The 72,089-nt window shown below is 38.6% G+C and overlaps 4 protein-coding genes across 7 annotated transcripts in view; all 4 read left to right on the top strand.

The window, feature by feature from the left end:
* Positions 1 to 9,591, top strand: part of tbc1d17 (TBC1 domain family, member 17) — a 23,411-nt gene extending 13,820 nt beyond the window's left edge. The window contains exons 11-17 of the mRNA XM_062050254.1: positions 924 to 1,040; positions 1,109 to 1,209; positions 1,287 to 1,386; positions 1,472 to 1,569; positions 5,030 to 5,146; positions 5,215 to 5,301; positions 8,862 to 9,591. Of these exons, the coding sequence (XP_061906238.1) occupies positions 924 to 1,040; positions 1,109 to 1,209; positions 1,287 to 1,386; positions 1,472 to 1,569; positions 5,030 to 5,146; positions 5,215 to 5,301; positions 8,862 to 9,032 (791 nt within the window). The 3' untranslated portion in view covers positions 9,033 to 9,591. The remainder of the gene's footprint in view (positions 1 to 923; positions 1,041 to 1,108; positions 1,210 to 1,286; positions 1,387 to 1,471; positions 1,570 to 5,029; positions 5,147 to 5,214; positions 5,302 to 8,861) is intronic.
* Positions 9,592 to 30,038: 20,447 nt separating this feature from the next.
* ccndx (cyclin Dx) lies at positions 30,039 to 38,512 on the top strand. 2 transcript variants are annotated; one of them, XM_062049437.1, is made up of 5 exons: positions 30,039 to 30,204; positions 30,314 to 30,803; positions 34,273 to 34,488; positions 37,632 to 37,949; positions 38,033 to 38,512. In XM_062049437.1, the coding sequence occupies exons 2-5, from the start codon at positions 30,546 to 30,548 to the stop codon at positions 38,180 to 38,182; spliced, it is 942 nt and encodes a 313-aa protein (XP_061905421.1). In that variant the 5' UTR covers positions 30,039 to 30,204; positions 30,314 to 30,545; the 3' UTR covers positions 38,183 to 38,512. The 2 variants fall into 2 exon arrangements, with proteins under 2 accessions (XP_061905421.1, XP_061905420.1); XM_062049436.1 differs by having other exon boundaries at positions 30,039 to 30,803.
* A 541-nt stretch (positions 38,513 to 39,053) lies between these two features.
* On the top strand, positions 39,054 to 55,640 carry nucb1 (nucleobindin 1). Its single transcript, XM_062050256.1, is given in 15 exon segments — positions 39,054 to 39,189; positions 48,198 to 48,303; positions 48,378 to 48,485; positions 48,549 to 48,681; positions 48,741 to 48,844; positions 48,906 to 49,091; positions 49,170 to 49,260; positions 49,328 to 49,386; positions 52,925 to 52,996; positions 52,998 to 53,017; positions 53,088 to 53,131; positions 53,134 to 53,177; positions 54,933 to 55,103; positions 55,164 to 55,275; positions 55,354 to 55,640. Coding segments are annotated over 15 exon segments (1,410 nt in total). The 5' UTR covers positions 39,054 to 39,109; the 3' UTR covers positions 55,434 to 55,640.
* Positions 55,641 to 62,026: 6,386 nt separating this feature from the next.
* ppfia3 (PTPRF interacting protein alpha 3) overlaps positions 62,027 to 72,089 on the top strand; it is a 57,744-nt gene continuing 47,681 nt past the window's right edge. For all 3 annotated transcript variants that reach the window (XM_062050257.1, XM_062050258.1, XM_062050259.1), the window contains exons 1-2: positions 62,027 to 62,200; positions 62,719 to 63,220. In XM_062050257.1, the coding sequence (XP_061906241.1) occupies positions 62,897 to 63,220 (324 nt within the window). In that variant the 5' untranslated portion in view covers positions 62,027 to 62,200; positions 62,719 to 62,896. The remainder of the gene's footprint in view (positions 62,201 to 62,718; positions 63,221 to 72,089) is intronic.

Here is a 72,089-nt window from a genome sequence, read left to right on the forward strand (position 1 = left end):
ACCAAAAGTTGCGACCTTTATCGTCGTTGTTCTCTACTAAATCCTTTAAGCAAAAATATGGCAATATCGCGAAATGATCAAGTATGACACATAGAATGGATCTGCTATCCCCGTTTAAAGAAAAAAAATTCATTTCAGTAGGCCTTTAATGGGGACATCGCTCTGTTTACACAGTCACCTTTAGGGAACCTCTGACGGTATGGGGACAAAAAAACAGGTCCCCTAAAGGGAAACCTTTTTAAATAGATAGATAAATAGATATTACTTTATTGATTCCTTCAGGAGAGTTCCCTCAGGAAAATTATAGTCAGATCCATTCTGAAGATGCCTAAGTAATTTTTTTTTTTTTTTTTTTTTCCTTAGGATGACATTTTCATACAGCATGATTCTAAAACATTATTACCTTAAAGTATGATTCACATTCAGAATTGTCCATCCTTCTATATATGGTAGTTGGAGTTGCAGACAACTTCATTACTGCTAAATGGCAGTTTTCAGTAATGTCACAGAAGATGCAGGATTTGCTTTAACATTTAAGTGGTGAAACTTCCTATAAGAGGACAGCTGTAGTGCTGTATTCTGAGGATCATGTCATATTTAATTTGAACTTTTTTTTTTTTTAAATGGTCCTCTGTAGTCACGTACAAATTTGTGTGAATTATGCAAAATTATTTAAATTTGGTCCCCATGAACCATATTAACTCTTTTTCCCCAGGGTCCCCAGTAAGAATGATCAGCACATTACTTCATCAATCCAGAGATTTAAAGACGTGTATGAGCTAACTGGGCAGTGGCCATTTTACCTCATTTTTTTTATGCCTCCACAACCTGTAGAAAGGGTGGTCCCCACAAGTGATGATCAAAAACTTGGTCCCCATTCCAAATGATAACCAGTGTGTGTGTGTGTGTGTGTTGCGTCATAGAGCGAGACGTCAACAGGACAGACCGACACAACACCTTCTTCTCCGGGAACGACAACCCAGGCCTGGCTCTCCTCCACGACGTGCTGATGACCTACTGCATGTACAACTTTGATCTGGGTGCGTGGTGGGAAGCGTCCGTGCAGACGTGCGGCGAGACCCCATTTGACCTTTGACCCCGTCCACAGGGTACGTGCAGGGTATGAGCGACCTCCTCGCTCCTCTCCTGTTTGTCACCCAGAACGAGGTGGAGTCCTTCTGGTGTCTGACGGGCTTCATGGAGCTGGTGGTGAGCGCTCAAAAACCGGACATGTTGAATAATCACTTCCTCGTGAGTAAACGTAAAATGTCCGCTCCGCTCCGCAGCACCACAACTTTGAAGAGTCCCAGGAGGCCATGAAGCAGCAGCTCCTTCAGCTCAGCATCCTGTTGAAGGCTCTCGACCCGGAACTGTGCGACTTCCTGGGTGAGTGTGCTCATCTTCTCACAGTCCAAACTAAAACTGTCAAATTAGATGTGAAAATATTCATGTATGATTTGTATTTATTTAGATTCTCAGGACAGTGGCTCTCTTTGCTTCTGTTTCCGCTGGCTGCTCATCTGGTTTAAGAGAGAATTCTCCTTTGAGGACATCCTCCTGCTGTGGGAGGTGAGCTCGCTGTAATGTGTACAGTCACAAAATTAGGTACACCTGGGATCCGGTCCGTTAGCTTTACCCAACATTCATTTTGTATTTGGAGTGTCCAGATTCTACAGCAATGTCCGATATAAAAAAGTACAGGCATCAGATTCTGTGACAGGGGTGTCCAAAGTGTGGCCCGTGGGCCATTTAGCATTCCAATATTAGCATGCTAGCTTTTTTGCTAGAAACACAAGTCATGTGCTGAAAGATATAATCATCCCATCAGTCTGCATCCCAGTGAGAGCAGACATTGTACAGTCGGTGATTGTTTTATTATGTTGGTAGTTTGTATTTCTCATTTAGCACTTAGCAATACTGCTACTTGCTGCTTATTACTCAGCTTCTAAAACTTTTTGCTTATCCTCTGTAGATTCAGGCTCAAAAATATAAGGTTCTGATAATTTGTCCCAAAGTAGTCTTTGTTTTTTCTCATTAAGTCTGCCATATTTTACAGTTGTCGAAGGGAAAAGAAAATGTTGCAACATGAAGAAAAAATGATGATGCTTAAAATGACCAAAATAAGTAAATATTACATGTTATTATGAATTTGCCTATTAATATGTTACATATACAGTATACTTACAGTGTTTATATAAAACATTGTTGGATCTAATCCACATTACCTGCATTGTTAGCCGCTTCTTGTTAGCGTTGCCTTGTCTTACATGATTGAATAATAGGCAAAATTCCCCCCAAAAAGTGCAGTTCCCCTTTAGGACATTCACACCATGGACAAGTTACTCTCTCCAGCAGTGGACCATAACCATAAATTAATAAAAGTTAATTTTATTTTTAACTATATAAAAGTATTCATCATATTCTCTTCTTGTCATATTAAGCTCCAGTGTTTCCTGTTTTTATGTTAGAACTTTTATCCAATCGGAATTGAGCTAGCTTGTTGCCAGTCGTGTATGAATTCTGCCGGAGGCCTTCTGAATCAACATTAGCGACGGCTATGCAGTGTAAAGGAACAGAGGACATACAGTTGATAGACAGTGACAGATAGAAAATTTTAATTTCAAACATTTGTATGCATGTACAACACTTAAGACCTTCAGTATATCAGTATGTGGAATTAAATTATGGAATGGATTAAGCAAAGAAATCAAACAACGTACTAATATGATCCAATTCAAGAAACTCTTCAAACTTAAAGTGTTTACAAAGTACAAAGAAGAGGAACCATAATAAACATTGTGAATTTATTTCATCCATCAATTAATTTTCTAGATAATCTTATTTATCTCACCATATAAAATATAACTTACTTCACTAATCATTATTTATTTATGTTTATTCTTATGGAGTATATTGTGAATAAATTGAGAACAGGAAGTGAACAAAAGTGTTAGCAGCTGCAATTTAAAGGAAAAAGGGTAGGATTAAATAAGCTCTGCTTCTTCCTAGTCCTTTTCGAACATGTTGAATAGAGAAACTGGAAATTGTGACATATCATGTTGTATGTATGCATGTTCGAAATAAACTCAAACAGTTGCGATAGCCAATCAGATCTCGAGTTGTTGACCGTAGCCCATCTAGGTAGCCTTACGTTAAACATGACTCTCATTGGATACTCACTTGTCACTCCCAAGTGAGTATCCAATCACAAGATGTGATTTAGGAAAGCACGAAGTGGCACTACAGCCATACCCGGCCAGCGGAGAAATCAGTGGTGCTCACTTATAAATAAACCCACAAAGAAGGAGAGCAAAACGTTGAGTAGGTGGCAGATATATATTTGCAGTGCCATTTTCAAGAAGGATATTTAAAGAGAAACCAGATCTTGTGAGACAAGGTCGGCCCATCCTGGGCGGTAAAATGGTTTCACTCGAATCGACCAACTACGAGCGGTACCACTGGCATATACGGCATCGGATGGGTGTTACAAATTTTGAGTTCAAATATTTTATATCTTAATTTTTTCACGTTTAATATGTTTTTTACAATTATTATTATTTCGACACTACCACATAGGATATGTTTTAATTTGTTGATTCATTTTTAAATGTGCTGAAAAATAGCCCGTTTTTGTACACTGTTGAGGTGTTTCAATGCTCAATAGTGCGCTTGTGTATTTTGGTGTAGTATTTCTCCAGCCATGGTCATGTGGTGACATGAATTATGGTATTTATTGAAGTGGGGCATCACTGAAGGCCTAGGTGGGAAACGCACGGCCCGCCACTAATCTCCAGTGTTGTCCCGATACCATTATTTTGGTACCGGTACCAAAATGTATTTCGGTACTTTTCGATACTTTTCTAAATAAAAGGGACCACAAAAAATGGCATTATTGCCTTTAGTTTAACAAAAAATCTTACAGTACATTAAACATATGTTTCTTATTGCAAGTTTGTCCTTAAATAAAATAGTGAACATACAAGACAACTTGTCTTTTAGTAGTAAGTAAGCAAACAAAGGCTCCTAATTTAGTCTGCTGACATATGCAGTAACATATTGTCATTTTCCATTCTATTATTTTGTCAAAATTATTAAGGACAAGTGGTAGAAAATGAATTATTAATCTACTTGTTCATTTACTGTTAATATCTGCTTACTTTATCTTTTAACATGTTCTATCTACACTTCTGTTAAAATGTAATAAGCACTTATTCTTCTGTTGTTTGATACTTTACATTAGTTTTGGGTGATACCACAAATTTAGGTATCAATCCGATACCAAGTAGTTACAGGATCATACATTGGTCATATTCAAAGTCCTCATGTGTCCAGGGACATATTTCCTGAGTTTTTAAACATAATATACATTTTTTTTAAATTAAAAAAGATTTTGTGATGTTAAACAATATCGATGTAATCATAGTAGTATCGACTAGATACGCTCCTGTACTTGGTTTCATTACAGTAGATGTCAGGTGTGGATCAACCCATGGCATTTGTTTACACTGTGACACAAGTGAGCTATCGTACCCATGGCATTTGTTTACACTTGTCACCATGGAGACAAGGATTAGTGATTTAGAAGTAGCTCAAACACTGCCGACTGCGGCGTGACTTTAGCCGCTAGCTAGCTAGCCATGTATTAAAGCATCTCTTCCTGAGGGCGTTTCAGTGTTATAACTTCACCTTTATCTTTAGTTTTTAAGCCAAAATGCGTCCGTTCTCCCTTTTCTGTCTACACACTGTGTCTGCTTGTAAGTACTCCGTGATTGTGCACTGCCGAACATGCTCTTCTAATCGTAAACCAGCAATGACACGACGTGACGAGGGGGCGGGGGAAGGAGAAATACCGGTACTTTTTAGAGGCGGTATAGTACCGAATATGATTCATTAGTATCGCGGTACTATACTAATACCGGTATACCGTACAACCCTAGAATCTAACATGCATATTTTGGTACAGGGGGAGAAAGCTGAAGTACCCGGAGATATTAATATTAAACAATAATGATAATATTTGCTTCCTCAGGTGATGTGGACTCGCCTGCCCTGCGACAACTTCCACCTGCTGATCGCCTGCGCCATCCTGCAGTCGCAGAGAGGAGAGCTGATTGGCTCCGACCACGACTTCAACACTATCCTAAAGGTGCGTCTGCGCGCCCGAGACACCCCGGCGTCGCCCTCCTCTTCATCCTCTTCCTCTTTCCTGTGCAGCACATTAACGAGCTGACCATGAAGTTGGACCTGCAGAGCATGCTGCGTGGAGCTGAGGCCATCTACCTGCAGCTGCTGCAGTGCAAGGTGAACACGAGGGAGGGGCGATATGGCCTCAAATCGGTATCACAGCCCTATAGATGCAGGCTGTTGAATTTTAAGAAGCACTTATTCTTCTGTTGTTTGGGTGATACTACAAATGTGGGTATCGATCTGATACCAAGTATACAGGGTCAGTATTGGTTATACCAATCATTCAATTTTCATCCCAATCAGACAAAAACACAGGATGACAGGGTAATAATATCAATTCAATCTTTAAGTTATTTCCTTATTCTCTTTTATTACAGACAATATTTGGAGCCAAGTCAATAGTAAACAAAAATTACAATTGGCTCTGATTTCAATCCTTTGGATTTTGCCCTTAAAGTCTTTCCTTGTCGAGGAACTTATTTCCAAATTTGTAAACAATAACAAAAGCAGCAAAAACCATTGTTGTGATCATACAAAAAAAATTGCTGGAACCACTCTGGTATCGACCTGATACTGATACCATACCATACCATACCAACTTTATTTATAAAGCCCTTTAAAAACAACCACAGTTGAAAGACAAAGGGCTGTACACCACAAAGAAATAAAGGCAAAGGACAGACTAAAAAATAAAATTTAAAACAGAAGTAAAATACACATTAAAAAGCAAATACAAAATTACCCTAAGAACAATTTTGTTAGATAAAAAGCAGTTAAAAAAGTTAAAAGTTAAAAACAGTTTAAAGTCTCATGCTGGGTTAAAAGCCAGTGAATAAAAATGGGTTTTAAGAAGGGTCTTAAAAATAGCCAAAGAAGGGGCCTGTCTCACATGAAGTGGAAGATCATTCCAGAGTTTGGGGCCCGCAACAGAGAAGGCTCTGTCCCCCCTGAGCTTACGCTTGGATTTGGGTACCTCCAGGATCAGCTGATCAGCTGACCTGAGGGACCGGGTGGGGGCATAGAGGTGGAGCAGCTCAGAGAGGTAAGGTGGGGCAAGACCATGTAAGGATTTAAAAACAAGTAAGATAATTTTAAAATGGACTCTAAAAGACACAGGCAGCCAGTGGAGGGAGGCTAAAACAGGAGTAATGTGCTCTCTTTTTCTTGTGTTTGTTAAAAGTCGATACTTGGTATCGTTATTTGTCGATTTTCCTGGCTCTGTTTACATTCAGGATCTATAGCTTAGCGGTTAGCATGGCATACAGTATCCTCCTGTGGTTTGTGTTTTAGCATTTTTAGCTATACCTCATCCTTGTAGGAAACATACTTTATTACATTTTTGATCACAATTGTAATCAGACAAAAACACAGGACGGCATTTTGATAATATCAATTACATTTTTTAATTATTTCTTTTTTCTTTTTTATCACATACAATATTTGGAGCAAAATAAAGTCAATGATAAACAAAAACTACAATTGGCTCGGATTAAAGTGTGTCCAGGAACGTATTTCCTGGATTTGTAAACAATAACAAAAGTAACAAAAAAATATTTTGTGATAATAAAAAGTATTGTTTTTACCACTGTAGTATCGACCTGATACTGGTACTATTCTCTTGGTATCGTTACTGTCAATATTTGTGTTGACCCGCTGTCCGCCTCTGTTTACATTCACTAGGGTTATCTTACTGTATTCTCCTATTATAGCATCTTTAGTTATACCTCGTACTGCGGTGATAATAATACTTGTAAAAAAACATACTTTATTTGCTACCATATAGTGAGGATTAGTGACTTAGAAGTGGTTTCTTACTGTGGAGGGACGTTAGCCGCTAGCTCGGTAGCAGTTCGTTTGTCGCTGTCAAAAGATTGTGTCATCAAAATGAAAAAATCTCTATTGTCGGCCAAATGTAAATCTTTTATATCAGGGGTGTTCAAACTTTTTCCACTGAGGATCGCACACTGAAAAATTAAACCATGCAGGGTTCATTTTGATATTTTCTATTTCAAAACCAATTCAATATATATATTTTTTTTTAACCTTTAGGGCTCCCCTCAAGTTTGGTCCCGGAGACCCTTGAAAGGGTCTCAGTCATAAAAATTTTCAATATAAGTCATACTCTATATTAATATTGTTTTATTTATTATTCAACACTTTTGTTATGTTTTATGCCTTTTTTGTCAAAGAAAACCCTGTTTTTTATGGAAAAAACACCAAATATGCAATATTTTCCCCAAAAAAATGTCAAAGTGGAATATTTGATGTGACATATGTGAAGCCTAAATAGGTCAATAAATGATAACAGCATTGATTTAATTAATTATTATTTTTTGGTAATGAGTGTTTTTTTAAACCCCACTAAAATTCCTTGCGATCCAAAAGGACTCTTTTCTTTTCTTTTTTTACTTTAAACACCTAACACATTATTATGTTAAAATGTTTTTGTTTTTTTAATCTCAGTAAAATTATTGGGAATCCAAAAGGGCCCCCTCTTATAAAAGTAAAAAATAAATCATATATTTTTTTATTTTTTTTTTTACTTTCAACACTGAAGTCTAAAATGTATTTTAGGTGATAAGGTGACTAAGCTTATTGTTTGGACAATATCATTAGAAAAGCGCTATATCAATCTAATCTATAATTATTATTAAGATCGACCACACCCAATGTCTTAGTGACTGCAGGAGGAATTTCACTTGACAAGTAAAAACCTCTACTGGAAAAGACAAGAAGGAAAAAGGAATCAATAGCCTGGATTTATTTGTTTTTGTTTTTTTAATCTCAGTAAAATTATTGGGAATCCAAAAGGGCCCCCTCTTATAAAAGTAAAAAATAAATCATATATTTTTTCTTTTTCTTTTTTTTTTTTTACTTTCAACACTTAAGTCTGTAGATCAACTTAGATCTATCTGTCAATTATCCGTTTTGTTTGTTTGTTTGTTTTATACCCTTTTTGTCACAGAAAACAAAGTTTTGTTATGGCAAACACACACAATATGCAATATTTACCCCCAAAATTATTTCAAAGTGGAATATTTGATATGAAGTAATACATCAATAATTCATAACATTGATTTTGATTCATTATTATTTTTTGAGCAATGACGGTTTTAAAGAAAAAAACAGCCCGCATGACAGCTTTGTGTTATTAAAGTACACATTGCAACTTTTTATCGTTACATTTCACCTGTTTGCTCTTTTATTCCACTTTTTTCAGTTTTTTTATCAGATTTTTTTTTAATGTTATTTTTAAAATGTGAGGCCCCTGAGCTGCACTTTGGACACCCCTGCTACATCGTCTACATCGCGCAACGCTAGTGAGAAGCCACACAAACACCAGCTAGCACTAAACCGTCGTTGCCACCGACAGACATGTTAAGAAGTGAGCTAAAATGAGCAAACAATAGCTAGTTTTGCTACAATAATTTAGCACTTATGGCTGAAGAATACGGCATTCATTGTGGGGACCCTCAGACCAACAAAAAACATGTGGGCGTGTGCAGGTGTGCTGGCATAGGTCGACGTGTGTGGGTGAGAAAATTCCCACACACCACACACACACACCTGTGCTTCAGGTGTAGGCTTGACGAGTAAGCCTCGCCCCCTGGCAGCCCGCTGAACGGCCGTAACCTAAACGCCATCCTTCCCCGCGTCTCCCCTCTTCTCTCCAGGAGCTCCCCCTCAAGGTGCAGGAGGTCCTGGGCCTCTACGTGCCGTCCAGCTCCGAAGACGAGAGCTCCGACTCCCAGGCCAGCGAGACGCAGCGTCCCCTCGGCCAATCGTGTGACGCCGCATGCGCTCCTCCCTCTCCCCCTCCTTCCCCTTCTCCCCCCCGCTCGTAAACCAGTCACCAAGAAGTGTGTGTATCACCAAAAACATTAACTACAAAGGCCTCTGAGGAGACTTTTTTTTTGTTTGTTTGTTTGTTTGGTTTTTTAATATGGCGGACGCAGAGCAACGCCCAAACACAGAAATGATCCAAAACCAAAACCAGCATAAAAAAAAAACATCACAGGGAAAATATGCTTGTTTTTTAATTTTGCATCATTTTTCTTTTTTTATTCTTGCTGTGTTTATTTTTATGCTCTTTTTTTTGGATAATTTCTGTGTTTTGAGTGTAGTTACTGCTGTGCGTCAGCAGCAGGGGGCGATGTGGAGTCACGCCCACGAATGTCACTGCTCTCTCTCTCTCTCTCCTCATCCTCTCTTTTCCATTGATGCTGCTGTTATACGTGGTCTTGTGTGTCTCTTACAAAGGGAAGAAGACGTTAATGAAGGACTTTTTGCGTACTGTACGATGGAGCCTATGCAAAGTATGATGTGCATGCCTTTATAGAGTTCACATTATTTTAACCTTCTTTGCCGTCTGCTCGTTACTACCGAATAAAAAAGGTTGATGAAGCAGCGGCGTCTTATTTTGAAAGATGAGGTCGAGGTCTACTTCCTGGAATGACCCTCGAACACCACAACAAAGTAGGCGTGACCATACAGGGAAAAATGCAGATTTACATCTTTATGCGGTATTACAAACCTCGTTTCCATATGAGTTGGGAAATTGTGTTAGATGTAAATATAAACAGAATACAACGATTTGCAAATCATTTTCAACCCATATTCAGTTGAATATGCTACAAAGACAACATATTTGATGTTCAAACTGATAAAAAAAAAATTTTGTGCAAATAATCATTAACTTTAGAATTTCATGCCAGCAACACGTGACAAAGAAGTTGGGAAAGGTGGCAATAAATACTGATAAAGTTGAGGAATGCTCATCAAACACTTATTTGGAACATCCCACAGGTGAACAGGCAAATTGGGAACAGGTGGGTGCCATGATTGGGTATAAAAGTAGATTCCATGAAATGCTCAGTCATTCACAAACAAGGATGGGGCGAGGGTCACCACTTTGTCAACAAATGCGTGAGCAAATTGTTGAACAGTTTAAGAAAAACCTTTCTCAACCAGCTATTGAAAGGAATTCAGGGATTTCACCATCTACGGTCCATAATATCATCAAAGGGTTCAAAGAATCTGGAGAAATCACTGCACGTAAGCAGCTAAGCCCGTGACCTTCGATCCCTCAGGCTGTACTGCATCAACAAGCGACATCAGTGTGTAAAGGATATCACCACATGGGCTCAGGAACACTTCAGAAACCCACTGTCAGTAACTACAGTTGGTCGCTACATCTGTAAGTGCAAGTTAAAACTCTCCTATGCAAGGCGAAAATCGTTTATCAACAACACCCAGAAACGCCGTCGGCTTTGCTGGGCCTGAGCTCATCTAAGATGGACTGATACAAAGTGGAAAAGTGTTCTGTGGTCTGACGAGTCCACATTTCAAATTGTTTTTGGAAACTGGATGTCGTGTCCTCCGGACCAAAGAGGAAAAGAACCATCCGGATTGTTATAGGCGCAAAGTTGAAAAGCCAGCATGTGTGATGGTATGGGGGTGTATTAGTGCCCAAGACATGGGTAACTTACACATCTGTGAAGGCGCCATTAATGCTGAAAGGTACAAACAGGTTTTGGAGCAACGTATGTTGCCATCCAAGCAACGTTACCATGGACGCCCCTGCTTATTTCAGCAAGACAATGCCAAGCCACTTGTTACATCAACGTGGCTTCATAGTAAAAGAGTGCGGGTACTAGACTGGCCTGCCTGTAGTCCAGACCTGTCTCCCATTGAAAACGTGTAGCACATTATGAAGCCTAAAATACCACAACGGAGACCCCCAGACTGTTGAAAAACTTAAACTGTACATCAAGCAAGAATGGGAAAGAATTCCACCTGAGAAGTTTATGAGTTTGAACATCATATATCTTGTCTTTGTAGTGCATTCAATTGAATATGGGTTGAAAAGGATTTGCAAATCAGTCTTAGGTTCAATCCCGGGCTCGGTATCTTTCGGTGTGGAGTTTGCATGTCCTCCCCGTGACTGCGTGGGTTCCCTCCGGGTACTCCGGCTTCCTCCCACTTCCAAAGACATGCACCTGGGGATAAGTTGATTGGCAACACTAAATTGGCCCTAGTGTGTGGATGTGAGTGTGAATGTTGTCTGTCTATCTGTGTTGGCCCTGCGATGAGGTGGCGACTTGTCCAGGGTGTACCCCGCCTTCCGCCCGATTGTAGTTGAGATAGGCTCCAACGCCCCCCGCGACCCCAAAAGGGAATAAGCGGTAGAAAATGGATGGATGGATGGATTTGCAAATCATTGTATTCCGTTTATATTTACATCCAACACAATTTCCCAACTCATATGGAAACGGGGTTTGTAGATTAAAATAAATTGATTACAGATCATCACTGGGATTCGGTACCGTTTTCACGAGCAGGTTTTTTACGCTGCCCTTCCGGTACCGTCACAGTAAAAGTCACACCAGAGCCAGTATTTATTTGTAAGACGTCAGAACAAGAGTGTCCAAACTTTTTCCACTGAGGGCCGCACAATAAAAAATAAAGCATTCAGGGGCCATTTTGATATTTTCGTTTCCAAAACCAATATGTATATATTTTTTTTACTTTGAAGGCTCTCCCCAAATTTGGTCCCAGGTTCCCTGATTCATAAAAATTTTGAAAATAAGTCATATTACTATTTTTTTATATTTATTATTCAAGACTTTAATCTAGATCAACTTCAAGTCTATATGTCAATATAAAGTAAAAAAAAAAAAAAGTGGGATGTTTTACCCTCTTTTTGTCCAAAAAAGGACAAGCAGTAGAAAATGGATGGATGGATGGGGTGTCCAAACTTTTTCCACTAAGAGCCGCACACTGAAAAGTCAAAGTACCGTATTTTTCGGACTATAAGTCGCAGTTTTTTTCATAGTTTGGCCGGGGGTGGGACTTATACTCAGGAGCGACTTATGTGTGAAATTATTAACACATTAGCGTAAAATATCAAATAATATTATTTAGCTCATTCACGTAAGAGAATAGGCGTATAAGATTTCATGGGATTTAGCGATTAGGAGTGACAGATTGTTTGGTAAACGTTTAGCATGTTCTATATGTTATAGTTATTTGAATGACTCTTACCATAATATGTTACGTTAACATACCAGGCACGTTCTCAGTTGGTTATTTATGCGTCATATAACGTACACTTATTCAGCCTGTTGTTCACTATTTTTTATTTATTTTAAATTGCCTTTCAAATGTCTATTCTTGGTGTTGGGTTTTATCAAATAAATTTCCCCCCAAAATGCGACTTATACTCCAGTGCGACTTATATGGTTTTTTCCTTCTTTATTATGCATTTTCGGCCGGTGCGACCTATACTCCGAAAAATACGGTATACAGGGGCCACATTTATATATTTTTTTTTACAAAAAAGTGACAAAAACAGATATTGTGTCAGTTTTGTATTTTAGGTGATAAGGTGACTAAGCTTATTGTTTGGACAATATCATTAGAAAAGCGCTATATCAATCTAATCTATTATTATTATTAAGATCGACCACACCCAATGTCTTAGTCCTCTGCGCCCCTCTCCCTTGGGGAGGGGGAGTTGCACAGGTCCGGTGGCCATGGATGAAGTGCTGGCTGTCCAGAGTTGGGACTTGGGGTGGACCGCTAGCCTGTGCATCGGTTGGGGACATCTCTGCGCTGCTGACCCGTCTCCGCTCGGGATGGTTTCCTGCTGGCCCCACTATGGACTGGACTCTCGCTGATGTGTTGGATCCACTGTGGACTGGACTTTCACAATATTATGTCAGACCCACTCGACATCCATTGCTTTCGGTCTCCCCTAGAGGGGGGGGGGGGGGGTTCCCCACATATGCGGTCCTCTCCAAGGTTTCTCATAGTCAGTCACATCGACGTCCCACTGGGGTGAGTTTTTCCTTGCCCGTATGTGGGCTCTGTACCGAGGATGTCGTCGTGGCTTGTGCAGCCCTTCGAGACACTTGTGATTTAGGGCTATATAAATAAACATTGATTGATTAGTGACTGCAGGAGGAATTTCCCTTGACAAGTAAAAACCTCTACTGGAAAAGACAAGAAGGAAAAAGGAATCAATAGCCTGGATTTATTGAGGAAAGGACACGAGTAAACATTTGGTGGACGTTAAGGACACCTTTTTGGGCAACTCCTGTGAAATGTTGGCATGCTACACCTGCAGCTGATTACCTGCATGACGGAGCTGCATGTCCACAATCAATCAATCAATGTTTATTTATATAGCCCGAAATCACAAGTGTCTCAAAGGGCTGCACAAGTCACAACGACATCCTCGGTTCAACTCCCACATCAGGGCAAGGAAAAACTCAACCCAGTGGGATGACAATGAGAAACCTTGGAGAGGACCAAAGATGTGGGTGACCCAGAGTAATTTTTTTGGTGATTTAACCCCCAATTCCAACCCTTGATGCTGAGTGCCAAGCAGGGAAGGAATGGGTCCCATTTTTATAGTCTTTGGTATGACTCGGCCGGGGTTTGAACTCACAACCTACCGATCTCAGGGCGGACACTCTAACCACTAAGCCACTGAGCTTGCTGCACACATTAAAAGACCTAAGCTCAGGAAAAAGAGTCTGCTCATGCCCTTCTTGTAAACAGCTTTGCTGTTGTCCTTCCAGTCCAGTCTACGGTTCAAGTGGACTCCCAGGTACTTGTACTGCCCCACTACTGCCACCTCCCGGCCCTGGGTCTTGATGGGCTCCACAGGGGTCATTCTCTCCTTGAAGTCGATGACCAGCTCCTTGGTCTTGTCCACCATAAGGAGCAGATGGTTCGCCTGAGACCACTCCACAAAGTCAGCGATCAGTGTCCTGTACTCCAATTCCTGTCCCTCTCTGATACACCCGACCACAGCAGAGTCGTCAAGAGTATTTCTGCAGGTGGCAGGACCTGGAACTATACTGGAAGTCTGAGGTGTACAGGGTGAACAGGAAAGGAGACAGGACGGTCACCACTGACCACAGTATCCGACAGGGAGCTCCCCAGTCGCACAAACTGGGGCCTGACGGACACGTTTTAATTTTCCTGAGGGAACTGAAGGAATCAATAAAGTACTATCTATCCATCTAATCTGTGATCCAGGAGACAATGGATGAACTGACACCCATCCTGAGCAACTTGTCACTCATCAGAATTGGCTGAATGGGGTTATAGGCACTGGAGAAATCAAAGAACATGATCCTCACAGTGTCCCTCCCACCATCCAGGTGACAGTAAATTAAGTAAATAAATCTTTAAATAATTACTTAAATGTGTCATTAATTTATCTAATGTTGAATGTACCGTTCATCAAATCTGTGAAATAATTACATTAATTTAATTTAAATATTTAACTATTTATTAATCATTAAATCATTTCATTGATTATTTCACAATTTAACTATTTCACAGTTTTATTATGTTATGATTTATTTTTTTACGATTGACTCAATCCATGATGTAATGATTTATTAAATTATTATTATTATAATTATAATTATAATTAATATTATAGTATTTATTAGAGATGTCCGATAATGGCTTTTTTGCCGATATTGTCCAACTCTTAATTACCGATTCCGATATCAACCGATACCGATATATACAGTCGTGGAATTAACACATTATTATGCCTAATTTTGTTGTGATGCCCCGCTGGATGCATTAAACAATGTAACTTTACCATGAATTGATTAACGTGGACCCCGACTTAGACAAGTTGAAAAACATATTCGGGTGTTACCATTTAGTGATCAATTGTATGGAATATGTACTGTACTGTGCAATCTACTAATAAAAGTTTCAATCAATCAAAAACAAGGTTTTCCAAAATAAGAGAACAACTTCAACTCCAGTTAAAAAAGTGTCAACATGGCACTGCCATATTTATTATTGAAGTCACAAAGTGCTTTTTTTTTTTTTTAAATGCCTCAAAACAGCAGCTTGGAATTTGGGACACGCTCTCCCTGGGATAATCCTAATACCCACTACAACTATGGTAAATACTATACTTTGACTTTCACAAAGTGCATAATTCTTTATTTTTTTTAAACATGCCTCAAAACAACAGCTACAAAAACAATGAAGGCACACAGCTTCAGTCCAGAGTATACTAGACGTCCGTGTTTTACCGGATATGTAGCGCTCCGTACAGCAGCGTTTTAAAAAGTCGTTAATTTTAGTTTTTGAAACCGATACCGATAATTTCTGATATTACATTTTAAAGCATTTATCGGCCGATATTATCGGAAATCTCTAATTTTTATTATTATTATTATTATTATTAAAATATTTTATTAAAATGTGCATCAGCATTGCATGCATTAATTATATCTGTCACACTCGGACGTCAAAGTCAGAGGGCGGATTTTAACACCTGATTGGTTACCGGCCACTTCCACTTGGACCAGAGAAGCTACGATTGGACTAGATTTGTGTTAGCCCCGCCCACTGTCGTCGACGGCTTACTTTGACAGATAAATTAGCAGTATTTCGAGACAGCTTCATACAAGGCTACTTTGAATTATGGTACCATTTAAAAGTCATGCCCAGATGTAGAGGAGTACAAAGATAGCCGCCACCAACCCATAATGCATTGCTGCGGGAAAAAAAAGAAGAAAAAGTTATATCCTTAACATGCACAGTTTTAGGTTGATTGGCAACACTAAATTGTCCCTAGTGTGTGAATATGAGTGTGAATGTTGTCTGTCTATTTGTGTTGGCCCTGTGATGAGGTGGCGACTTGTCCAGGGTGTACCCTGCCTTCCGCCCGAATGCAGCTGAGATAGGCTCCAGCAACCTCCGCGACCCCGAACGGGACAAGCGGTAGAAAAAGGATGGATGGACATGCACAGTGTCAAATGGATAGGAATATGATTGTTTACATGGAGGTTAAAGTTACCTTGTAGTGACTCACCTGTAACACTGGCGCTGGAGCATTTTTTTAAAAAGGATAGAAAATGGAAAAAGATGGTGGAAAAAATAATTTTTTTGTTTTAGTATGTTTTTTGTTTGAGGTCAATCATGACAAAATCATTCCCAATTGTTAGAAACTCCACTGTTTAATATGATTGTGTGTATGCTTCACTGATGAGAGTATTTGGTGAACATCGTTTTGTCCTACTAATTTCGGCGGTTCTTGAACTCACCATAGTGTGGACTGTGACGCAACAGTTTGTTTACATGTAAAATCTTCCACTCCTTCTTTGTCCCATTTTGTCCACCAAAAGTTTTATGCTGTGCGCTTTGTTAATGTTATTGACTTGTTAGAGTGCTAATCAGGCATATTTGGTCAGTCCATGACTGCAACCTAATCGATGCTAACATGCTATTTAGGCTAGCTGTATGTACATATTGCATCATTATGCCTAATTTGTAGGTACATTTGAGCTCATTTAATATCCTTTACTTGTATCCTCTTTGTATATAATTTAGTTTTGCATGTCTCATGACACATTTCAGATAGTTGTTTGTGTGCCATGTTGTTCCAGACCACAGCAAATATTACCTAGCTTGCCAAAGATGGTAATAAATATATTAGAAGAAGACAGCCTGCAGTTTCCTTTAACTTGGACACACACATCTATACCTTTGGCCATTAATAGCTAGTAATTTCCAGGAATTATCTCACCTTCTGAGTAGCCTCTGATTTACTAATGGTTTCTAATGTTGTAAAAATGTGTAGAATATTACATTTCAACCTTTCTGTCACTGAAGATTTGCGTCAGCCTGTGACACATAGTCATTTTGATAGTAGGCTATTATAGCTAATATAGACACTTACATCATGTGTTGCCTTCATTATAACACTTATAGACAGCTTTTCATTTTTTGCGGCTCCAGACAGATTTTTTTTTTTGTATTTTTGGTCCAATATGGCTCTTTCAACGTTTTGCGTTGCCGACCCCTGCACTAGGGGGGGAATCCCGAGTACCTGCTACATATGGGTTGCTGAAAGTTAGCATACGGGCTAACCCTTTCTGGTTTGCTGTATAATGTCAAACTTTTTCTCTGGACCCTTCCTGCTCGCTCACTGATAAATACTGGGATCCAATCTCGTCTGGATGATACATCAAATGTGTTATTTTGCACAAAACAACCTCCTTTCCATATTGTTTCAGTACAAAACATGCCCATCCATCCATCCGTTTTCTACCGCTTGTCCCTTACAGGGCATCAAATTAAATTCAAGTTTGATTTGAAAAAGTATTCAAATTGTTTCAAATGAATTGAAACGTGTGAAAGATGTGTGTAGAGGCATCAAACTAATTGACAAAAACAAAAACATATGTGTCCCTAATGAAGTGTCCGGTGGCGATGACGTCGCTCGTCGTCTTCACTTGTGAACTGCTTCAACTTTGACCCCCAACACGCACGCCAGCAGGTGTCTGTGTGCCCCTTGAATGGCAGCGTGCAAAATAGGACCTCTGTTCTCGAGTGTCCCGGGAAATGAACTGGAAAATGAGGGGCGGGGCTCCACGCCTCCTTCTCAGGACCCACCGCCCCCTCCCTCGCTTTGGGCTGCGCCGCCGCTGTTTTCTCGTCCCACTTTAGAATACAGCTGCGACGTATGAATTTAGCAGGCCGCTTAAACAGGCGGGCGATCTGTCACTGGGTGACGCCCCCCCTAAGACACCCCCCCCCGCCATCCACCCCAACCTGACCCCACTTGACTGGGAGGCCATGACTTACCCGCTCATTCAAACTCAATCTGCTTTCTCTTGAATGGCGGCCGTCTTGTCAACAGCTTTAAGCCTCGTTTTCCCCCGATGATCATCTCAGGATTATCCTCGCTTTAGTCGCGTGCAGGATTGACTTCTTTCTCGGATATCGTCTGCTTGATGGTGGAATGTGCACACACTTCTGCAGTAAATATGAAAATAACACTCCAAAATCACTCTACGCCAAAACGAGGTGTCATTAGAGCATTTTCTTCCCCCAGGCCATCATGTGATCGACGCTAAATTAGACGCAGAATGTGGAACTCATGTTCACGTCATCGTCCCTTTTCACCGCTCCACCGTTATCTTATTAACCTTGCACATATTGTTTGTATTTTTAATTCATCCTTAATATTTATTGTTTACATTGAACAAAGAGAGCACAGTCTACAACAGGGGTGTCCAAAGCGCGGCCGAGGGGGCTATTTGTGACCCACAGCACATTTCTAAAATATTATTTAACAAACAAACAAAAAACATAACAAAATGGAAATAAAGAGTAAACAGGCAAAATGTAATGAACCTTTTAAAAAAATACAAAAAAAAAGAAAATGAAAAAAATACCATTAAAAAAAAGTGGAATAAAACACAAAACAAGTTAAACTTTTTTTTTAAAACATAAAAAAGAGGAGTAAAAGAGTAAACAAGCAAAATGTAATGACAATTTAAAAAAATACTATTAAAAAAAATGAAAAAAATACAATAAAAAAAGTGGAAAAAACACAAAACAAGTGAAACTTTTTTTTAAACATAAAAAAGAGGAGTGGAAGAGTAGACAGGCAAAATGTAATGAACATTTTAAGAAATACTATTAAAAAAAATGAAAAAAATACCATAAAAAAGTGGAATAAAACAGAAAACAAGTGAAACTTTTTTTTAAAACATAAAAAAGAGGAGTAAAAGAGTAAAGTGGGCTCTGTACCGAGGATGTCGCTGTGGCTTGTGCAGCCCTTTGAGACACTTGTGATTTAGGGCTATATAAATAAACATTGATTGATTGATTGATTGATAAACAAGCAAAATGTAATGACAATTTTAAAACATACTATTAAAACAATGAAAAATAAATAAAAAGGTGGAATAAAAGAGTAAACAGGCAAATGTAATGACAATTTTAAAAAATACTATTAAAAAAATGAAAAATAAATAAAAAGGTGGAATAAAAGCGTAAACAGGCAAATGTAATGACAACTTTAAAAAATACTAAAAAATATATATATACATATGTAAAAATGTGGAATAAAGGAGCAAACAAGTGAAATGTAACCAAACATTCTAAAATATTATTTAACAAACAAACAAACAAACAAAAATTGAATAAAAGAGTAAACAGGCAAAATATAATGAACATTTTAAAAAATACTATTAAAAAAATTGAAAAAAACTAATAAAAAAGTGGAGTAAAAGAGTAAACAAGTGAAATGTAATGAAACATTCTAAGATACTTTAAAAAAAAAACATTAAAATGTGGAATAAAACGGCAAACAGGTGAAATGTAACGAACATTTTAAAATACTTTTGAAAAATAATATAAAAAAGTGAAGTAAAACAGTAAACAGGCAAAATGTAATAAAAAAGTTACAAAATTATATTTAAAAAGATTAAAAAACATAAAAAAGTGGAATGAAACAGCAAACAGGTAAAATGTAATGAAACATTTTTCAATACTTTAAAAAAACATAAAAAAGTGGAATAAAACAGCAAACAGGTAAAATGTAATGAAACATTTTTAAATACTTTAAAAAAACATAAAAAAGTGGAATAAAACAGCAAACAGGTGAAATGTAACGGAACATTCTAAAATAGTTTTTTTTTTAAACATTAAAAAGTGGAGTAAAAGAGTAGACAGGCAAAATGTAATGAAAAATGTAAAAAATACTATTAGAAAAATTACAAATACAAATAAAAAAGTGGAATAAAAGACTAAAAAGGCAAAATGTAATGACAATTTAAAAAAATACTGTTATTAAAAGTAAAAAAAAACATTTAAAAAAGTGGAATAAAACAGCAAACAAGTGAAATGTTACGAAACATTCTTAAATACTTTAAAACAAACGTAAAAAAAAGTGGAATAAAACAGCAAACGGGTGAAATGTAACAGAACATTCTAAAATACAATTAAAAAAAACAAAAATAATAATTTAAAAAGTGGAATAAAAGAACAAACAGGTGGAATGTAACAAGAAAAAGTTGCAATGTTAACTCTAATAACACAAAGTTGCTATGCAGGCAGTTTTTCTTTTCTTTAAAACTGTCATTGCCTAAATAATAAAGAATCAAAATCAATGTTGTAATGAATTATTGACCTAATCAAGGCTCCAATTACTTCACATCAAATATCCACTTTGAAATATTTTTTGGGTAAAATATTGGATATGTCTTGTTTTTGTCTTATGAACAACAAAGTTTTCTTTGACAAAAAGGGCAATAAACAAACAAAAATAATAATAAAAGCTTATAATCGATGGATGGATCTGAAGTTGAGCTAGAAAGATTCAAGTGTTGGAAGTAAAAAAAATAAAAATGTATGACTTATTTTTAACACTTTCATGATCCTTTGGAGCGCCCAAATTTGTTGTGGGATTTTTTTTAAGCTGTCATTTTTGGTAAAATAATAATAATAATGAATTGGAATGAATTGTGTTATGAATTATAGACCTTATGAAGGCTCAAATAATACACACCAAATTTTCCACTTAGAATTTTTTTGGGGCGGAAATATTGCATATTTTTTGGTTTTGGTATAAACAAACCTAAGTTTTCTTTGACAAAAAGGGCATAAAACAGACATAATAATAATAATAATAATAATAATAATAATAATAATAATAATAATAATTATAATAATAATAATAATAATAAAATCTTATAATCAATGGATAAATCTGAAGTTGATCTAGAGATTTAAGTGTTGACAGTAAAAAAAATATGTATGAATCATTTTTAACACTTTCATGAGTGGGGCCCTTTTGAATCTCACAAATTTTTTGTGGGATTTTTTTCTTTTTCTTTTTTAAACTAAGTTTTCTTTGACAAAAAGGGCATAAAACAAACATAATAATAATAAAAAAATAATTAATAATAAAAGTAATACAATCTTATAATCAATGGATGATTTGAATACCCTCAAAACATTTAGTGGGATTTTTTTTATTTATTATTTGTCTTTTTTTTTTATAATAATGAATTAAAATAAATTGTGTTATGAATTACAGATCTATTTAGAGCTCGAATCGATTCACATCAAATATGTGTTGGCTCTGCGATGAGGTGGCGACTTGTCCAGGGTGTACCCTGCCTTCTGCCCGAATGCAGCTGAGATAGGCTCCAGCACCCCCGCGACCCCGAATGGGACAAGCGGTAGAAAAATGGATGGATGGATGATCAAGACATCCTTTATGAGTATGAATGCTGGATGGATATTCCACTTAGATTTTTTTTTTTGTGGAGGGGAATATTGCACATTTTGCGGTTTTGCCATAAAAAACTAATTTTTTTTTTTTTTAAAAAGGGCATAATCATGTTTTGGACCTGGACCAAACTTGAGGGGCCCCTAAAGGTTCAAACAAATATATACATTTTATTGGTTTTGAAAAAGAAAAATATCAGAATGGGCCCTTTATGCTTGAATTTTTCATAAATGACCTCACGCACGTTACATGATGTTGTTATTTTGTTGCTATGATATGTTGTGATGTCATATGCCAACGTGTTGTGTCGTGTGTCGTTTTGGGTGTGATCGGTGTCAAAGCGCTGGCCGGTGAATAATTGATGCGTCGCCGCAATCAAGTGCATGTAGATCACAGCACGCTGACGTCCATTTGAAAGGCGACCCGGCGCTGAAAGCCACCTGTAAACCAGTGTGTCACATCCAATCTGTAATCCTCCACTGGGGACGGACCCCTCCCCCCCCCCACCCCCCATTGTGAGCGCGCTCTGCCGCTCTCTGGGGAGTGTGTGTGACGAGTGTGTCTGCGTTAGGAGTGTGTGTGAGGCAGCAGGCAGAAGGCCTGTTGTCTGACACTGATTTGTAAAGGGAGACAATACGCCTCATTGACCCGGCCTGTTGGAGCGAGCTGCACTGTCTGCTGCACATACCTCCATCACGGCTCTTTAAACTGCGGCAGATTGCCACCAGGTCCCTGACGGGGGGGCAGAGGGGGGGGGGGGCAAGATGAGTTGCTTTGACAATGAAATGCTCCTTGCAAGCAAACTTTTACATCTCTAACAACTAACTAACGTCTCCTATTAACACCTTTTAACGACCTTATCTGCACTGTTAAACTGACGTGATGCTGCTACTGTTAATTGTACACAATATTATCTATCAACCAATGTTTACTTATATAGCCCTAAATCACGAGTGTCTCAAAGGGCTGCCTCAAATTAGCTGTTAGACTGTTTTCCTTGAAAACTCCCAGAAAAATACAACTTGCTAACCCGATGATGTTTGTATCAAGTTTTTTTGATATTTTTAATCTAGCTAAAAACCAACTTGTGCTATAAAAAATTTAAAAAAAAAAGGTTTTTGTTATTGTCATAATTTTTTAAAACATTTTTAAATGGCTAGTATCAACACTGCAGCTACTATTAAAACAATGAAAAATAAATAAAAAGGTGGAATAAAAGAGTAAACAGGCAAATGTAATGACAATTTTAAAAAATACTATTAAAAAAATGAAAAATAAATAAAAAGGTGGAATAAAAGCGTAAACAGGCAAATGTAATGACAACTTTAAAAAATACTAAAAAAAATATATATATACATATGTAAAAATGTGGAATAAAGGAGCAAACAAGTGAAATGTAACCAAACATTCTAAAATATTATTTAACAAACAAACAAAAATTGAATAAAAGAGTAAACAGGCAAAATATAATGAACATTTTAAAAAATACTATTAAAAAAATTGAAAAAAAACTAATAAAAAAGTGGAGTAAAAGAGTAAACAAGTGAAATGTAATGAAACATTCTAAGATACTTTAAAAAAAACATTAAAATGTGGAATAAAACGGCAAACAGGTGAAATGTAACGAACATTTTAAAATACTTTTGAAAAATAATATAAAAAAGTGAAGTAAAACAGTAAACAGGCAAAATGTTATAAAAAAGTTACAAAATTATATTTAAAAAGATTAAAAACCATTAAAAAGAAGTGGAATAAAACAGCAAACAGGTGAAATGTAACGGAACATTCTAAAATAGTTTTTTTTTTAAACATTAAAAAGTGGAGTAAAAGAGTAGACAGGCAAAATGTAATGAAAAATGTAAAAAAATACTATTAGAAAAATTACAAATACAAATAAAAAAGTGGAATAAAAGACTAAAAAGGCAAAATGTAATGACAATTTTAAAAAATACTGTTATTAAAAGTAAAAAAAACATTAAAAAAAGTGGAATAAAACAGCAAACAAGTGAAATGTTACGAAACATTCTTAAATACTTTAAAACAAACGTAAAAAAAAGTGGAATAAAACAGCAAACGGGTGAAATGTAACAGAACATTCTAAAATACAATTAAAAAAAACAAAAATAATAATTTAAAAAGTGGAATAAAAGAACAAACAGGTGGAATGTAACAAGAAAAAGTTGCAATGTTAACTCTAATAACACAAAGTTGCTATGCAGGCAGTTTTTCTTTTCTTTAAAACTGTCATTGCCTAAATAATAAAGAATCAAAATCAATGTTGTAATGAATTATTGACATAATCAAGGCTCCAATTACTTCACATCAAATATCCACTTTGAAATATTTTTTGGGTAAAATATTGGATATGTCTTGTTTTTGTCTTATGAACAACAAAGTTTTCTTTGACAAAAAGGGCAATAAACAAACAAAAATAATAATGAAAGCTTATAATCGATGGATGGATCTGAAGTTGAGCTAGAAAGATTCAAGTGTTGGAAGTAAAAAAAATAAAAATGTATGACTTATTTTTAACACTTTCATGATCCTTTGGAGCGCCCAAATTTGTTGTGGGATTTTTTTTAAGCTGTCATTTTTGGTAAAATAATAATAACAATGAATTGGAATGAATTGTGTTATGAATTATAGACCTTATGAAGGCTCAAATAATACACACCAAATTGCATTCTAAGTTATATGACTCTGGGGTGTACGGCGGCAAAATTGGCAAAAAAAAAAAAAAGTTAGCAGGGTAATGCTAGGAGTTAGCACGTACCAGGTTATAGGACTCTGAGGTGTACGGCGGAAAAATTGGCCAAAAAAAAAGTTAGCATGCTAAAGTTAGCATGTGAAAATCCGGTGTGAAAGTACCAGTAAGCATATGTCACGTACCAAGTTCTATGACTCTGAGGTGTTTGTCTGCAAAATTCACAAAAAAAAGTTAGCATGCTAATTTTAGCATGTTACTATCAAGTGTAAAAGTGAGCATGTGTTGCATTCCAAGTTATATGACTCAGGGGTGTACGGCGGCAAAATTGGCAAACAAAATGTTAGCAGGGTAATGCTAGGAGTTAGCACGTACCAGGTTATATGACTCTGAGGTGTACGGTGGAAAAATTGGCCAAAAAAAAAGTTAGCATGCTAAAGTTAGCATGTGAAAATCCATGTTAGTTAGCATGTGAAAACCCGGTGTTGCATTCCAACTTATATGACTCTGGGGTGTATGCCGGCAAAATTGGCCAAAAAATGTTAGCAGGATAATGTTAGCATGTTAGGAGATAGCACGTATCACGTACCAAGTTATATGACTCTGAGGTGTACGAGGGCAAAATTGGCAAAAAATAAAAAGTTAGCATGCTAATGTTAGCATGTTAAAATCTAATGTAAAAGTGAGCATATGTCATGCACCAACTTATATGACTCTGAGGTGTACGGCGGAAAAATTGGCACAAAAAAAATGTAAGCCGGGCAATGTTAGCACACTAGCAGTTAGCACGCATCACGTACCAAGTTAAATGACTCAGGTGTACGGCGGCAAAATTGGCAAACAAAAAAAGTTAGCATGTTAATATCAAGTGTAAGAGTGACCCTGTGTTGCATTCCAAGTTATATGACTCTGGGGTGTATGCCGGCAAAATTGGCAAAAAAAATGTTAGCAGGGTAATGTTAGCATTTTAGGAGTTAGCACGCATCACGTACCAAGTTATATAACTCTGAGGTGTACGAGGGCAACATTGGCAAAAAAAAAAGTTAGCTTGCTAAAGTTAGCATGTGAAAATCCGGTGTGAAAGTAAGCATATGTCACGTACCAAGTTATATGACTCTGAGGTGTACGGCGGCAAAATTGGCAAAAAAAATGTTAGCATGGTAATGTTAGCATGCTAAGAGATAGCATATGTCACGCACCAAGTTATATGACTCTGGGGTGTATGGCAGCAAAATTGGCACACAAAAAATGTAAGCAGGGTAATGTTAGCACGCCAGGAGTAAGCACGTATCACATACCAAAATATGACTCTAAGGTGTACGAGAGCAACATTGGCAAAAAAAAAAGTTAGCATGCTAATGTTAGCATGTTCAAATCTAGTGTAAAAGTGAACATATGTCACATACCAAGTTATATGACTCTGAGGTGTACGGTGGCGAAATTGGCTAAAAAAAAGTTAGCATGTTAATATCAAGTGTAAAAGTGACCCTGTGTTGCATTCCAAGTTATATGACTCTGGGGTGTACGGCTGCAAAATTGGCAAAAAAAAATGTTAGCAGGGTAATGTTAGCACGCCAGAAGTTAGCACGTATCACATATCAAAATATATGACTCTAAGGTTTTCGAGGGCAACATTGGCAAAAAAAATAAATTAGCATGCTAATGTTAACGTGTTCAAATCTAGTGTAAAAGTGAGCATATGTCACGTACCAAGTTATATGACTCTGGGGTGTACAATAGCAAAATTGATCAAAGTTAACATGCTATGTGTTAGCATGTTAATATCAACTATAAAATTGAGCATATGTTATGTACTAATTATTACCTACTCAGTGGCTTAGTGGTTAGAGTGTCCGCCCTGAGATCGGTAGGTTGTGAGTTCAAACCCCGGCCGAGTCATACCAAAGACTATAAAAATGGGACCCATTACCTCCCTGCTTGGCACCCAGCATCAAAGGTTGGAATTGTGGGTTAAATCACCAAAAATGATTCCCGGGTGCGGCCACCGCTGCTGCTCACTGCTCCCCTCACCTCCCAGGGGGTGATCAAGGGTGATGGGTCAAATGCAGAGAATAATTTTGCCACACCTAGAGTGTGTGTGACAATCATTGGTACTTTAATTAGACTCTGAGGTGTACAGCGCCAAAACTTACAAAAAAGTAAGCATGCTAATGTTAGCATATTAATTTCAACTATAAAATTGAGCATATGTTACGCACCAAGTTATTAGACTCTGAGGTGTACGGTGGCAAAATTGGGGGGGAAAAGTTAGCATGCTATTGTTAGCATGTTAATATCAAGTTTAAAAGTGAGCATGTGTTGCATTCCAACTTATTTGACTCTGAGGTGTACAGAGGAAAAATGTACACAAAAAGTTAGCATGCTAATGTTAGCATGTTAAAATCTAGTGTAAAAGTGAGCATTTGTCACTTACCAACTTATTTGACTCTGAGGTATACAGAGCCAAAATTTACCAAAAAAAGTAAGCATGCTATGTTAATATCAACTGTAAAATTGAGCATATATATTACGTACCAAGTTATTAGACTATGAGATGTACGGCGGTGTCACGCCAATTTTCTTCCCATCACAAAAACCTTCCTAACCCCCATTTACTTCCGGGGTCAGTTCCTCTTACTTACGTCATTTCCTCTTACTTACGTCATTTCCTCTTACGTCATTGCCAGCGATCGATAAATCCAAATCTCCTGAAAATGGTGGTGTCACTGGATGATATTCGTCTTTATCTGTCCCAGGGGACTTATGTCAAACACCAGCAGGCTTCGCAACATTTCAAGCGGAGTGTTAGGGCCGCTGCTGCGAACTTCTGTCTTTGTGGTAACGTGCAAAAAATATTAATTAATATATAATACTGTTAAATGTCTGTACTACTTTAAATCAACATTATTGTTGAAACCATTTCACTAATATTAATTAATATATAATACTGTTAAATGTCTGTACTTTAAATCAACATTATTGTTGATAATTCAGACGTTTTGTTAACGCTGTATTATAAAAAAGAGTCAAACGAAGTGCTATCGATCGCTGTCAATGACGTAAGAGGAACTGACGTAAGCGGAAATGACCCCGGAAGTAAATGGGGGTTAGGAAGGTTTTTGTGATGGGAAGAAAATTGGCGTGACAGCGGCAAAGTTGAGGAAAAAAAAGTTTGCATGCCAATATTAGCATGTTAATATCAAGTGTAAAAGTGAGCATGTGTTGCATTCCAAGTTATATGACTCTGGGGTGTACGGCGGCAAAAAAAAAACTGTTAGCAGGATAATGTTAGCATGCTAGGAGTTAGCACGCATAACGTACCAAGTTATATGACTCTGAGGTGTACGAGGGCAACACTGGCAAAAAAAAATAAGTTAGAATGCTAATGTTAACATGTTAAAATCTAAAGTGGAATATTTAATGTGAAGTAATTGGAGCCTTGAATAGGTCAATAATTCATAACAACATTGATTTTGATTCATTATTATTTTTTGAGCACTGACAGTTTAAAAAACAAAATGCTACTAAAAACCCCCGAAAGGCCCCACTCATAAAAGTGTCAAAAATAAGTAATATCTTTTATTTTTTTATTTTTTTTACTTTCAATGCTTTAGTCTCTCGATCAACTTTGGATCTATCCGTCGATTATAAGTTTTTCTTTTTCTTTTTTGTTTTATGCCCTTTTTATCATATGTCAAATGCCTGTTTTTATGGCAAACACACAAAATATGTCTTCCGTCCATCAATCCATTTTCTACCGCTCGTCCCTTTCGGGGTCACGGGGGGGTGTTGGAGCCTATCTCAGCAGTCATATTTCCCCTAAAAAATTCCAAGTGGAATATTTAAAGTGAAGTAGTTAGAGCCTTGAAAAGATCAATAATTCATAACAACATTGTTTTTGATTCATTATTATTTTTTGAGCAATGACAGTTTAAAAAACAAAATGCCACTAAAATCCCCAAAAGGCCCCACTCATAAAAGTGTCAAAAATAAGTATTTTTATTTTTTTCATTTTTATTTTTATTGTAACTCTTTAGTCTCTAGATCAGTGGTTCTTAACCTTGTTGGAGGTACCGAACCCCACCAGTTTCATATGCGCATTCACCGAACCCTTCTTTAGTGAAAAATTAAATGTTGTTTTTTTTTCAAATTCAAGAAAAAGTTATGTTTTTTTACAAAATGAACCGTGCATGAACATCACCTTGTTCAAAGAACAAAATCAACACAGTGCATGAACGCAAAACAAATTATACACCTTACACACATTACCATGAATTGGTTAATATGGACCCCGACTTAAACAAGTTGAAAAACTTATTCGGGTGTTACCATTTAGTGGTCAATTGTACAGAATATGTACTGTACTGTGTAAACTGTACCGTTTCATATAATGTATTCTCTTCCTTTGCAATCTACTTGTAAAAGTTTCAATCGATCAATCAAAAAACCTGCAAATCAGATAGTAAAAGTACAGGGAACATTGTTTGGGGGTATCCATAATACGCCGATAGGGAGAAGTTTTTATTTACACGATAAGTCGGATGTGTCTTTACCTCCGTGGCGGAGGCTCCGCCGAACCCCTGAGGCCGACTCACCAAACCCCTAGGGTTCGATCCAACCCAGGTTAAGAACCACTGCTCTAGATCAACTTCGCATCTATCCGTCGATTATAAGTGTTAATTTTTCTTGTATTTTTGTTTGTTTGTTTTATGCCCTTTTTGTCATAAAAAGGCCTGTTTTATGGCAAACACACAAAACATGTCATATTTCCCCCAAAAAATTTAAAAGTGGAATATTTAATGTGAAGTAATTGGAGCCTTAAATAAGTCAATAATTCATAACAACATTATTATTTTTTGAGCAATGACAGTTTAAAAAACAAAATCCCACTAAAATCCCCAAAAGGCCCCACTCATCATAAAAGTGTCAAAAATAAGTCATATATTTTATTATTATTTTTTTTTACTTTCAACACTTTAGTCTCTAGATCAACTTCAGATCTATCCTTCGATTATAAATTTTTATTCTTCTTGTTTTTTTTGTTTGTTTGTTTTATGCCCTTTTTGTCATAAAAATGACTGTTTTTATGGCTAACACACAAAATATGTCATAGTTCCCCCAAAAAATGTCAAAGTGGAATATTTAAAGTGAAGTAATTGGAGCCTTAAATAGGTCAATAATTTATAACAACATTGATTTTATAAATAAATAATAAATAATAAATGGGTTATACTTGTATAGCGCTTTTCTACCTTCAAGGTACTCAAAGCGCTTTGACAGTATTTCCACATTCACCCATTCACACACACATTCACACACTGATGGCGGGAGCTGCCATGCAAGGCGCCAACCAGCAGCCATCAGGAGCAAGGGTGACGTGTCTTGCCCAAGGACACAACGGACGTGACTAGGATGGTAGAAGGTGGGGATTGAACCCCAGTAACCAGCAACCCTCCGATTGCTGGCCCGGCCACTCTACCAACTTCGCCACGCCGTCCCCATTTTGATTCATTATTATTTTTTGAGCAATGACAGTTTAAGAAAACAAAATCCCACTCAAATCCCCAGAAAGGCTGCACTTATAAAAGTGTCAAAAATAAGTCATATTTAAATTAAAAATTGTTTTTACTTTTAACGCTTTAGTCTCTAGATCAACTTTGGATCTATATTTGTTGATTATAAGTTTTTATTCTACTTGTTTGTTTTATGCCCTTTTTTTTGTCATAGAAATGCCTGTTTTTATGGCAAACACACAGTGGAATATTTAATGTGAAGTATTAGGAGCCTTGAATATGTCAATAATTCATACCATTGATTTTGATTCATCATTATTTATTGAGCAATGACAGTTGAAAAAAAACAGCCTGCATGGCAGCTTTGTGTTATTAGAGTCAACACTACAACGTTTTATCATTTTATTTCACCTGTTTGCTCTTTTATGTCACTTTTTTATACTATTTTTATATTTTAGTATTGTGCTGCAGGCCTGTAAAAAATGAGCTGTGGGCCACAAATGGCCCTCTATCCGCACTTTGCACACCCTGTTTTAAAATCGTGTTATTTTGCTATGTTATTTCTCCTCCTGGCCTCAAGGAAGTAAAATGTGAGTGGTGCCCTAGTTGAGTTGAAAAAGGAACTTCTATTATATTCATATACTCATATTTATTTTGTGATATTTATATTTCTGATTCAGAGATCAACAGGCGTCCATTCTCGGCCTGACGTCTCTCTCTCTGAGGTTGTAAACAAACACGTCTTCTATTGTCCTCCATTGTCAGAGAGTGGAGATGACCTTTTTCTCTTCCCTCTTTCTTCCCCCCCGTCTCCTTTTCACCATCGATCCCAAGCTGTCGCGCTGCCACTCCCTCTCTTGTGTCCCCACCTGTTGAACAATTGTCTCGCTATTATCTCATGTCACTCGCCATTGGCCCCGCCTCCGTCTGTTAGCCACGCCCCCTTACCCTTCTGCCCGCTATAAAAGCGAGAGAGGGCGCGGCCGGGCGGTGACAAGCAGCTTGGCGCCACACCGAGTTAGGATTTCTTCTTCCTTTTTTTTTTTTTTTTTTTCCCACACACATCATGCAAATGGACACAGGCGTAGCCATGTCGCTGTGGTGCGAGGAGGCGGAAGACGCCGAGCGGACGGAGGCGCCTGTGCACACCGCCGACGGGGGTCAGGCTCAGCTGCGGGCCGCCTGGGACCCGTCGGTGTCTGGGCATCGGGTGATCCAGAGGCTGCTTCACATGGAGGACCGCTACGCGCCCTCGCCGCTGTACGTCAGCATCATCCAGCAGGATCCGCAACGCAGGGAGGAGCTGTGCAAGTGGACCCTGGAGGTACGTCCACACTGTAAGAAGGTTTTTACACTGTTTTTTTACAGTGCATTACTGTAAATGGAAAATCGGTAACAATGTTTTTTTTACGGTAAAATTCTGTCGACTGAGCGGACAGTTTTTACCGTAATATTTACAGTGTTTTTTTAATTTATTTTTTATGTATTTATTTTTATATTGATTTATTTATTTATTTTTCTATTTTTAAAAATGTTTTATTTATTTTTTATTTTTTTATTTTATTTATTTATTTTTTTGTCCTGTCCAGCTACTCAGGCTTTGATTGATTGAGACTTTTATTAGTAGGTTGCACAGTGAAGTACATATTCCGTACAATTGACCACTAAATGGTAACACCCGAATAAGTTTTTCAACTTGTTTAAGTCGGGGTCCACTTAAATTGATTCATGATACAGATATATACTATCATATATACTATCATCATAATACAGTCATCACACAAGATAATCACATTGAGTTATTTACATTATTTACAATCAGGCAAATCATATACCTGTAGTTGATGTAGATGCCCATATCTGCTGTACAAAAGAGAAGTGTGGGATACTTCTCTTGTTGCCTAAATTTGTATTTGACTTTTTTAAATGAATTTATATCATTATTTGGTGCAGCCGGGCGGGAGCAGGAGGGGATAGAAAGACAGAAAAAAAGGAAGACACAGGGGGAAATTGCGGGGACAAAAGGGGGATGAGACAGAGAGACAACAACAACAACAGCAAACACAACAATAACAACAACAACAACAGAACAACGTCAGAAAATATGGTATGTACAAATATGATAGTAAAAGTGATAGCAAAGAAGCAGTTGGTGAAGTAAATATTAATACTAATGACAATGAACATTATTACACTACAAATGGAACAATACAAATACCAATAGAAATAGCACTATTGGTAATGAATAATAACAACAATTACCTCTATTATCAACAATACAATTGTTCAAATGCAACAATACATATATGTAATGATAACTTGAAATACAAAAGAAAGCAGATACATGGAGGGGAAGAAAGAGAAGCCAACTATATTAACCTTGTAGATTGTTATAGTAACATATAGGTTAAGCTTTGCCATGTGTTACCCAGTTTCCCCTAGGGCAACAATGTTAATATACGTTTGAGGAAACGTGATTATATGCATGAGTGTATGTATTTATATGTACTTGTATATGTACAGTATGTGTATATGTATGTTTGTACAGTGAATGTATACATACAGTATGTACGTACAGTATATATGTAATGTATACATGTATGTTTGTACAGTGAATGTATACATACAGTATGTACGTACAGTATATATGTAATGTATACATGTATGTTTGTACAGTGAATGTATATGTACAGTATGTGTACTGTATATGTATGTTTGTACAGTGAATGTATATGTACAGTATGTATATATGTACAGTATGTTTGTACAGTGAATGTATATGTACAGTATGTATTTATGTATCTTTGTAGAGTGAATGTATATGTACAGTATGTGTATACTGTATGTATGTTTGTACAGTGAATGTGCGTGTGGATGTACGAACTTCGAGTGTGTAGGTATGTACTGTATTTGTGTACGTATGTGGGAGCGTAAGTACCAATGTGTGCGCGGATGTATGTATATATGTATGAATAATTGTGTGTATGTGAGTACATATGTGTATTTGCATGTACAATATATTGACTCCCGGTATGTGCGGTAGCCAGAGTTTTTTTGAAGTGCATTACTGTAAACTGACAAATGGTACCACTGTCTTTCAAAATCCACGGTAGTTGACTTTACAGTGCATTACTGTGAATTGAAAAACGGCACCCATTTTTTTTATATGTTGAAATTCTGGCGACTGAGCTGCTCGTTTAGTTTTTTTCTTTTTTACCGTAAACGCTACACTTTTTTCTTCACAGTGCATTACTGTTAATGGAAAAACGGTACAACTGTTATTTTTACAGTAAAATTCTGTAAACTGAGCCGACAGTTTTTACCCTAAAATCTACCGTCGTTTTTACAGTGCATTATTGTAAATTAAAACAACTGTACCATTGTTATTTTTTGCTGTAAAATATATGGTTGTTTTTACAGTGCATTACTGTAAAGGGAAACATGGTACCACTGTTATTTTTACGGTAAAATTCTGCCAACTGAGCGGACAGTTTTTACCGTAATATTTACAGTGGAGTTTTTTAAGTGCATTAATGTAAACTGAAAAATGCCACCACTGTCTTTCAAAATCTACAGTAGTTGACTTTACAGTGCATTACTGTAAATTGAAAAACTGCACCAATTTTATTTTTGTATGGAAATTCTTGCAATTGAGCTGCTCGTTTTGTTTTATTTTTTGCCGTAAACGGTACACTTTTTTTCACAGTGCATTACTGTAAATGGAAAAACGGTACCACTGTTATTTTTACAGTAAAATTCTGCCAACTTTACCCTTTACCCTAAAATCTACCATAATTTTTACAGTGCATTTCTGTAAATTAAAACAACTGTACCATTATTTTTTTACTATAAAAGAAATGGTTGTTTTTACTGTGCATTACTGTAAATGGAAAAACTGTACCACTGTTATTTTTATGATAAAATTCTGCCAACTGAACTGACGGGTTTTACCCTAAAATCTACCGTCGTTTTTTACAGTGCATTACTGTAAATTGAAAAACAGCACCAATTGTATTTTTATGTTGACATTTTGGTGACTGAACAGCTAGTTTTTGTTTTGTTTTTTGTTTTACCGTAAACGCTACACTTTTTTTTTTCTTACAGTGCATTACTGTAAATAGAAACAGTACCACTGTTATTTTTACCGTAAAATTCTGCCAACTGAGCTGAGTTTTTACCCTAATATCTACCATCATTTTTACAGTGCATTACTTTAAATTTAAAAAATTGTACCATTGTTATTTTTTTATTGTAAAATATATGGTCGCTTTTACAGCGCATTACTGTAAATAAAGAAATGGTACAACTATAATTTTTACAGTAAAATTCTCAGTTTTTACTGAAAAATCTAGTAATTTTTACAGCACATTACTGTAAATACAAAAATGGTATCTGTGTAATTTTGACGGTAAAATTCTGGCGATTGAATTGTAAAATCTACAGTGGATGACTTAGTATTACTGCAAATGAAAAAGCGGTACCAATGTTATTTTTACAGTGAAATTCTGGCGACTGAGCTGCCAGTTCCTTTTTTTTTTTTTTTTCGTAAACGCTACCGATTTATTTTTACAGTATGTTTTGTTTTAGATTTTATAGTGCATTACTGTAAATAGAAAAACAGAACTATTGTTTTTTTCAATTAAATTCTGGAGACTGAGCTGCTAAGTTGTTGTTTTTTTACCGTAAACTCTGCAGACTTTTGTTTTAGAGTGCATTACTGTAATTGGAAAAATGGTAACAATTTTATTTTCGGAAACTTCCACTGACAACACAGATCTTCACCTTTTCCGCAGGTGTGCTGCGTTTGCGGCTGCGATGAGGCAGTCTTCCCCTTGTCTGTCTCGCTGATGGACCGCTTCCTGTCCACCACGCTGTCCCTGCCCGCGTCTCCGCACTGCCTGGCCGCCGCCTGCGTCCTCATCGCCTCCAAGCTGACGGAGTGTGACAACATCCAATCAGACGCCCTATGTGCCGCCGCAGACGACAACTTCCTGCCGTCCGACCTGAGGGTGAGTCCGACATCATGGCGGGAGCAGCTAAATGTGCTCCGTTTTAACCATGTGATTAAATGCTGACTACTTCTGCCAGCGGTCTTAAGTCACGGGTGTCCAAACTTTTTCCACTGAGGTCCGCACTCTAATAAAAAATGTTGGCCATTTTGATACTTTTCATTTTCATAACCAATACAATATATAGATTTTTATTTTACCTTTACCCAGGACCCAGAAGGGTCTTAGTCATAGAAATGTTAAAAATAAGATATATATTATTAAAAATATTTTTTTATTATTTAATGCTTCAATCCCTAGATAAAGCATTAAAGTTAACCATTTTTTTAAAGGTTGTATGCCATTTGTTCAAAGAAATCCCTGTTTTAATGGCAAAAACACAAAATATGCAATATTTCCCCTCAACAAATGTTCAAAGTGTAAAATTTGATGTGAAGTAATTGGAATCTCCATCCATTTTCTACTGCTTGTCCCTTTCCGAGTCGCGGGGGCTCAGCTGCATTCGGGCGGAAGGCGGGGTACACCCTGGACAAGTCAGAACCTTAATTAAGTCAATAATTCATAACCCATCCATCCATCCTTTTTCTACTGCTTGTCCCTCTCGGGGTGGCGGGGATGCTAGAGCCTATCCCAGCTGCATTCATAACATTGCTTTGAATTCAGTATCCTTTTTTGAGCAATTACAGTTTTTGTTTTGTTTTCAAATCCCACTAAAATTCTTCCACCCATCCATTTTCTACCGCTTGTCCCTTTCGGGGTCACGGGGGGTCGTTGGAGCCTATCTCAGCTTGGGGATCCAAGATGGCCACACTCATAAAAGTGTTAAAAATAAGTTATACATTTTTTGTTTTGCTTTGAACACTAAAAGTCTCTAGATCAGGGGTGTCGAACGTACGGCCCGCGGGCCAAACAGGTTTAACCAAAGATTAATTTGCTAAATTTCTAAATGTGTCCACTGGATGTCGCAATAGCAATTCAAGTGTGACCCACGTCACACATGACAGTGTTTAAAGATGACTTGTGAGTCGACTTTAAGCACCCTCTGGATTGGCTGCCGCCACTCCAATCAGCGTAGGTGCAAGCAATCAGCTTCTCCTGTTGTGGATGGCGGCGGACTGATGCAGTAGCGACGCACAATATCTTCTTTCAATGTAAATTATCCGGGATAAAATAACGGATAAAATAAAGAAACGGTAAGATGCGAAGACTTAAGTCAAAATTACCATCATCTTATATAAATATTTATCAGAGCTGTTTATCTATTTTATGGAGGAATGTAGTTAATCATAGAACTGGCACCCAATGTTATCAAAAAAGTATTGATTTTGAATCAAGAGTCGTTTTGAATCTAAATAAGTCGAATCGTGTGGTGCCCAGAGATTTGCAGCCCTATTAGCCGCCGAAAGTGCACGGGCCACATTTACACTAAACTATCAAGTTTAGTAGAGGGCCACAAAATACCGCAAATGGCCTTGAGTTTGAGACCCCTGCTTGAGCATTTTTGTACTCTTGACACAAATCGTTCAGTAAATCCAAAATGTCATAACAAAATATAATTTTAGGTCAGAGGAACTGAGCAGGATTTTATTTTTATTTGCCATTATATTCTTATCAGTGAGAGAGCAGGAAGGGGCTAAGAGTACGTTTGCAGTGCCCTGTCAGTCATTAATCGACATTTTACATGCGCTTATTCACGTAAAACGCACAACCCTCGATCTGTGCATAGGGAGGGGCGGCCCTGTTTTAGGTGCACTAACACTTGTTGCTAGGTAAGATTCATCACTTATTGCTAAGCAGAACTCATGGGGCACAAATAATTGAGCCCCACAGATCAATGTTTTTTTTTTTTAATTCCACCCAAATTTACTAGGACAGGTGTGTCCCCAGAGCTGCGCGGAGGACCATTTTCGGCCCTCCAAGTTTGTTTTGTTATTGGCCATCGGCATTTTGTAAAAATTGCTAAGATGTTTTGTTTTAATAGATCACAGCGTGTAGTGATCTATATTGATTTGCTTTTAGCTTTATATATCAAAGTGACACCCCCCAAGCGTTGTCCCTAAATGTTCTGTATGTGGCCCTCGCTAGAAAAACTTTTCGACACTCCTGTTGAACTCTTTAAAATTACTTTAAGTTAGGAAAAACAACAAAATATGAAGAAAAACAACAAACTAAAGATTATAGTATTTATTTCCCTACGATGTATTAAATATAATGGTGGGGCACTGCCCCTAATGCAGGATGACTATTGCTTGAACATTTTTGACCTTAGAAAACATCCAAAGGTGTTCAATAATTAGTCTAATTGTCTTCATTAGAGAAGATAGGACTTTCAAGAACACAAATGGCCGCCCTGATCTGTGTTAAATATAATGGTGGGGCACTGCCCCTAATGCAGAATGACTATTGCTTGTGCATTTTTGACCTTAGAAAATGTCAAAAAGTGTTCAATAATTAGTCTAATTGTGTTAGAGAAAATGTGTCCCTGAAAAATACAAATGGCTGCCCTGATCTGTATTAAATATAATGGTGGGACACTGCCCCTAATGCAGAATGACTATTGCTTGACCATTTTTGACCTTAGAAAACATCCAAAGGTGTTCAATGATTACTTTAATTGTCTTCTTTAGAGAAGATGAGACTTATTGTCTGCATTTTAATTTTGCTTTTATTTTCTTTCATTTCACTTTGTTGTCTGTGAAGCACTTTGAGTCTGCCTTGTGTATGAAAAGCGCTATACAAATAAAGTTGCCTTGCCTTGCCTTGCCTTTGAAGAACACAAATAGCTGCCCTGATCTGTATTAAATATAATAGTGGGGCACTGCCCCTAATTCAGCATGACTATTGCTTGTACATTTTTGACCTTAGAAAATGTCAAAAAGTGTTCAATAATTAGTCTAATTGTGTTCGTTAGAGAAGATGGGTCCCTGAAAAATACAAAAGGCCGCCCTGATCTGTATTAAATATAATGGTGGGGCACTGCCCCGAATGCACAATGACTTTTGCTTATACATTTTTGACCTTAGAAAATGACAAAAAGGGTTCAATAATTACTCTAATTGTGTTGATTAGAGAAGATGGGACCCTTAAGAACAAAAATGGCCGCCTACTGTACCACAGTGTTATGATTGATTTGTCTCAACCAGGAAATGGAGCGCGTCGTGCTCGGCACCCTACGCTGGGACACAGCCGCCGTGACCCCGCAGGACTTCCTCCCGCACTTCCTGGCCTCGGTGCAGGAAAGGAGCGAGGGCGGCGACTCGGAACAGGAGCGGACCACCCTGCGGCGGCACAGCGACACGCTGGCGGCGATGTGCGTCTGCGAACCTCGCTTCCTGGGGACACCGCCCTCGCTCATGGCCGCCGCGTCGCTCAACTGCGCCCTGCGAGGTCTGAGCGACAGGGGGCGCCATCAGCGGTCCGCGATGAGTTTAAGGCTGGCCGAGCTGTGCCAGGCCGACCTGGTGAGTGCCCCGCCCACCTCCGCCATGACGCCGTGGTTCTTTGCCATCAAGCTTTCTGACAGACTTCCTGTGTGGGCCTACAGGTGGTCCTGCAGTACTACAGCCGGATGATCGAGTGTGCCCTCCATCAGCGGCTGAGCAGCGGCCTGGCAGAGCCTCCCACGGAGAAGGGCGACGAGATGGAGGACGAAAGGGCCGGCACGCCCACAGACATGAGAGAGATCGATTTCTGAACACAAAAATCCTTTCACGCTGTCAAATTGCAAGTGTGGATCAATCAAAAGTCTTCATCTTTTAAACTGATATAATGTATGACCTCAAAATAACATATTTTTATACCCTGAAATGATTACGTGACTGTACTGTTTATTTATTTTTTGCATTATTTATTTGTCAGACTTTTTTAAACTACATGTGCTCTTTACTTGTGCCATATTTGCTCTATTTCTATTAGATTTATTCAAGGCTCATCTATGTTACTTTTTGAATATTTATACGTTTTATTTATTATCATGTGCAATTATTTCCTCTTAATGTTAATTTATTTGTTTATCTGCCATCCCTCTGAGTTTTTGTGTTTGCTTAATAAGATAATTATAGTAAAAGAAGAAATCTATTTTTGGAAACAAATAAAAACGTTTGAAAACATTTAGCGTCCATGTTTTGTTGTTGACGTTAACGCTGCTTTCAAGTGCTACTCATAGGATGGAAATGACGGAAATTTATCGCAATGTCAACGTTGGAAAAAACAATTTGTTGCGGTTTGTATGTACAAAGTACAATAAAATCATGACTACACATACCTACCTTCCACTTTTAGAACCCGCCGGACCCGTTCCACGAACGTTATTCTTTTGTATTACCGTATTTTTTACGAGTCTTTGAAGGCACCATATAGGTGACGTCATTAGCTCCAACATTTAGCGTCCATGTTTTGTTGTTGACGTTAACGCTGCCTTCAAGTGCTACTCATAGGATGGAAACTACGGAAATTTATCGAAATGTCAACATTAGAAAAAACAATTTGTTACGGTTTATATGTTAAAAGTACAATAAAATCATGACTACATATACCTTCCACTTTTAGAACAAGCCGGACCCGTTTCACTAAGTTCTTCATTTGTATTACCGTATTTTTTACGAGTCTTTGAAGGCACCATATGGGTGACGTCATTAGCTCCAACACCAACACTGCTCGCACTTCCTGGATCTCGGCCCACACGTTAAAGATGCACCTGCGGTAAGAGGACTCAATTTAAACCGTTATTTTTAATCAGAGCGGATGTCAATTAATATCTGTGAGCATATCGTTTAGGTGCATGTGGAGCGAAGCATTTAACGCATCGGGTTGCTGCTTATATATATATTTTTGGCTTGGCGACAGCTAGCTAGCTATTTTAGCTAGCGAAGGACTTCAGAGGCCAAACATTCTGTTTACTTCGTAACCAAAGCAGTTAGCAAACAAAACAAAACATCTGTAAATTGCGTAGTTAAGTACAAGGTCCGTGTTTAAATTCGGCATGTGATCACCAGCCAGCACGTAAATCCTCTAAACACTTCATTAGGTATACATAACAAAAGTGAAAGTGTGCTGTTAAATAGCTTAGGAATCTTGCAAGGATAATAAATCAGTCAAAAGCACTGATTGCCGTTTTAAAGGCATGTTTTAACCAGTTCTCACACTGAAGCTTTAATATTTAGGTCTAATAAAATTAAAACATGTGGGGCCTATTTTGATACTTTTCATTTTCACAACCAATACAATATAAATATTTTATTTGACTTTTAGAGCTCCCCAGGACCCAGAAGGGACCGTCTTAGTCATAAAATGTAAAAAAAAATAAGTCATATATTATAAATATTTTTTAATTATTATTTAATGCTTTAATCTCTAGATAAAGCATTAAAGTTAACCCTCCATCAATCCATTTCCTACCGCTTGTCCCTCTCGAGGTGGTGGGACAAGTGACTATCCCAGCTGCATTTATAACATTGATTTGTATTCATTATCCTTTTTTGAGCAATGACAGTTTTTGTTTTGTTTTCAAATCCCACTAAAATTCCTGAGGGTTAGAGATGTCCGATAATGGCTTTTTTGCCGATATCCGATATTCTGTCCAACTCTTAATTACAGATTCCGATATCAACCGATACGATATATACAGTCGTGGAATTAACACATTATTATGCCTAATTTTGTTGTGATGCCCCGCTGGATGCATTAAACAATGTAACAAGGTTTTCCAAAATAAATCAACTCAAGTTATGGAAAAAATGCCAACATGGCACGGCCATATTTATTATTGAAGTCACAAAGTGCATTATTTTTTTTAACATGCCTCAAAACAGCAGCTTGGAATTTGGGACATGCTCTCCCTGAAAGAGCATGAGGAGTTTGAGGTGGGCGGGGTTGAGGTGGGGGGTATCTGGGTATTTGTTCTGTTGTGTTTATGTTGTGTTACGGTGCGGATGTTCTCCCGAAAAGTGTTTGTCATTCTTGTTTGCTGTGGGTTCACAGTGTGGTGCATATTTGTAACAGTGTTAAAGTTGTTTATACGGTCACCCTCAGTGTGACCTGTATGGCTGTTGACCAAGTATGCATTGCATTCACTTGTGTATGTGAAAAGCCATAGATATTATGTGACTGGGCCGGCACGTAAAGGCAGTGCCTTTAAGGTTTATTGGCGCTCTGTACTTCTCCCTACGTCCGTACATAGCGGCGTTTTAAAAAGTCATACATTTTACTTTTTGAAACCCATACCGATAATTTTGAAACCGATACCGATCGTTTCCGATATTACATTTTAAAGCATTTATCGGCCGATAATATCGGCAGTCCAATATTATCGGACAACTCTACTGAGGGTGAGTCCGGTGTCATGGCGGAAGCAGTTAAATGTGCTCCGCTTTATTAGCGCAGGGGTCTCTAACACCGACACGTTTTAACCACGTGACTAAATGCTGTGAGGCTGCAGCTAACGATTATTTTTCTATCGATTAATCTATAGATTATTTTTTTCGGTTAATCTATAGATTATTTTTCGATTAATCTATAGATTATTTTTCCTTTTACCGATTATTTTTTTATTCAAAATGAAGATGAAAAAATAAATGTAGGCCCGTTTTTTCAAAAGGCATGGCTTTTATTTACAAAAAAAAAGAAGTATGGCCACTCAACATTGACAACAACATGACTAAATATTCTGTAACAATGTAAACATTTAAAACTTTTAACATTTAACAAAATTAAAAGTAGCTTATTTGCTTTTTAATGTGCAAATATAAAAGTCAACATCCAGTGCAAATCTTAATATTCTGCAATAGTATAAGCATTTCAAAAGTAAAAGTATTGCTTATTTTGCTTTAAAATGTTCAAAAATAAAGATAAACATCCAATACAAAAAAGTGCAAAACGAAATATTCTGTAACAACAGTGTAAACATTTCAACAAAAGTGAAAGTATTGCTTATTTGCTAAAATGTGCAAAAATAAAGATACACATCCAATACAAAAAAGTGCCAATCTAAATATTCTGGAGCACTGTAAACATTAAGTATTGCTTTTAAAATGTGCAAAATAAACATCCAGTCCAACACAGTACACAATAACCAATTCTACTCATTCCAGTGAGTGACTAACAGTTGTAATGAAGAAAGGTTAGCATGTCTACATGCTTTGCTTCTTTTCTTGTTTACAATATTCCCAGCAGCTGAAAATAGGCGCTCAGAAGGGGTCGATGTGGCTGGAACTGAGAGCTAATTAGCCTTCACCTCAAGCCAGGATTGCGAGTGAGCTGAGCTGCAGTTTAAGTTTCTAGAAGGTCAACAGGCTCATAATGATGTTACTAGTAGTTGTCTGGGAGGTGTTTATTATCATTTGGGGAGAGTCCGCTGCCTGATGCTCACCTGCTAAACACCTATCTACTCCACGCTGAAGCGCTGACTACATGCGCTCTGAATATGCACTGCTGATTGGCTGATAATGCTTCGTGTGTACCAATCAGATGGTTGTGTGGGACAATGCTGCGTGCTGAGACAGAGGCAGACGGAGCAAAGCAGCTTGTTAAGACTTTAGCTTTAGCTTAGAAACTCGTTCGGTACACCCCCGTACCGAACCGAAAGCCCCGTACCGAAACGGTTCAATACAAAACACGTACCGTTACACCCCTAGCAGATACAAATGACACATTCATGTTTTTGTGTAATGATGACAACGTATGCTCGCGCGGACGATTGACTAGTTGATGGTTTTCTTTTCAAATGTTCGTTCATAGCCGTTGTGCTGCTATGATAGGCCATTTCCGCTCGACACAGTGTGCATACAACAACATTATTAGGCCGTTTATTGAAATACTCCCACACTTTTGACCACTTTTGGCATGCTTTTCCCCCCTCGCTCGCACCGCTCGCATCGTCTGCTTTGCGCTTCGCCATGACGGTAGTGTGACGTCATTATGCGACGCGTCGACGCACAAAAACGGCGTCGACGTATTTACGTAACCGATGACGTCGATGACGTCGACTACGTCGACGCGTCGTTTCAGCCTTAAAATGCTGACTACTTCTACAAGCTGTCTTAAGTCACGGGTGTCCAAACTTTTTCCACTGAGGGCCGCACTCTAATAAAATTAAAACATGTGGGGGCCATTTTGATACTTTTCATTTTTACAACCAATACAATATAAATATTTTATTTTACCTTTAGAACACTCCCCAGGACCCAGAAGGGACCGTCTTAGTCATAAAATGTTAAAAATAAGTAATATATTATTTAAAACATTTTTTAATTATTATTTAATGCTTTAATCTCTAGACAAAGCATCAAAGTTAACCATTTTTTAAAAATGTTGTATGCTTTTTATAAAATGTTGTATGCCGTTTCTTCAAAGAAAACCCTGTTTTAATGGCAAAAACACTAAATATGCAATGTTTTCCCCCCAACAAATGTTCAAACCATTATTAGGTCAATAATCTATAACCCATCCATCCATTTCCTACCGCTTGTCCCTCTCGAGGTGGCCGGGACAAGCGACTATCCCAGCAGCATTTATAACATTGATTTGAATTCAGTATTCTTTTTTGAGCAATGACAGTTTTGGTTTTGTTTTCAAATCCCACTAAAATTCCTGAGGGTGAGTCCGGTGTCATGGCGGGAGCAGCTAAATGTGCTCCGCTTTATTAGCGTAGGGGTCTCTAACCCCGACACGTTTTAACCATGTGTCTAAATGCCAGCGGTCTTAAGTCACGGGTGTCCTAACTTTTTCCACTGAGGGCCGCACTCTAATAAAATTAAAACATGTGGGGGCCATTTTGATACTTTTCATTTTCACAACCAATACAATATAAATATTTTATTTTACCTTTAGAGCTCCCCAGGACCCGGAAGGGACCGTCTTAGTCATAAAATGTTAAAAATAAGTCATATATTATTAAAAATATTTCTTAATTATTATTTAATGCTTCAATCTCTAGATAAAGCATGTGTCAGCCCACGTTAAGCACCCTCTGGATTGACTGCCGCTACTCCAATCAGCATAGGTGCAAGCAATCAGCTGCTCCTCTTGTGGCTGGCGGCAGACTGATGCAGTAGTGACGCACAATACCTATAGTATTATTTACACTACCGTTCAAAAGTTTGGGGTCACATTGAAATGTCCTTATTTTTGAAGGAAAAGCACTGTAGTTTTCAATGAAGATAACTTTAAACTAGTCTTAACTTTAAAGAAATACACTCTATACATTGCTAATGTGGTAAATGACTATTAGGGCTGAACGATTTCAGGAAAAAATCTGATCACGATTTTTCTGACAGAAATTGCGATTTCGATTTTGACTCACGATTTCTTTTCAAATCAAGCTTCAGTAACAGTAACAGATTTAAAACATGACAAAAAATGATATACCATGAAAACATTAAATGCTATGTAATGCAAGGATGAATACTAAAAGGTAAGAATTGCTTCAAACATGTATTTATTAAGAAACATGCATGTACATTCTCCAAAGTTCTTGACCAACAGCAGTTATTAAAACTAAAGAACTAAAACCAGTACAAAAACCTTAATTATGTTAAGATAAATAAAAAAGTTTAAGTTAAATAAAATACAAAACAATTCCAACACAAAAAGCAATGCTTAATATATAATAAGAAAAACAAAATTCAACAACTTCAATAAAGGAAAAAAAGGATCCTGACCTTATGTAAACAGTCTTATACTCAAGTAGGTAGGTCAGTCTTTTATGGCTCAAGAGAGCTAGCCTATCAACATCTATAGCAGCAATTCAAGTACTTTATTCAACCCTGGAAGAAACCTGAACAATATTTTAAAGTGAAATTGAAAAGTAATGGTAATAAAGAAAATACTATTACAAAAACAAAATGACCCAACCTCTGCCCTTCTGAAAAATATGTCAGACATTAAAATAGGTGGGTCATTCATTTACCGCTTAGCAGCACCCAAATATTGCACATCTATTCTGTTAACAATAGAACATGGCAAAAAAACTGGCAAACGACGCTGTAATTGTGGTATGTTTGCTACAATGGGCTGAATCGCTCGGGGTTGACTTTTCACCGGACTTTTTGGTCATACATTCGTCGTGTAACTGCCGGTGGTGATTTTTCAAGTGCCGGAATAAATTAGTCGTGTTGCCTTGGGATGTGGCGACTTTGGCCCGACAAGTTTTACAAAGTACCTGTTTCTGATGCACATCTGAAGTTTCGAAACCGAAGTAGTCCCAAATGACAGACGTGCTGCTCTTCTTCTGTATTAAAACTAAATCCTCCTCCACTTCTGACCCGGCGGCAGCAGCCATTTCCTCCAGGACGTTTGTTTCTTCACCAAAGTTGTTAGTGGGCGTGTACGCGGTAGCCTCGTCAATGGCCGCCTCTGATTGGTTAGCGTGACGGCATGCCCTGCTCACAAGTAGTTTACCACTTCTGATTGGTGAGTTTGACAAGGCATGAGAGTAGCACGAGCAGGCTGCATATACACAACAGACATGTCAGCCAGGAGAGCTAAATAACGTTCGTCTAAAACCGAAGCCTTCACGATCTCAAGATTGAGACTTCTGAAATCGCAATTTCGATCTGAAAACGATAAATCGTTCAGCCCTAATGACTATTCTAGCTGCAAATGTCTGGTTTTTGGTGCAATATCTACATAGGTGTATAGAGGCCCATTTCCAGCAACTATCACTCCAGTGTTCTAATGGTACAATTTGTTTGCTCATTGGCTCAGAAGGCTAATTGATTATTAGAAAAGCCTTGTGCAATCATGTTCACACATCTGAAAACAGTTTAGCTCATTACAGAAGCTACAAAACTGACCTTCCTTTGAGCAGATTGAGTTTCTGGAGCATCACATTTGTGGGGTCAATTAAACGCTCAAAATGGCCAGAAAAAGAGAACTTTCATCTGAAACTCGACAGTCTATTCTTGTTCTTAGAAATGAAGGCTATTCCACAAAATTGTTTGGGTGACCCCAAACTTTTGAACGGTAGTGTAGGTCTGCAGCTGTCAATTATTTTAGTAGTAGAGTACCGATTAGTTTTTAGGCTTATTTGTGTTTTCCTCTATTTTGTCATTAATGTAATTTTTTTTGAAGGATTTAGTTAGGTTGTTTGCCTTATTTCTTAATTTATTGCATTGCTTTTTGAGTGTTGTAAGGAGTGATTTGAAGTTATTATTGGGTTATTTATCTACTTCGGTTTTGCAAGGTTCAGATTTTAATCTGATTAAATGCGTCTATGTGCACACAGCTAATGTCGCAGCCCCCGGTATAATTCAAGCAGTGTTGGCGTTAACACACTTTTTGTGTCTTCTTTCGCATTGAAATCAGAAAGGACGCGCAATTCCGGAAGCCTGCGCGTCCCTTGGAAGCAGATTTTATTTTTTTTTTACCGCCCAGTTTGCGTGTTTTTTAAAAATTTAATCGATTATCGCTTTCCGCCGGTGTTTTTTTTGTTTTGTTTATATTTGCCGGGTAAAATGTCCGTCCCCGTTTATTGCGTTTTTATTGGTCGTAAATGTTAATTCGCTGAAAGTTTTATCAATGACAAATACTGCCTCAGTTTGCACTCGGACAACTTTACCGCGAGGGGCTTTCAAAAGAAAGACTTCATGGTAAACACTAGTGATGGGTCCGGCAACACAGATGCATCGGCGCATGCGTCAAGCTCATAGAGCGATACCCTGTGTCGGTGCGCTTACCGCTTTTAGAAAGTCACGTGACCGATCATGAGCTGCTTTGGTCACGTGACCGATACGCGAACTGTATCGCACTGACGCCTCCTCTGTGCCCTGTGAGCAATGTTCCCTCTAAGGTGCGCGCCTGCGCAATTGCGCACTGCTCAAGCGTCCTCTGCGCACACCGTGCGCCGCACAGCAAATATATGCCGCGCGCCAAATCAAACCCATCTGAATTCTAAACAAAATAAGCACATTTATTCTGTGTAATTTTGAAATGCAACTTTGAGTGACAGTGACAACAAGCGGCCCTAACGGTGTTTGTCAACAACACGCATACCACTAAGCCACTGGTGCGTTTATGGCCACACAAAAAGTCGGACAACTCAAACACCACACAAAGTTACACTATGACTCCTCAGTCATACGTGTGCTTATTTTTCTGTCATTTATTATTAATGTTAATTTATCGATATTAATCATGGAATGCTGTTACTAGAGAAAGTTACAGGAATGACGGCGTGGCGAAGTTGGTAGAGTGGCCGTGCCAGCAATTGGAGGAGGGTTGCTGGTTACTTGGGTTCAATCCCCACCTTCTACCATCCTAGTCACGATAGATGTTCAAATTATTTATTGACTGTATTTAAATTAAGATATGAAATAATCCTAAATGAAATATAATGACTTGGTTTATATTATTGTATATACTAGGTCATAAAATCAGTGTCAGTTGAGTCGGTCCATAGGTTGCCTGTAGGGATTTTTAATGTCCAGCAGATGTCAGTATTTAGTGACACAGTATCGACACAGTATCAATGCAGTTTTGCAATGTGTCGAAACGCTTCATGACGCCTTATCAACCCATCACTAGTAAACACTAAGGTGAGTGTAAAGTCAACCTTTTTAACTTCATCCTATGCCATGTCTCCAGTAAATGACTTGTTTTAGTCTTTGTGAGTCCATGGAAACTTCACTTTTATCTCACGCTGAAGCGACATTGTTCCAGGATAGAGACAGGCTAGCTGTTAGCTTCAAGCTAACCAGCACCCGACCAGACTACTCCACCCCAAAAACATACTTTGCAGGTCAACAAACGGGGCAAATATGTGCCTTTTGAAGTGTTAATGTACGAAGAGTGTTCAAAAGGAGTCTTTTGGAGAAGTGGCTGACAAGTTAGCAAGTGTCTCCCGCATCGCTGACAGTGACGTCATCACCGTCATTGTTTACTGAAGATAAACGCGCATGCGTCGCCAGGCTCTGCTTTTTATCCATATACTTATCAGATTAAATTTTTTATTATCTATAGCAGCGGTGTCAAAAGTGTGGCCCGGAGGCCATTTGCAGCCCGCAGCTAATGTCTTAAAGGCCCACGGCACATTCTAAAAATACCATTAAAATAAACAAAAACATAACAAAAGTGGAATAAAAAAGCTTACAGGTGAAATGTAATTCAGAAAAAGTTGCAATGTCGACTAATAAAACAAAGCTGTTTTTTTTCTTTAAAACTGTCATTGCTCAAAACATAATATTGAATCAAAATCAATGTTTTTATGAATTATTGATTTATCCAAGGCTCTGATTACGTCACATCAAATATTCCACTTTGAAACATTCTTGTGCAATATTTTGCATATTTTTTGTGTTTGCCATAAAAAAAACATAGTTTTCTTTGACAAAAAGGGGAGAAAATAAAAAAACAAAAAAACAACATTAAAAAAAACAAAAAAACTTAGAGTTGAGGGATAGATCTGAGGTTGATGTAGACTCTAGAGTTTTAAGTGTTAAATAAATGTATGTATGCCCTGGCACACCATTATCATCATTTCATGACCGAAGCAAACAACTTTTTACACTTTTATACTGAAATAAATACACCTACAGCTTATTAAATATAAATATAGAAAAATGTATGGTTACAAAAAAGTGGGACCCCAAAAATTTACTGTGGGACCCCATTTTTATGACTTGACTTGATGACTTCAAAATTTGTAGCGCCAACAGTGTTAAGTATGTTGTTGCACATACAGTTTTACGTACTGTTTTCTACCTGACGTTGCAAAGCTCCGGGCTGCTGCTTCTCCTCGTCTCTGCGGGCGTGTGGTCGGTGCCCATCGACCGCAATGAGGTGCACCAGGACACCAAAGACGACGGTCAAGAGGAGAGCATGGTTCGAATCCCCGCCATCTTTGGCTCGTTTGTGGCCTGACACGTTTGAACGTCACTTTAACCCTGACTCTTTAGGACACGGGTCTGTACTACGACCGGTACCTCCGAGAAGTCATCGAGGTTTTGGAGACGGACCCTCACTTTAGAGAGAAGCTGCAGACGGCCAACACGGAGGACATTAAGGTAACTCGTCCGTTTTGACATCGCACGCAAACAATCTCTGAAGGTGCCGTCACCTCCTGGTAGAACGGTCGGCTGAGTAAAGAACTGGATCTGGTCAGTCACAACGTCAGGACTCGTCTGGATGAGCTGAAGCGGCAGGAAGTGTCTCGTCTGAGAATGCTGCTCAAAGCCAAACTGGACAGCACCAACACACAAAGTGAGTCCACCTCAATCCGGGATTGTGACGGTCCTGAATGTAACGTTTGTGTGTTGCAGGCGTGCAGATGGACCACGCCTCCTTGCTCAAACAGTTCGAACATCTGGACCCACACAATCAGAACACGTTCGAGGCCAAAGACCTGGAGCTGCTCATCTCCACGGTAAGACCCGCCGGCCATGTTTGCGGTCCGCTTTACTGATCTACTCGGCCCGCGTCCCTAGGCCACCAAAGACCTGGAGAACTACGACGCCGAGAGACACGAAGAATTCAAGCGTTACGAGATGCTGAAGGAGCACGAGAGGCGCGAGTACCTCAAGAGTCTGGACCAGGAGAAGAGGGAGACGGAGGAGAAGCGAATGCAGGAGCTAAAGGAGAAACACCGCCAGCACCCCAAAGTCAACGCTCCCGTGGGTGGCAAAATGAGCCGCTCGTTTTTTTTTCAGGAAGTGGATGGTCACGTGTGTGTCTTTGCTTCCTGTCATCAGGGCAGCGTCGCTCAGCTGAGAGAAGTCTGGGAGGAGACGGACGGACTGGACCCCAAAGAGTTCAACCCAAAGACGTTCTTCAAGCTTCACGGTGAGTGAGACCTCCTGTCTCCTGTACTGCGCACCGTGTGACCTGGTTTGCCCTCTGACCTCGTCAGACACCAACGAAGACGGCGTTTTGGACGAGCAGGAGCTGGAGGCTCTTTTCACCAAAGAGGTGAGAGGCGTCACTCTGCAGCGTTTGCGCTAGGACATTGTTTGACTAGGGATGTTTATAGTCGAATCGGATTGGTTGGATTTTACCCAGAATCCACAGGCAGAATAATCCATGGTAGGGCTGGGCGATAAAACGATATCAATATATATCGCAATAGACATGTAATCGTATACATATATACGTATACATATACACATATATAGGTATACATTAGGGTTGTCTCGAGACCAATATTTTTGTGCCAGGACCGGTACCAAAAATGTATTTCGATACTTTTCTAAATAAAGGGGACCACAAAAAATTGCATTATTGGCTTTATTTAAACAGAAAAACGTACTGTACATTAAACATATGTTTCTTATTGCAATCGAAGAACAATGTTGTCCTTAAATAAAATAGTGAACATACTAGACAACTTGTCTTTTAGTAGTAAGTAAGCAAACAAAGGCTCCTAATTTGTCTGCTGACATATGCAGTAACATATTGTTATTCCCCATTCTAAATTAAAAGAGGACAAGCTGTAAAAATGGATTATTAACCTACTTGTTCATTTACAGTTAATATCTGGTTATTTTCCTTTTTAACATGTTCTGTCTACACTTCTGTTAAAATGTAATAATCACTTATTCTTCTGTTGTTGGGATACTTTACATTAGTTTTGGATGATACCACAAATTTGGGTATCGATTCGATACCAAGTAGTTACAGGATAATACATTGGTCATAATTTAAGTTCTCATGTGTCATGGGACAAATTTCCTGAGTTTATGAATATAATATGAATTTTAAAAGAAAAAAGATTTTGTGACGATAAAAATATTGACGTAATAACAGTAGTATCAACTAGATACGCTCTTGTACTTCGTATCATTACAGTGAATGTCAGGTGTAGATCCACCCATGGCATTTGTTTACATTGTGACGCCAGTGAGCTATCGTATCCTCCTACGGTGTGTAGTGAAGCATGTTTAGCTATTCGTCGTCCTGCAGGGATGATACTTGTATAAAACTTAATTTATTTGTCGCCTTGGAGACAAGGATTAGTGATTTAGAAGAAGCTAAAACACTACTGATTGCGGATGGACATTAGCCGCTAGCTCGCCAGCCATGTCTTAAAGCACATCTTCCTGAGGGCGTTTCAGTGTTATAACTTCACCTTTAGTTTTAGTTTAGTTTTTAGGCCAAAATGCGTCCGTTCTCCTTTTTCTGTCTACACACTGTGTCTGCTTGTAAGTACTCCGTGATTGTGTGCGCTGCCGTACATGCTCCTCTGCTCATAAACCAGCAATGTCATGACGTGACGACGAGCCGTCATGCCTGTAAAAAAATAATAATATGGAGAACCGGTACTTTTCAAACAGAGTATAGTACCGTTTTTGATTCATTAGTACCGCGATGCTATAGTAGTACCGGTATACTGTACAACCCTAGTATACATATATAAGTATCCATATACACATACAGCATATATACATACAGCGCACACACATGCATAAGTCTGTAAAAAAAAAAAAGGCGCACACACAATATATATTAAGGCTGTGAATCTTTGGGTGTCCCACAATTCGATTCAATATCGATTCTTGGGGTCACGATTTGATTCAAAATCTTTTTTTTTTTTTCAATTCAACACGATTCTCGATTCAAAAACGATTTTTTCCCCGATTCAAAACGATTCTCTATTCATTCAATACATAGGATTTCAGCAGGATCTACCCCAGTCTGCTGACATGCAAGCAGAGTAGTAGATTTTTGTAAAAAGCTTTTATAATTGTAAAGGACAATGTTTTATCAACTGATTGCAATAATGTAAATTTGTTTTAACTATTAAATGAGCCAAAAATATGAGTTATTTTATCTTTGTGAAAATATTGGACACAGTGTGTTGTCAAGCTTATGAGATGCGATGCAAGTGTAAGCCACTGTGACACTATTGTTCTTTTTTTATTTATTTTTTTATAAATGTCTAATGATAATGTCAATGAGGGATTTTTAATCACTGCTATGTTGAAATTGTTACTAATATTGATACTGTTGTTGATAATATTCATTTTTGTTTCACTACTTTTGGTTTGTTCTGTGTCGTGTTTGTGTCGCCTCTCAATTGCTCTGTTTATTGCAGTTCTGAGTGTTGCTGGGTTGGGTTTGGTTTTTGGAATTGGATTGCATTGTTATGGTATTGCTGTGTATTGTTTTGTTGGATTGATTAATTTAAAAATAAAAAATAAAAAATTTTTTTTAAAATAAATGAATAAAAATAGATTTTTTTTTAAATGAGAATCGATTCTGAATCGCACAACGTGAGAATCGCAATTCAAATTCGAATAGATTTTTTCCCACACCCCTAATATATATGCTAAGTACCATGACTGAGCATTTCTTCATGTAAACAGGATATGAGTGTGACCATCCCCGTGATCGAGTTGGTTGTCAATGTTTTTTTATGGGAAAAAAATGTACTCGAAAAAAAAGAGAAAATATTAAGTTCTTTTTGTTGGTGATGTTGGCCTGTATCCAGGCTATAGAGACGGCAGGCAATGTGCAGGTATGAAGCCCTTCTTTATTAGGGAAAACACAGTAGCCAAAATCTGTGACGCAAAAGGCAGACAGAGGCATTGCATCAATGCAGGCTACAAACCGGAAGTTGCGAAAAGCAAGGTTTGTTGCATAAACAAAGGCACTCGCTTTCTGGTAACCGAGCAATGCAGGAAGTGATCAGTGGGAGTGACAGGCTAGTATCGACTGTCTAGTTTGGTTGTGCCATCTTGTTGTCTGGCGGTTGATTCTTTGCTTGGAGTGAGAAGGAAAAGTAAAAATGAAGAAATTGTAAATAAAAGAGGAAAAGTCACCTGGACAGGTTTGCAGTTTTGGGGATTTTTTGAAAATGGACCGCAGTCAGACCAATGTGGTCTGTAAATGATGCAAGGCGCTCGTCCCCAGCAAGACCGGTAATACCACACCACCTTAGCCGCGCTCACCCTTTAGAGCACAGCTGTAACTTCCTGGCACTAAACCTGCAGAAAATAGTTCTTCTCTTTGTTTACATTTTCACACATTGCACTATTTTGTTACACTTTATTACATATTCCTTAATTTTGCACCTTCATTTTAAGAGGTTATTGTTCAGTGTTCAATGTGATTTTAAAATGTTATTTACATTTATTGAATATTTTCCATGCTTGTGTTGACATTTCTTTTCTGCCTTGATAGTTGAGGGATTATAATCAGAGGAAGGTTACATTTGAAATAAAATTGTTTATATTCCATATATTTTTCTCCTAGTCCTTCTTTTCGATAAGTTATAAAAAATAATATTTATCGATATCGACCGATAAAAAACGTTAATATTGTGATACAGTTTTCAGCCCTGTCGCCCAGCCCTAATCTATGATGTTATCTAATGGTAAAAGATATGATAGGATTGTGAGGCTCGGAGCACCGAGAAGACCTCAAACTTGCTACATCATTATTGTTATTATTATCTTGGACTGCTGGAAGCCGGGCCTAGTTTAGTTTGTTGTCCATGACCCTGTTTTAGCTGGAGAAGGTCTACGACCCCAAGAACGAGGAAGACGACATGATGGAGATGGAGGAGGAGAGGCTGAGGATGAAGGGAAGACGTCATGAAGACGTAAGTCGCCTTTGTTTTTTGTTTTCTTCCCATCGCCTTGCGGTGCCTTCACGTCCCTCTTCACTTTAAGGTGGGACACCAACAAAGACCGACTGGTCAGCCTGGAGGAGTTCCTCAGTCCACAGAGAAGAAGGAGTTCAACAACCCTAAAGAATGGGAGGTGAGACCCGGGACCTTTTGTGGGTCTTTTTATTGCCTTTAAAAAATGACATCAAGCAACAGAATGTTCATTTTAAAGGTTAGCGGGATGAAATATGGTTCATCTAAAAATGTACAGTGTATGTACATTGCCAAGTTATTTTTAGCAGAAGCTATCGAGTATACATTGGAGTTCCCTGGGACCCTTTTGTCCCCCATTGACTCCCTTTCATGATGACCATTTTTTGGTTATGCTGTAAAACTGTTATTTTAAAAAGCTTTTTCCATGTTTAGCAAAGGAATCCAATCATTTCTCTTTGAAATACGTTTAAATCCTATTAGAGGTGTAATTTGACCCACAAACCACTAGGTACCGCCATGGTATAATAGAGTACCATGCATTAATATTAGACATAATCTGCCAACAATTTGTATGTAATAAAAATCATGTTGGCGTGGATGTGGTTACAAAAATATTGTGCGAAGTGAAAAAATATTAATATACAGTCGTGGTCAAAAGTTGACATACACTTGTAAAGAACATAATGTCATGGCGGTCTTGAGTTCCAATAATTTCTACAACTCTTAATTTTTTGTGATTGAGTGATTGGAGCACATACTTGTTGGTCACAAAAAACATTCATTAAGTTTGGTTCTTTTATGAATTTATTATGGGTCTACTGAAAATGTGACCAAATCTGCTGGGTCAAAAGTATACATACAGCAATGTTAATATTTGGTTACATGTCCCTTGGCAAGTTTCACTGCAATAAGGCACATTTGGTAGCCATCCACAAGCTTCTGGTTGAATTTTTGACCACTCCTTTTGACAAAATTGGTGCAGTTCAGCTAAATTTGTTGGTTCTCTAACATGGACTTGTTTCTTCAGCATTGTACCATACCATACCATACCAACTTTATTTATAAAGCCCTTTAAAAACAACCACAGTTGAAAAACAAAGGGCTGTACACCACAAAGAAATAAAGGCAAAGGACAGACTAAAAAATAAAATTTAAAACAGAAGTAAAATACACATTAAAAAAGGAAATACAAAATTACCCTAAGAACAATTTTGTTAGATAAAAAGCAGTTAAAAAAGTTAAAAGTTAAAAACAGTTTAAGTCAGGACTTTGGGAAGGCCATTCTAAAACCCTAATTCTAGCCTGATTTAGCCATTCCTTTCCCACTTTTGACGTGTGTTTGGGGTCATTGTCCTGTTGGAACACCCAACTGCGCCCAAGACCCAACCTCCGGGCTGATGATTTTAGGTCCTCCTGAAGAATTTGGAGGTAATCCTCCTTTTTCATTGTCTCATTTAAAGCACCAGTTCTATTTGCAGCAAAACAGGCCCAGAACATAATACTACCACCACCATGCTTGACGGTAGGAATGATGTTCCTGGGATTAAAGGCCTCACCTTTTCTCCTCCAAACATATTGCTGGGTATTGTGGCCAAACAGCTCAATTTTTGTTTCTTCTGACAGCAGAACTTTCCTCCAGAAGGTCTTATCTTTGTCCATGTGATGTCAGATGAAACAAAAATCTGCTCCAATCACTCTTGTCCCAAAAAAATAAAAGTTGTAGAAATTATTGAAACTCAAGACAGCCATGACATTATGTTCTTTACAAGTTTATGTAAACATTGACCACGACTGTAAATGACTTACTTTATGAAACCCTGACACATTCACCACATTTTGGGGGTCCCTAAGAGTTTTACCCACCTGGAGTCCTGCAGGCTTTGTGAATGTCACCTTGCCCTCGTCTCTTCTGCAGACGCTGGACGCCAAGCCCTTGTACACGGAGGAGGAGCTCCAGCGCTTTGAGGCCGAGCTCCGAGACAAAGAGGAGGAGCTAAAGAAGAGGGCGGAGACTCTGCGTCAGGAGCAGGAGCTGCTGAAGGAGCGAGGCAAAGCCCTGGAGGCCCAGAGGAGAGAGTACCAGCAGGTAACCCCCACCTGACATCTGTCCAGCTGCGACAAGACGTGAAGATGTTTGCTCTTCCAGGCCGTCTTGGAGATGTCCCAGCGGCAGAAAGAGCGGCTGGCGGCTGATGGACAGCCGCCAGCCGGGCCTCGTGGAGAACTACAGTTCCAGCCCCCGAAAGCGGAAGATAAAGGTGCGCTTTCCACGGCCAGGAAGCAGACCGGAAGCTCCAAAGTTGGGCTGGAGTGAATTTGCGTGTTGTGTTTCTCAGCAGGGAAGGTTGCAGTTGAGGCCGAAGTACAGAATCATCTACCTGCTGAACCACCCCAGAATCTGCCAACACACACTTGAACAGTCACACACACACAGACACACACACACACACACACACACACACACACACACACACACACACAGACACACACACACACTCCAATGACGTGCAGCGCTACAGAAAAGTTTCCATATACAAAGTGTTCTTTGCCGTGGTCCTCATGAGATTAAAGATGTCAATGAAGTTTTATTGCTGCTGTAAGTTTAAATAAATTCTTAATTTAATGTCCAAATTGTGTTACTTGGATTTATTCCACCCATGTTGTTTTCTTTCGGGGATGGATCTTAAAACTGCAGCTGATCTTTAAGTTAATTTTGAATTAGTGCTGTCAAACGATTACATTTTTTAAAACCGATTAATTGTGATTAATCTTAGTAAATTACTTGCATGCATTTATACTGAGAATTTTAACCTGTGGTTTTAGGGAATGGATCTTAAAAATAGGGTTATTCTTAAAGTTAATTCTGATTTAGTGCTGTCAAATGATTGCATTTTTTAAACAGATTAATCGCGATTAATGTCAGTAAATTACTTGCATGCATAATTTAAATTAATTTATAACGATAATTTTCACTTGTGTTTTTAGGGAATAGATCTTAAAACCAGGGTTGAAATGAAAGTTAATTCTGAATTAGTGCTGTCAAATGATTGCATTTTTAAACAGATTAATCGTGATTAACCTCAGTAAATTGCTTGCATGCATAATTTAAATTAATTTATAACGATAATTTTCACCTGTATTTTTAGGAAATGGATCCTAAAACCAGGGTTGATTTTAAAGTTAATTATGGACTAGTGCTGTCAAACGATTATATTTTTTAAACAGATTAATCGCGATTAACCTCAGTAAATTACTCGCATGCATAATTGAAATTAATTTATAACAATAATTTTCACCTGTGTTTTTAGGGAATGGATCTTGAAACCAGAGTTGATCTTAAAAGTTATTTCTGAATTAGTGCTGTCAAATGGTTGCATTTTTTAAAACAGATTAATCGTGATTAATCACAGCAAAATTACTTGCATGCATAATTTAGATGAATTCATAACGATAATTTTCACCTGTGTTTTTAGGGAATGGATGTTAAAACTATAGAGTTAATCTGAAAGTTAATTCTGAACTAGTGCTGTCAAATTATTACATTTTTTAAACGGATTAATCGTGATTAATCTCAGTAAATTACTTGCACGCATAATTTAAATTAATTTATAACGATAATTTTCACCCGTGGTTTCAGGGAATGGATCTTAAAACTAGGGTTGTTCTTAAAGTTCCATCCATCCATCCATCCATCTTCCTCCGCTTATCCGAGGTTGGGTCGCGGGGGCAGCAGCCTACGCAGGGAAGCCCAGACTTCCCTCTCCCCAGCCACTTGGTCCAGCTCTTCCCGGGGGATCCCGAGGCGTTCCCAGGCCAGCCGGGAGACATAGTCTTCCCAACGTGTCCTGGGTCTTCCCCGTGGCCTCTTACCGGTCGGACGTGCCCTAAACACCTCCCTAGGGAGGCGTTCGGGTGGCATCCTGACCAGATGCCCGAACCACCTCATCTGGCTCCTCGATGTGGAGGAGCAGTGGCTTTACTTTGAGCTCCTCCCGGATGACAGAGCTTCTCACCCTATCTCTAAGGGAGAGACCCGCCACCCGGCGGAGGAAACTAATTTCGGCCGCTTGTACCCGTGATCTTGTCCTTTCGGTCATAACCCAAAGCTCATGACCATAGGTGAGGATGGGAACGTAGATCGACCGGTAGATTGAGAGCTTTGCCTTGCGGCTCAGCTCCTTCTTCACCACAACAGACCGATACAGCGTCCGCATTACTGAAGACGCCGCACCGATCCGCCTGTCGATCTCACGATCCACTCTTCCCTCACTCGTGAACAAGACTCCGAGGTACTTGAACTCCTCCACTTGGGGCAAGATCTCCTCCCCAACCCGGAGATGGCACTCCACCCTTTTCCAGGCGAGAACCATGGACTCCGACTTAGAGGTGCTGATTCTCATCCCAGTCGCTTCACACTCAGCTGCGAACCGATCCAGTGAGAGCTGAAGATCCTGGCCAGATGAAGCCATCAGGACCACATCATCTGCAAAAAGCAGAGACCTAATCCTGCAGCCACCAAACCGGATCCCCTCAACGCCTTGACTGCGCCTAGAAATTCTGTCCATAAAAGTTATGAACAGAATCGGTGACAAAGGGCAGCCTTGGCGGAGTCCAACCCTCACTGGAAACGTGTCCGACTTACTGCCGGCAATGCGGACCAAGCTCTGGCACTGATCATACAGGGAGCGGACCGCCACAATCAGACAGTCCGATACCCCATACTCTCTGAGCACTCCCCACAGGACTTACCGAGGGAAACGGTCGAATGCCTTCTCCAAGTCCACAAAACACATGTAGACTGGTTAGGCAAACTCCCATGCACCCTCAAGGACCCTGCCGAGAGTATAGAGCTGGTCCACAGTTCCACGACCAGGACGAAAACCACACTGTTCCTCCTGAATCCGAGGTTCGATTATCCGGCGTAGCCTCCTCTCCAGCACACCTGAATAGACCTTACCGGGAAGGCTGAGGAGTGTGATCCCACAATAGTTAGAACACACCCTCCGGTTCCCCTTCTTAAAGAGAGGAACCACCACCCCGGTCTGCCAATCCAGAGGTACCGCCCCCGATGTCCACGCGATGCTGCAGAGTCTTGTCAACCAAGACAGCCCCACAGCATCCAGAGCCTTAAGGAACTCCGGGCGGATCTCATCCACCCCCGGGGCCTTGCCACCGAGGAGATTTTTAACTACCTCAGCAACTTCAGCCCCAGAAATAGGAGAGCCCACCACAGATTCCCCAGGCACTGCTTCCTCATAGGAAGACGTGTTGGTGGGATTGAGGAGGTCTTCGAAGTATTCCCTCCACCGATCCACAACATCCGCAGTCGAGGTCAGCAGAACACCATCCTCACCATACACGGTGTTGATAGTGCACTGCTTCCCCTTCCTGAGGCGGCGGATGGTGGTCCAGAATCGCTTCGAAGCCGTCCGGAAGTCGTTTTCCATGGCTTCCCCGAACTCCTCCCATGTCCGAGTTTTTGCCTCCGCGACCGCTGAAGCCGCACACCGCTTGGCCTGTCGGTACCTGTCCGCTGCCTCAGGAGTCCTATGAGCCAAAAGAACCCGATAGGACTCCTTCTTCAGCTTGACGGCATCCCTCACCGCCGGTGTCCACCAACGGGTTCTAGGATTGCCGCCACGACAGGCACCAACTACCTTGCGGCCACAGCTCCAATCAGCCGCCTCGACAATAAAGGTGCGGAACATGGTCCATTCGGACTCAATGTCCAGCACCTCCCTCGTGACATGTTCAAAGTTCTTCCGGAGGTGGGAATTGAAACTCTCTCTGACAGGAGACTCTGCCAGATGTTCCCAGCAAACCCTCACAATGCGTTTGGGCCTGCCAGGTCTGTCCGGCATCCTCCCGCACCATCGCAGCCAACTCACCACCAGGTGGTGATCGGTAGAAAGCTCCGCCCCTCTCTTTACCCGAGTGTCCAAAACATGAGGCCGCAAATCCGATGACACAACTACAAAGTCGATCATGGAACTGCGGCCCAGGGTGTCCTGGTGCCAAGTGCACATGTGGACACCCTTATGTTTGAACATGGTGTTTGTTATGGACAATCTGTGACGGGCACAAAAGTCCAATAACAAAACACCACCCTGGTTCAGATCCGGGCGGCCATTCTTACCAATCACGCCTCTCCAGGTTTCACTGTCGTTGCCAATATGAGCGTTGAAGTCCCCCAGTAGAACGAGGGAATCACCCGGGGGAGCACCCTCAAGTACTCCCTCGAGTGAATCCAAAAAGGGTGGGTACTCTGAGCTGCTGTTTGGCGCGTAAGGGCAAACAACAGTCAGGACCCGTCCCCCCACCCGAAGGCGGAGGGAAGCTACCCTCTCGTCCACCGGGTTGAACTCCAACATGCAGGTTCTGAGCCGGGGGGCAACAAGAATTGCCACCCCAGCCCGTCGCCTCTCACTGCCGGCAACGCCAGAGTGGAAGAGAGTCCATCCCCTCTCGAGAGAACTGGTTCCGGAGCCCTTGCTGTGCGTCGAAGTGAGTCCGACTATATCTAGCCTTAAAGTTCATTCTGAATTAGTGCTGTCAAATGATTGCATTTTTTAAACAGATTAATCATGATTAATCTCAGTAAATTACTTGCATGCATAATTTAAATGAATTTATAACTATATTTTTCACCCGTGTTGTTTTAGGGAATGGATCTTAAAACCAGAGTGGATCTTAAAGTTAATTCTGAATTAGTGTTGTCAAAACTATACATTTTTAAATTAATCACGATTAAGATTAGTAGATTGCTTGTGTGCATAATTTAAATTAATAATTTTCACCGTTTTGTTTTTTTTTAAACCAGAGCTGATCTTAAAGTTAATTCAGAATTAGTCTTGTCAAATGATTCAATGTTTTAATCAGATTAATCACGATTAATCGCAGTAAAACCTCTGCGTGCATAATTTAAATTAATTTATAACAATATTTTTCACCCCTGTTGCTTTAGGGAATTGATCTTAAAACCAAAGTTGATCTTAAAGTTCATTCTGAATTAATTCTGTCAAAATTATAAATTTGAAAAATTTGATTATTCGCGATTACTAGTAGTAAATTGCTCGCATGCATAATTTAAATTATTTAATAACAATACTTTTCACCTGTGTTTTTGGGAATGTATCTTAAAACCAGAGTTGATCTTAAAGTTAATTCTGAATTAGTGCTGTCAAAATTATACATTTGTAAAGTTAGATTAATCACAAATATTATTAAATTGCTCGCGTGCATAATTAAAATTGATTTATTACGATATTTTTCACCAGTGTTTTTTTAAGAATTGATTTTAAATCCGGAGCTGATCTTTAAAGTTAATTCTGAATAAGTGCTATCAAATAATTACATATTTAATCATTCAAATTAATCGTGATTAATCTCAGTACTTGCATGCAAAATTAAAATTTATAACAATATTCTGACAGGTACAATTGCGCGATTAACCTGCGTTTATACGTTTTAATGTGTGATCAATCGCATAAGATAACACGTTAACTTTGATGAGAGTCTCAGTTTAATAGAAACTATTCTGTTTCCATTCTTTTGTATTTGTTGAGGTCAACAAAAGGAGATGGAATTATTTAACTGCCTTGAAAGTGCTTGAATTTTCTCCCGCTTTAGAACCCTGTAGTCTTTGCAAGTCGCAAATTCTCCACTGGGCTGTCATCCCGTCACAGCCCCCCGGGGACCCCTGGGGTCCTGAGATGCTCCCTGGCCGCCACCCTTCAGGACATTCCTCTCAGCCGCTGACCTGCTGTGACCCCGCCAGGCCCCGCCTCTCCTGGTGTCCACGCAGCTGCTTACTGTCCATCACGTCCCCCAAATAAAGACGCCTTGAGGAAGGAGGTGGGAGGCAAAATGAAATAGTTGAGATTCCGCTGTCGCTCATTTTGGGAAAGCGTCACTCATTCGACCAGCGAACACATTGTAAGTCATGAAAAAAGCTACAAAAATAATTGATTTTTTTTTATCCTTTGATTTTTCTGTTTTCACCAAACGTCTTAAAAGTGAGATACCTAGAAATAATAAATATTAGTACTGTCTTTATATCTTTAGTAATGATTAACTATTAAGTGTACCTTCAGGTTGTTTTGGTAAAAGAACATTACGTCACCTCTTCCTCAGCATCCTCTGCTCTCATGGAGACGAAGACCCGCCTCCGCCGAGCTCTGATTGGCTGAGAGGTCTAAAGGTGGAAATTGTTTTTTTTTTGTGCCTGCGAGACTCGTCAACGTTAGCAAATCTAGAATGTATAAGAAATGCATTAAAAAGTGAAGTTTATTACAATGTTGTGACTAATAAACATCTGAAATCACTTTCGTACACACGTTTTAAACTTTTAAAAAAATGTATTATTATTGTTATATTAAATTAGATGAACACGTTTTGAAATTAAATACAGTAATTGAAATGTCAGTTTTTATAAATGTTGGTTTATAACCAAACCTTTTTACACTTCACTTTTTTTCCCATTCCCTGAGAGAATGTCACTGCTTTCAGCACCATGCAGTTCTGTCCTTCACACGCCAGAGGGCGACATTGTCTCTAACGTGCCATCAATTTAAATGTGTCGATTTTCAATTCAGCAATTCATTTCAGCGTTAAAATGTGATGAGTGTAGTGCCTGAATGCGGTAAAAAAAAAAAAAAGACACCAAAGAACGTGTAGGCTACTTTTATTTACGTCTTAAGGCGTCTTCCACGAGATGCGGGAAGATAGATGACAGGAAGTGGTCAGGTGCACACACGTCAGCTGAGGGCGGAAGTATTGGTATTAGCCTTCAGAATAAAAATATTTCAGGTTTAAGGAACTGTATTCACAATAGTTGTGAGATAAAGTGAAGATTGATTAGCAAGTAGTAGTGTAACGTTGGTATTTTTTCTCGTAAGCTTTTTTGGGGGGTGAAACTCGATAATTATGTAAAAGAAAAACGTTCAACGTTGATTCGGTTTCACCTTTTATTGCGAAGTCGCCTCCGGAAGTGTATCGCGCGCAGGCCGTCCATCTTGATAGTCCAGGGCACCGTCGCTCCCATCGCGCAGGGAGGGGATGGAGCAGCCTGCTACCCGGGCTGGAACCAGGACAACCCGCGGCCGCCGCCTCCACGACGCCCTAATGGACTGAGGCCGGCCTCGATGCGCCTTTTCTTCCCATCCTCGGTCGACCATGACTCGGGTAAGGAGCCGCTCGACCAGGCCCCGGAAATCACCACCATCATCCCCACCACCACCACCCTCATCATCATCATCGGCGGTTAGACCGTCCAGCTGTTTTTATGGGTGTCAGGGTGATGTGTGGTGTTGATAAGAACCCGAACGTCGATGGTTTTCCACCATGTTGAAATGTCTTAATTAGGCCTCGTGCTGACGAGAGGGTGATTGACACCTCCCACCTGCACGTCTGGGAGTGCACGAGACAAGCCCCGCCCGCCCTGGCGTCACCAGGACAATAACAAACACATCTTTCACTACAATTCGCCATGACAACACCTTTTTTTCTTACAAGCGAGTGCCTCCCTAGTCCTGACACCTCCCCGAGGCCTGCTGTTAAATGTTTTCCTGCTAACACACACACACACACACACACACACACACACACACACACACACACACACACACACACACACACCATGGATGCCAGACTGCAGCATCAGTGTGTCTGTTTAAGAAATGTTTGTCATCTCTTCCTCGCAGGTTCGTCTCTGGTGTCAGTGAAGCCTGGGCCAGGGGGTCAGAGGTCGTCCACCCCAACCTGCACTTTTCCCTCTCTCACCCCTGCACCGCCCCTCCTCTCCCCCGCCCCACACCTTACCCCGCCTCACCCGAGGACCGGACCAAACCCTAGAACGCACGCACACACTCGGGCCCCAAGATGATGTGCGAGGTGATGCCCACCATCTCGGAGGACGGGCGCGGCGGCGGCGGAGGAGGCGGCTCGTCCTCGCCGGCGGGAGGCGGAGGAGGCACAGCCGTCGGGGGCTACGGCAGCAGGGACACCCGCGGAGGCGGAAGCGACGAAGGGGGCAGCACGGGAAACCTGGAGTCCCTGATGGTCAACATGCTGACGGAGAGGGAGAGACTGCTGGAGAGCCTGAGAGAGACCCAGGACAGTCTGGGGACGGCGCACCTCCGCCTGCGGGAGCTGGGACACGAGAAGGAGTCGCTCCAGAGGCAGCTGTCCATCGCGCTCCCACAGGTAGGACAGCAGACAGGAAGTAGGAGACGTCTGTTCCGGGGTCAAACTGTGGCCACCAGAAAAGCTTAACGAGGCACATTTCCGGTGTAAAAAGTAGTAGCATAATTAACTGTGAAACTTAACCTGTCACATGACTTGGGTCGCCACCAGGGGTGTCCAAAGTGCGGCACAGGGACGACCCGCAGCACATTCTAAAAATACTATTAAAAAAAAAACAAAGACATAAAAGAGCAAATGGGAGGAATGTAACAATAAAAAATTGTAATGTTTATTCGAAAAACACAAAGCTGCCATGCAGGTTGTATGTTTCCTTAAAGGCCTACTGAAATGAGATTTTCTTATTCAAACGGGGATAGCAGATCCATTCTATGTGTCATACTTGATCATTTCGCGATATTGCCATATTTTTGCTGAAAGGATTTAGTAGAGAACATCGACGATAAAGTTCGCAACTTTTGGTCGCTGATAAAAAGAGCCTTGCTTGTACCGGAAGTAGCGTGACGTCACAGGTTGAAGAGCTCCTCACATCTGCACATTGTTTTCAATCATGGACGCCAGCACCGTGAGCGATTCGGACCAAGAAAGCGACAATTACCCCATTAATTTGAGCGAGGATGAAAGATTTGTGGATGAGGAAAGTAAAAGTGAAGGATTAGAGGCCAGTGGAAGCGATTCAGATAGGGAAGATGCTGTGAGAGGCGGGTGGGACCTGATATTCAGCTGGGAATGACTAAAACAGTAAATAAACACAAGACATATATATACTCTATTAGCCACAACACAACCAGGCTTATATTTAATATGCCACAAATTAATCCGCATAACAAACACCTCCCCCCTCCCGTCCATATAACCCACCAATACAACTCAAACACCCGCACAACACACTCAATCCCACAGCCCAAAGTACCGTTCACTTCCGCAAAGTTCATACAGCACATATATTTCCCCAAAGTTACGTACATGACATGCACATAGCGGCACGCACGGACGGGCAAGCGATCAAATGTTTGGAAGAAAGCTGCGTACTCACGGTAGCGCGTCTGCTATCCAACTCAAAGTCCTCCTGGTTGTGTTGCTGTAGCCAGCCGCTAATACACCGATCCCACCTACAGCTTTCTTCTTTGCTGTCTTCATTGTTCATTAAACAAATTGCAACAGATTCACCAATACAGATGTCCAGAGTACTCTGGAATTTTGCGATGAAAACAGAGCTGTTTGTATTGGGACAAAATGGTGTCCCAATACTTCCGCACACTCCGTGACGTCACGCGCAAACGTCATCATACCGAGACGTTTTCAGCCGGATATTTCCCGGGAAATTTAAAATTGCACTTTATAAGTTAACCCGGCCGTATTGGCATGTGTTGCAATGTTAAGATTTCATCATTGATATATAAACTATCAGACTGCGTGGTCGGTAGTAGTGGGTTTCAATAGGCCTTTAAAACTGTCATTGCTCAAAAAATAATAATAAATCAAAATGAACATTGTTATGAATTATTGACCTATTGAAGGCTACAATTACTTCACATCATATATTCTCCTTTGAAATATTTTGGGGGAAAATATTGCATAATTTTGCCCTATAGTAAATGTTTTATTTGACAAAAAGGGCTTAAAACAAACAAAAATAGCTAAAAACCTATAATTGATGGATAGATCTGAAGTTGATCTAGAGCAGGGGTGTCAAACTCATTTTAGATCGAGGGCCACATGGAGAAAAATCTACTCCCAAGTGGGCCGGACTGGTAAAAGCCCGGCACGATAACTTAAAAATAAAGACAACTTCAGATTGTTGTCTTTGTTTAAAAATAGAACAAGCACATTCTGGAAATGTACAAATCATAATGTTGTTGTTTTGGTTTTTTTACACTTATATGTTGCGGTTAATTGTATTTTATCTTTATTTGTCGTTGTTTATATTTTCTGAATAAATTATGTGATAATGTTCATCATTCAACTCATTGGTGTTAATTTTCAATCAATCATGATACATTTTTTTATATCAAAATCAAATGACAGTATGTTATTTATGTAGTTTGATCATTTTCCTCGACAGATGTACTAGCATCATGTGATTTATTTTTTACATATGTAGCATCATCTACAAAGATACAAATGATTGCTATTGCGACATCCAGTGGACACATTTAGAACAGCAGTTTATTTCATTCAAAAATTTCAGGTTAATTTTTATACTTGGCAAACTCATCCCGTGGGCCGGGTAAAACCTGTTCGAGGGCCTGATGCGGCCCTCGGGCCGTACGTTTGACACCCCTGATCTAGAAACTTAAGTGTTGAAAGTTTAAAAAAACCCCAATGACTTATTTTTGACAATTTTAAGATTTGGGGCCCTTTTGGATGCCCAAAAATGTTTGTATGTTTTTAATCTGTCATTGCTCAAAAATAATGAATTAAAATAAATGTTGTTATAAATTAAGGCCTTTTTAAGGTTACAACTACTTCACATCAAATATTCCACTTTGAAATATTTTTTGGGAAAATATTGCATATCTTGTGTGTTTGCCGTGTAATACAAGTTTTATTCGTCAAAAAGGGCATAAAACAAACAAATATAGAAAACTGAAAAAATTTAAGAAAAAACTTATAATTGATGGATGGATCTGAAGTTAATCGAGAGACTTAAGTTTAAAAGTACAAAAAAAAAGTATGACTTATTTTTGATACTTTTATGAATGGGGCCCTTTTGGATCTCCAATAATTTGTGTTTTTTTTTTCAAAAACTGTCTGCTCAAAAATAATAATGAATCAAAATCAATGTTGTTATGAATTATTGACCTATCGAAGGCTACGATTACTTCAGATCATATATTCTGCTTTGAAATATTTTTGGGGAAAATATTGCATATTTTGTGTGTTTGCCGTATAGTTAAAGTTTTATTTAACAAAAAGGGCTTAAAACAAACAAAAAAACCTTTGAGTGTTTTTTAATTTTTTTATCTGTCGATGAGCTGGCGACTTGTCCAAGGTGTACGCCGCCTTCCGCCCGAATGCAGCTGAGATAGGCTCCAGCACCCCACCATGACCCCGCGGTAGAAAATTGATGGATGGAATCTGTTATTGCTCAAAAATAATCAATGTTGTTATGAATTAAGGCCTTTTTAAGGTTCCAACTACTTCACATCAAATATTCCACTTTGAAATATTTTTGGGGAAAATATTGCATATTTTGTGTGTTTGCCATATAATACAAGTTTTATTTAACAAAAGGGCATAAAACAAACAAATAAAAAACTGCAAAGATTAAAAAACAAACTTATAATCGATAGATAGATAAATCGAGAGACTTAAGTTTTAAAAGGACAAAAGAAGTATGACTTATATTTGATACTTTTATGAGTGATCTCCAAGAATTTTTGTCTTTTTTTTTTTTTTCAAAAACTCATTGCTCAAAAATAATAATGAATTAAAATCAATGTTGTTATGAATTATTGACCTATTCAAGGCTCCAGTTACTTTACATCAAATATTCCACATTGAAATATTTTGGGGGAAAATATTGCATATCTTGTGTTTGCCATATGATAAAAGTTGTATTTGACAAAAACAGCATAAAACAAACAAAAAAGAAAAAACAAAACAAAACTTATGGATGCATCTGAAGTTGATCTAGAGACTTAAGTGTTCAAAGTAGAAAAAGAAAAAGAAAAACAACTCCTTATTTTTAACACCCATAATTTGGGGCCCTTTTTGATCCCAAAATGTTTTTTGTTTTTTTTAATCTGTCCTTGGTCAAAAATAATAATGGATTAAAATATATGTTCTTATGAATTATTGACCTATTCAAGGCTCCAATCACTTCACATCAAATATTCCACTTTGAAATGTTTTGAGAGAAAATATTGCATATTTTGTGTTTCCCATAAAATACAAGGTTGTTTTTTTTGACAAAAAGGGCATAAAACAAACAAATAAAAAAACTGTAAAAACAAAACTTAAAATATTTTTAACTTAGAAACTGTCATGGCTCAAAAAAATATTATAAATCAAAATCAATGTTATGAATGATTGGCCTATTTAAGGCCATAATACCTTAACATCAAATATTCCACTTTAAAATATTTTGGGAGAAAATATTGCATATTTTATGTTTTTGCCATACAATAAAAGTGGTCTTTGACAAAAAGGGCATGATAATAAATAAAAAAAGTTATATTCGACGGCTAGATGTGAACTTGATCTAGAGATCAAAGTGTTGGAAAGTTAAAAAAATTAAAAGCATGATTTATTTTTAACACTTTTATGAGTGGGACCCTTTTAAATCGCTGAGGGTTTTAGTGGGATTTTTTGTTTTTATTGTCATCGCTCAAAAATGATAATGAATCAAATTCAATGTTATTAATTATTGACCTATTCAAGGTTCCAAGTACTTCACATCAAATATTCCACTTTGAAATGTTTGGGGGGAAATTGTTGCATATTTTGTGTGTTTGCCATATAATACAGGTTTTATTTGACAAAAAAGGCATAAAACAAACAGATAAAAAAACTGAAAAAACCCCCCAAAAAACTTATAATCAATGGATAGATCTGAAGTTGATCTAGAGACTTAAGTGTTGAAAGTAAAAAAAAAAAAAAAAAGAGGGACTTATTTTTAACACAAGTCATCGCTCAAAAAATAGTAATGAATCAAAATCAATGTTATGATTTAATGACTTTTTTACAGTTCCAACTACTTCACATTTAATATTCCACTTTAAAATATTTCAGGGAAATATATTGCATATTTTGTGATTGCTATATAAGAAACAAAGTTTTCTTTGACAAAAATGGCATAAAACATTTCGGATAGATCTGAAGTTAAACTAAAGCAGTGGTTCTCAAACTTTTTTTCACCAAGTACCACATCGGAAAAGTACCACCATAGTGACCAACATTAAAATACAATAGCGTAGTAGGCCTAAATATTCATTAAAAACAAGGTAATGGTTTTATCTAACAAGTATATTTAATATTTTGGCCACTGTAACATTACACACAGTTTGAACAGTAACACATTGTTTGAATATTTAATCAAGTGATTTTTTTTTGTGTACCACTAGTAAAAAACAGGGTTTTCTTTGACAACAAGGGCATTAAAACAAAACAAAAACATTACTTTATAGCGACAGATAGACCTGAAGTTGATCTTGAAATTTAACACTAAATAATAATAAGGATTATTAATATATGACTTATTTTTAAGACATTTTTGACTGAGTCCATTCTGGCTCCACGGGACCAAACTTGAGAGGAGCCCTAAAGGCTAAACAAATATAAAAAATTATATACATTGTATTGGTTTTGAAAATGAAAAATATAAAAATGGCCCCCGCATGCTTTAACTTTTCAGTGTGCGGCTCTTCAGTGGAAAAAGTTTGGACACCCTTGCTGTAAATATGAACATGTTGTCAGTCTAGACTCAGTCCAAAGTCCCACCCATGACGTGTCTTTACTTGACCCACATTACGTTCACGTTTTATTAAATTATCAAAACAAATAAATCAAAGATTAGCACAACCTTTGTAGTTATATAGTTAGCGGCTTTACTCGCGATTGCAGCATGGACTACCAGCTACTATTTCCAGTATTTCTGACGTAAGCCACTCCTGGCTGCTCATTGGTTGAGCAAATTTTGTGAAGCGTGTCTCACATGACGGCGATAATTTGGCGTTTTCCCAAGCCGAGAAGGCAATGTGGTGGTAAAAAGGTTTTTAATGTAGGCTCTAATAAACAAAAGATGAGTGCCGCTAGCAAAGGGAAGGCTATGCAAAACAAACAGAATGCTGGACGACAGCAAAAACTTACAAAAATGTGGCGCATACAAAGTGTCCACAACGGATAGACATCTGTCCATAAAAACTTAAATAGTCCCGATTACAAACAGAAAACAAGTGCGCGGACTAGCGCTCGAAGGCTGGTGTGAAGCTGCTGCAGGAAACGATAAAACAGGAAGCGAAAACTACAAAATAAGAGGAATTAAATCACCAAACAAAGGGAAACACTAACAAACTCGTGACAAATGTAAATGTTTTAGGATACAAACCTTAAAAAAACGGAGACACATGCTAACATTAGCTTAACTTGTTAATACTAGTCTATAGCGATGTGGTGCATGTCTTGCCAGAACACCGGCTCCAATTTTAATAGCAAGCTGCAACAGTGCGAAGCCGCTTCAAAGATACTAATCCTCACCACCACGGCGTAAAATAAACTAAATTTATTCTAAGTACTATTATCACTAGAGGACTAGAGGAAAAAGGATGTCTCAGCATGCTACACACACACCAAGCAAGACGACACAGATGTCGATACTATCGATACCTAGTATGGTATCAGTAAATATAAACGATACTGAAGTGATTAGATTGATATTTTTTTTGTTCTTGTTTTTACAAAACGAGTAAGTCTCCGATAGAGGAAGGCTTTGAGGACAAAACCCGAATAATTTAAAAAGGAGCCATTTTGTTTTTCTTTACTTATTTTGTACAAGACATTTTATTTTGTTAGAAAATAGTATGTAGCATTTAATACATTACAGCTACGACTAGCAAATTCTACTTTCATTAAGATAAGCTTTGTAAAATAAAATAAAAATGACTTCTATGATCTATCGTCTAAGTATCAAGTGGTTTCTGAGGCCAAAAAATGTGATTGAGACATCCCAACTAGTCTTCTATATATTAGATATGACTATAATATTTAGATGTTTTTAAATTGATGCACGTCTGTCAGTGCACTTCAACAAGTACACTAAGTAAACTGCATACTGACAGTGAAGTGCTGTCCCTAAATGATTACTCTTACAGGAAATGACAATCGCAATATTTAAGTGCTTTTTCTTCCTCTCTTTTTTTTAATGGTGAATTGCAACCACTCAAGTTAGCCCCTCCACTTCCATGATGTAGCCAAGACGGCGATGATTAAGGGATCCATATTTGCACACTCAGCATTTAAAAGTGCATAAATACGCTGATTGAAACACTTTTTTTATTAGTTACTTTTTTAAAAAAAAATTTTTTAATTTTTTTATTAATGTATTTGTATTTTTTGTATTTCCATCCATTTTCTACCGCTTATCCTCTTCGGGTTTGCGGGGAGGCGCTGGAGCCTATCTCAACCATTTATTTATTATTATTATTATTAATGTATTATTATTCTCTCGCTGCCCTCAATCCCTCAAAATGTATTTTCTTTTTTATTAATGTTTTAAAATTTTTTGTATTTATTAATATTATTTATTTTTTATTTTTTTCTTGCTGCCCTCAGTCTCCCCTTGGATAGATTGCAGAAAAGTAGCAATGTCTAAGGAGGAAGTTATCTGTCAGGTGCTGCCACCTACAGGCGATGGCCTTGTGTGGCTGAGAAATGTTGGCGGCAGATTGTGGTCTTTTGAGTGCGCCGGGAGACATGCGGTGGCAAACATGGCGGCCATGATGGATTCCACGAGAGACGAGTTCACCGAGTTTGTCTGCGTGTTACCAAGATAGAAGGAGCAGAGCGGTGAATAAAAAACGGAGCACGTGTTGTGTTTTGCTGGAGAGAGAAGATTCTAAAAAGTGTGACAAACTTCACACCATCCTTTTGCTTGAACTGCTCCCAAAAAGTCTCCCAGAATCCTTTTGGGGCCCAGAACACGCCATCTGTACACTCGGCCATCTTGTCAAACAAGCGTCCTCAGCCCAGTCAGTGCACTATTTAGATGGTGCAGCAGGTGGCGCTGTCTTTCTCCTAAACAGACAGCAGCTTTTAATGGTTAATTAGCTGCTGTTTTTCTACACACTTTAATGCAGGGGTGTCCAAACTTTTTACACAGAGGGCCGCACACTGAAAAATGAAAGCATGCGCAGGCCATTTTGATATTTTTCATTTCAAAACCAATACGATATATCGATTTTTTTTAACCTCGAGGACTGCCCTCAAGGGTCTCCGTAATAAAAATGTTACGAATAGGGCATATGTCATTTTTTAAAATTATTCAATTCTTAAATCTCCAGATCAACTTTAGCACTATCTCTCTATAGAAAGCAAAAAAAAAAAAAAAGTTTTATAACCTTTTTGTCAAAGACAACCTTGTTTTTTATGGCAAACACACAAAATATGCTGTGACTTCCCTAAAGAAAATTCTAAGTGGAATATTTGATGTGAAGCAAGTGTAGCTTTATATAGGTCAATAATTGATAACATTTATTTTATTTTATTATTATTTTTTGAGCAATGACAGCTAAAAAAAAACATTTTTTTATTTTTTTTATTTTTTTAAACTTTTAACACTTACATTTCTAGATCAACTTTAGATCTCATCGATTATAAGTTTTAATTTTTTTTGTTTTTGTTTTTGTTTTTGTTTGTTTGTCTTATAACCTTTTTGTCAAAGAAAAACTTGTTTTTTATATGGCAAAACACAAAATATACAATATTTTCCCAATAATTCGAAGTGTAATATTTGATGTGAAGTAATTGTAACCTTAAATAGATCAATATTTCATAACATTGATTTTGATTCATTATTATTTTTTGAGCAATGGCAGTTTTTTTGTGTTTTTTTTTAATCCCACTAAAATTCTTGGGGGTGTGCATTGGTTGAGGTGGGCGGGGTTGGGGGGGGGGGGGGTGGTGCTAGCGGGGGTGTATATTGCAGCCCGGAAGAGTTAGGGCTGCAAGGTGTTCTGGGTATTTGTTCTGTTGTGTTTATGTTGTCTTACGGTGCGGATGTTCTCCCGAAATGTGTTTGTCATTCTTGTTTGGTGTGGGTTCACAGTGTGGCGCATATTTGTAACAGTGTTAAACTTGTTTATACGGCCACCCTCAGTGTGACCTGTGTGGCTGTTGATCAAGTATGTCTTGCAGTCACTTACGTGTGTCT

This window comes from Entelurus aequoreus, linkage group LG06, assembly GCF_033978785.1.
Source record: "Entelurus aequoreus isolate RoL-2023_Sb linkage group LG06, RoL_Eaeq_v1.1, whole genome shotgun sequence".
Lineage (NCBI taxonomy): Eukaryota > Metazoa > Chordata > Actinopteri > Syngnathiformes > Syngnathidae > Entelurus > Entelurus aequoreus.

What these genes read in the sequence shown, in the direction of transcription:
- ccndx (XM_062049436.1), top strand. Translation starts at nt 30,546, where the DNA reads ATGCAAATGGACACAGGCGTAGCCATGTCGCTGTGGTGCGAGGAGGCG. An exon ending in TGTGCAAGTGGACCCTGGAG is followed by an intron (nt 30,804 to 34,272) that starts GTACGTCCACAC and finishes CCTTTTCCGCAG; the next exon opens with GTGTGCTGCGTTTGCGGCTG. An exon ending in AGCTGTGCCAGGCCGACCTG is followed by an intron (nt 37,950 to 38,032) that starts GTGAGTGCCCCG and finishes GTGGGCCTACAG; the next exon opens with GTGGTCCTGCAGTACTACAG.